Raw genomic sequence first — 72,089 nt, forward strand, 5'->3', positions numbered from 1 at the left:
CTTTCTTGAAGGTCAATTGAGCAGTCATAGAAACAATGTTTTGGAAGAGTATTCACATTCTTTTTTCCAAATACATCTTGAAATTCTTGATATTGGCTTAAAATGCTACTTGAAGTCTTTGCACCATTAGAAATAAGTGTGGCATAAATGGCATAAGGTAACTTTTTTTTTTGCAACATGCAAGAAAGTTCTTGCACTTACAAATATAAGTTTAATTGTATCAAACTTATAATTTTCTACTTGATTAACTACACTCTTAGAATATTTTTAAAAAAATCAAGAGTACAAGAAATTCAATCTACTCAAGGGTTGTAATTTTTTAACCATAATAAGCTTAAAAGGATTGGATTAGAGTGAGATCTAATAATATTAAATACTACAAAGCTATTATGACCATTGATTATTACTTCTATATGAAGGATTTTATGAAGTTCAACTCCAAAAGACAATGGATGACCATCTATGACTTCTATGTAAACAAGTTTAGCTAAGTATTGAGAGGGTTTTGAGAAGAGAATAGGACCTTCATTAGGTATTGTACAAGGTTCCAATTGTACGATCTCTATTATAGCTAAACAAACACATTTTTTAATATATTGTCTTCTTTGACATTTGTACTCCTCATTTTATAACTATGTCGCTTCTTTGGACAATGTTGAGCAATGTGCTTAAGTTCTCCATAATATAAGCTTAATCCTTCCTAACAATGATAAGTCTTTTTTTGCTCAATAAGAGGTTTAAAACATACCCGTTGTCGTGTTGTAACACGAGTATACCTTGAAAATATAAAGAAATGGGACTTTTATTAATGTTCAGTTACCTCGAATATTGGGAGCAACGACCAACTCCAGTGCAAATACTGAGTGGCCAGGTTCAATCACCCCGTTACAGTCAGCCGGGGCATACTGAAATGCTCCATTCGATTCCAATAACGGGAGTTAGCAGGAAGAGAAAGGACCAATTCACATGACGGGTGAGCCTGGTTCGAAGAGCCAATTGGATCCAATTTCAAGAATCCAATCCGGGTCCTCTTACCCAATATGAGATTTGCATTGGTCCGGCAATCCAATGCAGTCTTATTATGGAAAAATCCAGGTCTTACTACGGACCTCAGCCAGTCTGACTCGAAGGACCAATTTGATCCAATTACGGGAACATCTAGGTCTTACTACGGGCCTCTTAGCCAATCTGATGCGAGGACCAATTCGACCCAATTACGCGAATATCCAGGTTACTACGGGCATCTTACCCAATATGAGACCTGAATTGGTCGGACGACTCAATGTGGACCCGAGTACGGGGTTTCGATTCTGTTTCAGGCTGTCCTATTCTCTGTGCCATTTCAGTGAACGTTGTTTTCGGTAAATGGATCTCTTAAATATAAAAATGGAGGAGAAAGCTCTGACGGCGGGAGCCAATTTCGGATCTAAGCTCTGACGGTGGGAGCCAATTCCAGATCCAAGATGGAAGATTGAAGAAATTCAGAGGATAAGGTTAGGGGGAGAATAAGTTTTTGGGAGGTTTTTGAAGATCGGGGGGGAGAGCGAGCTTCATGCTTTGGGCGGAAAAAGAAGAGAGAGAATTGGGTTTTTTTTTTCTTCATAGGGTTTTGGGAAGACTGAGGCAATCGTTGCTGAAGTCAGTGTTGTAATGGTGAATCGGGATTTTTAATGAAGTAGGTTTGATTACTCTTGAATGTTTTGTGAAATCGAGTTACGTCTGAGATTGAAGAATTAAAAGGATGTCTATAGGATTGAGTATGCGGAGTGAATGAAATTTATTGGTTTAATCTAACAAGACAGTCAGTGGATACAAGATTGTAAGTACAAAGCGGTATCGAAGATTAATAGTTTGGATTGTTCGGGGTTCTCTGTAACGTTTAGAGACCTACCGGCTGAGACAAAATGGACTTCGGTGAGCAGTCGAAGGGCATCTGTATAGATTTACGGTGTATTCTTTCAGTCGTTTATATTCTAATAGTCAAAAACTGATAGACTGCTTGACTATTGGCGAATCTCCATACTACCTTCTACAGCCAGACGCCCGACGCGTTCTCGAGCAGGAAAGCACATAATACGACAAAAGTGGTGAACCCGACGTGAAAGCTTGAGGTGGAATGTATTGGATTTCGGTTGATTTTATCTTTATTTTATGAAAAACGAAAATAAAAATTTTGAAGGATTTTTGGGAGGAGTTTCTGGTGGGGATTCTTCTAAAAGACAAGGTATGCATATGGATCCGTCTATTGCTAGTATGTTTCAAGCCTTTTCATTATCAATGCAGCAACAGCAAAGCAATGATCGAAAGGAAGCTTTGGCAACCAAAGCATTGCAAGCAGTGGTCAATAAAATTGATCAATTTTATGGGAGGAATATTTCAAGGTATTTAAGATGTTATGTTTGTGAAATGGAATTAAATCCGGTTTTTGAGAAGAAAATGGTTGAATTATTTGGACTTGCCACGATACCGGAGATAAGAGACCACATTACATTGATTACGGATCGTTATGGGAATTCATGGGAGTTTTTTTCACATGCATTGAAAGACGAATATTTCGTAGAAGATGCTGATCGCGTTACTAAGAAGCTGTTTCTGGAATGGATTGAACGGCCCAGTAAGAATTTATAAGCAACAGAGCTACTAAGGGAATTTGAAAGGCAGTACTCTCAATTGTCGAAGGTAGAAAAATTGACATTGGAGCCGAACAAAGTTGATCTATTTCTTTAAGCTGCTGATGGAGAATTGCAAGGAAAATTAGAACTCCTTCTTGAAGACAAAGAAGAAGATGAAGGATTGACAACAAAGTGGAAGAACGTTGAAGATGCGGTGGGGTTGCTTACAAAAAGAGAAAGGAGGAAGGATAGGAGCAATATTCCGAAAACAGTACAAGCACCCAAAGCTCCAGTACGTACAACACCACCAACAATGCCTATAGTTCAACCTTCGACATCCTTATCAAAGAAAGCAGATATGGGGATGGAAGAAATTATACGAGGAATACGAGATCTTCAAATCAAATTGGCAAGACTTGAAGAGAATACTTCTATAAATAATTTGAAGAATGTTTCAAAACAAGGATATGTACAAAGATGCATTTGGTGTGATGATGCTTCACACACTAGAAAAGATTGCAATGAATTTAATAATATGATACAGCAGGGAATTATTTGCTGGAAAGATGGGAAGATAGCATTGAAAGATAGGGATGATCTTCTTCAAACCAATTTTGGCAAGGGAGGTATGAGAGCATTGGTTCAAGATTACCTAAAAGAGCATGAAACAACAGTTCGAGAAAGTGCAAGTTATGGTGCTAGAGTAGACGATGAAATTGGTGGAAGTACGGAAACTAGTGAGTTTTGGGCTTCTGCCGTTTCTACAATGCAAGAAGGAAAATTACCTCGAGAAGCGATATTGAGGACTGCAGCTACAATACGAGGTAGAACAAGTTGGGAGGATCCTGTTGAGTCTCTTTCAGTTCATGCATATATTGCTAAGAGCCAACATGAAGCTTTGACGGAAGAAAAGAGACGAGGAAATTTTGATGATACTAGAGAAAGAAATTCTTCTAAGAGGCAAACTCGAGGAGACAAGGCTCGGGAGGCAGCTTCATAAGAATTGCCTGTAAATGATACCTCAGCATCATTGGGAGAAAAAACAAAAGAGACAAAAGATAAGGGCAAATCAATTGCTTATAAGCTACTTTCTGACATTGAAGCGGCAACAAATTTGAAAGGGGTGTTGGAAGAACGTATATTAAACGCTAAGGTGGAATTCACATTGAAAGAAGTTTTGGGAATTACAAAGAAGGAGTTTCATGATGTTATCATTGACAACATTAGGCGAAAGAGGCAATTAATGGGCGAAACTAGAATGAGTCATGCTATTGATGCAAGAATATATAGAGATGAAGAGAAGGTTGATATTGGTTACAAGCAACCAACAAATGAAAAGAATGGGTATAATCAACGAGTACGTTTTGAAGATTCTAGTGACAAGGAAATGGAAACTTTGAGCCATTATACTCGAAAGCATTGGGCAAGGGCAACTACTGAGGTATTGGTGAAAGTAGGAGATATAGAAGAACCAATAGTTGCTTTAGTCGACCATGGTTCTGAAATAAATCTCATGTCTAAAGATCTTTATAAGAAGCAAAAATGGCCAATTGATATGGAACATGGATGGGCAATTCGAGCAGCTAATAACACACGGGGTGAATTATGTGGAGCTTGTCCAGATGTCAAAATTCGGATTGGAGATGTTGCGACGGAGCAACATTTCTTTGTTCAAGATACAACGTCTTATCCGTTGATTTTAGGACAACCTTATATTACGGCAACACGGATGGAAACAAAAGTATTGGATGATGGTTCTGCTTATGCAAGGGTACGTAGCGCGGATGGGAGGAAAGCTGTATAATTTCTAACAGTACCTCCTAACCATGAACGGAATCGAGATAGGTTGAGGGAAAAACCATTGCCAAAGATTGTTGAAGGATTTAAGGATTTTGGGGAGGTACCATTGTAAAGCGAGATTATAGAGGTACAAAAGAGGAGGTACTCTCGCGAGATGAAGGTGCCTTTGATGCGAGTTTTATTGGTATATTGGAGAATGGAAATATTATGTATAAGAAAGTTAATGATTTTAAAAGAAAAGAAAGAAAAAGGTTATATGATATTGAAGGACAATTACGCAAGTTAGGTACATTGCAAGATGATGAGAGGATTTTAGGTGTTTATGAAGAAAATGGACTGGAAGATTCATTGGAATTGATTACATCTATTGGATTAGGGGATAATGATAAGATTGTTGAGATTCATTCAAGAGAGGTTTATACCATACTTGAATCTTTTCAAGCACCAGAAGTCATTGTAGAGACGATATATAAAACGGCAAATAAGAAGATAAAGCCTGTTGTCGGACCATTACCAGAAGATTCTAAAGAACAAATGGAAGAAGCATCAAAAAAAGCAAGTTTAAGAGATCTAATGAGTATTAGACACCTGTTTATTAAAGAGACTTTTGAAGAATTGAAGATTGGTTCTAATGGTTCTTTATTACCGGAGGAAATTACTTGCTTCAAAAAGATGTTGGCTAAACAAGATAGATTGTTTGCCTTCGAATCTCATGAAATTGGGTGTGTGGATCCAAATAGTAACACCTATGGTTATCTTCACTGTACCACATGTACCTTGGAATCTAAGACCGATTCCAGTACCGAGGGCACATTTACCTAAATTGGTTGAGCTATTAAAAAAAAAGATAAAGATAAAAATATTGGAACCCTCATTTGCGCCGTATTCTAGTCGATGGTTTATGGTACCTAAGAAGAATGGGTCACTATGGTTTATTCAAGATATGCAACCGGTGAATGCAGTAACTGTCAGGAATGCAGGAATTGGACCTATTGTGGATGAATTTGCTGAGGCGTTTGCTGGAAGGGCGATCTATTCAATAGGTGACTTGTATTCAGGTTATGATCAATTTCAACTTGCCGAAGGAAGTAGAGATATGACAACAATGAGGACACCACTTGGATTGGTTAGAATGTGCACTCTTCCTCAAGGCACGACCAACTCAGTTGCGCATATGATGAATGGGATGAATAAGGTATTGAGAGATTTTATTCTAGAGAAGACTATGCCTTTTCTGGATGATGTTCCTATAAAAGGGTGCAGAGAAGGAGACAAGGGTGAAACTTTAGATACGAGGGGATGTCGCAAATATGTTGTTGATCATATACAAGATTGTGAAAAGATTTTAACTCGGCTTGGAGAAGTTCATCTTACATTATCGTGTATGAAGTCCGTATTTGGAATACGAGAGGTTGTAATTGTTGGACATTTATGTGGATCTTACAGAAGAAAACCAGATCCGACTAAAGTTGATGCAATTGGAAGGATGAAAGAGGATTGTGATTCTTTAATAGAGGTTCGCAGGTTTTTGGGTGCATGTGTACTTTATCGAATCTGGATCCCTCATTTTGCTCACATAGCAGATCCATTATATGAATTGTTACGCAAGGGTTACCAATTTAAATGGGAAGAAAGGCATATTCAAGCAATGCAAAGATTGAAGAAATTATTGATGTCACCTCTAATATTGAAGAAGGTTGATTATAAGTGCAATAGACCAGTGATTCTTACTGTGGACGCTAGTCCAATTGCCATTGGATGGGCTGTGGGTCAAGATGATTCAAATGGGAATAGATTTGCAGTTCGATTTGGGGCTAAAGTTTTAAGTATTCGTCAGCGTGCATATTCGCAAGTCAAAAGAGAACTTTGGGGAGTCGTTTCGGCTATAAAAGCTGAAAAGGACTATTTGATTGGGGCAGTAGTAGTAATTGAAACAGATTGCTTGCCATTGCTTGGAATGATTATTAACTGTTCAACGCCAGATATTGCAATGTTGAGATGGATTGCTTATATTAAGTCACTAAATCCAGAATTTAAGCATATTACTGGAAAGGACAATTTAGTAGCAGACATGCTATCTCGAGCAAGATACGAGAGGGAGGACGAAATGGTTGAAGACATTGATGACGTCGGATTGAAATTCTATTCAATATCAAATCTCAACAAAGAAGACAAGCTATTTCTTGAAGAATCTTATGAAGGAGAATTATTGGATATTGGTCATTACTTGAATATCTTGACTAAGCAGGGGAATTGGTCTACAGAAAAATTCAAACAAATAAGAAAAAAATCATATGGATTTTTACTTCGAGATGGATTCTTATGGAAGAGACCGAAGAAAGGAATTGGGATGCCACGACGAGTGATAGGCAAAAAGGAAGAAAAACTAAAATTATTAAAGGAGTTTCATGATAGTTTATGGGCAGGGCATAGAGGAATGTGGGCTACTTTTGCTAAACTCAAGGAACAATATTGATGGAAAAATATGTATCGAGATGTGCTCTCATTTGTAGAGTCATGTAAAATCTGTCAATCGTATTCTAATATCCGACATCGAGATGGTCTTCATCCTACGTATCCTCTGGCTATTCATTTTAAATGGGTTGTTGATTTAGTTATTATGTCGGTTGGGTTATGGCAGATGAGATATTTGGTTTTAGCTCGCGAAGATTTATCAAATCAAGTAGAAGGAAGAGCATTGAGGACAAAATCTACAGAGGAGATTTGTAGGTTTTTGCTTGAAGATGTCATTTGCCGCTACGGATGCATAGAAAAAATCACTGCAGATCGTGGAGAATTAAATGCACGAGAAGCTCGTAAGTTCTTTGAAAGATGTGGAGTTAAACTATCACTGACTACTGCTTATAATCCAGAAGTGAATGCAAAAAGCGAACGCGGTCACCCATCGATTGTGAAAGCATTGGTTAAAGCTTGTAATGGGAAAGTTAAAGAGTGGCCACGACTTTTGTCATTTGCATTATGGGCTGATCGAACAACACATAGTTCGGTGACATGATATATGCCAGTAGAACTTATGACAGGTCAAAAACCAATTATGTCGATTGAAGAAAAGGTACTTACTTGGAGTATGCTACCATGGGAAGATGGATTGACAAGAGAAGAACTTCTGGCTATTAGGATTCGACAATTGGAGCAAAGAACGGAAGATGTGCAAATAGCATTGGAAAGGTTAAAAAGAGCAAGGTTACAAAAAAAGGCGCAATTTGATAAGCAACATCGATTGAGACCAAAAGTAATCGAGGAAGGTGACTGGGTACTTGTTTATGACAATAGTCTGAATAATCAACATAGTACTTTGCGAAAATTTTCAAAACATTGGTTTGGACCATATGTGGTAACAACTGTTCATGATAATGTGACTTACTCGTTACAGGAGTTAGATGGTACAAAATTGAAAATACCAATTGTAGGGAAGCGAGTAAAAATATTTAAACGAAGACACGCGGAGATGAATATGGAAGACCTTAATAAAGGTATAGAGATTCAGCAGCAAGAAGATGAAAGTGATTTGGATAATGAAGGTGACGAAGACAAATTCGGCAAAGACGTAGAGGATATATTCTGAATCAAACAACAATTGGGTAAATTGGTGCATACCAGAGGATGCACAGGTTTAGAGGGGGTGGATGTCGTGTTGTAACACAAGTATACCTTGAAAATATAAAGAAAGGGGATTTTTATTAATGTTCAGTTACCTCGAATATTGGGAGCAACGACCAACTCCAGTGCAAATACTGAGTGGCCAGGTTCAGTCACCCCGTTACAGTCAGCCATGGCATACTGAAATGCTCCGTTTGATTCCAATAACGGGAGTCAGCAGGAAGCGAAAGGACCAATTCACACGACGGAAGAGCCTGGTTTGAAGAGCCATTTGGATCCAATTTCAAGAATCCAATCCGGATCCTCTTACCCAATATGAGACCTGCATTGGTCGGGCAACCCAATGCAGTCTAATTACAGGAAAATCCAGGTCTTACTACGGACCTCAGCCAGTCTGACGCAAAGGACCAATTTGATCCAATTACGGGAACATCTAGGTCTTACTACGGGCCTCTTAGCCAATCTGACGCGAGGACCAATTTGACTCAATTACGTGAATATTCAAGTTACTACGGGTATCTTACCCAATATGAGACCTGAATTTGTCGGTGTCACGGACACAAAATACAGACTTGAAATCTAACAAGAAGTTCAAGAAGAAGTGGCAGAACTAGATTAAACAGATGAGTACAAGAACAACACCAGAAAGGTGAGCTAGAACTCCAAGAGATGTATTGTCGAGACTGAAGAACCCTTCAGCCTCAACTCCTATATATACTAGTGAATAGGAAGCTTCTCGAGCTACTTCCGCTAACTAGGACGCTTCTCCAACAACTTCTACTAATTAGGAATCTTCTCAAGTAACTTCCTAGAATCTATCAGAATATTCTAGAATCTTCTAAGAATATTCTTAGAACCTTCTAAAAGAATCTTTAGGGAATATTCTAAGAATCTTCTAGAACCTTTTAAAGGAATCTTTAGAGAATCTTTAGAGAATATTCTAGAAGAATATTCGAAGAATCTTCCAATGTATGTCCATGACATCACCTCCTCTACTAGCTTCGAGGTCTCCGAGAAGCAATGTTGTTATTAGTCAATACCAACGCAAGAAAATGAAAATTTCTCGCATCACATCCGCTATGAATTCCAATTGTTGTTCGCGAGGCAAATGATTCATCGGCCCTTGGAGCCAACGGTAGTGACCAACACCTTCAACCTCTGACCAAGCGTGGACTTCTGTGTCTTTAGTGTGAAACTGTCCTCCAAACACACCTTCTGGCTGATCGTCGTAGGCAGGCTCGACCTCAACTACAATTACTAGCGATCTGTTGCTCGGTATCCTCCGACGTCGTCGTGGTACAGGCGGTTCTTCATCTCGCGGTCGTCTTCGTGAGCTAGTCGCTTGAGATGACATAACAAGTGTAGTATCTTGACTATCCATGTCCAAAGGCTAAAATGATGAGAGCAAACTATAGTTGCTAACAAAGTTCTACACTATCGAACTATGGATTTTGGAGGTGCCCTCCCCCCTTTTTATGCTACTTGATGAGCAAGCTTCAGCAAGAAGCTATCGTTGAATCGGCTTAGGTTTATAAGGATATCGTTGATGAAATTCTTGTACCTTTTTTGGCGCATTGGCAAGATTTTCGGCACGCTCCCACGTTCATTCATTGATGTCGTATCCACTCCACTGCACTAAATACTCCAATTTTCTCCTATTACGCCGTGAATCTAGTACCTTTTCCACCTCGTATTCCTCATGGTTTTCAATTTCAATACTTGGTGGCGGACTTTGTACTCTTTGGGGAAAAGTTGACTCTCGATAAGGTTCCAACAAAGACACGTGAAAGACTGGATGTACCTTCATAGTAGCTGGTAACTCCAGACGATATGCCATCGGATTGATCTGCTTCCCGATAACAAATGGCCCTAATCTCCGATAGTCCAATTTGTCACATGGCCGCTTGGTCTTGATATTCCGTCGAAGAAGCCATACTTTACTTCCAACTTTAAAAGTAGGCGCCTCATTTCGATATTTATCTGCAGATGCCTTGTAACTCTCTTGGGCAGATTGCAATTGAAGCTTCAACGTTGCTTGAAGCTCCGATAGTTGCTTCACAAATCCTTCAGCTGCTGGGTTGTTATTTGCTGAAGAACTCAATAAATCGAGCTTGGGGTGGTATCCGTAGTTGAAGAAGAATGGTGTTTGTTGAGTTGACGCATGAAGAGTGTTGTTGTATGCGAACTCAGCAAGCGGTAGATATGCAGTCCAATCATCTTGTTGATAGTTGATGCTGCATCGTAAATATTGCTCCAAAACTTGATTCACCCGCTCCGTTTGACCGTCAGTTTGAGGATGAAAAGCCGAAGAGAGCTTAATATCCACCTTCAATATCTCAAAGAGGGACCTTCAAAACTTGGATACAAACTAAGTACCTCGATCCGACACAATATCATCTGGTAGGCCATGATAACGATATATGTTATTAAGAAAGAGTCTTGCGATGTCTTCACTTGACGATGTTTTCTTGCAAGGCACGAAATGCGCCATCTTGGTAAATCGATCTACCACAACAAAGATGCTGTCAAATGAATTCGATGGCGGTAGGTCCGTAATGAAGTCCATAGAAACTGAAGACCATGGTCGGTGCGGAATAGGCAATGGCTGGAGAAGTCCATACGGACGATGTCGAGGGATCTTGGATCTTGAACAAACATCACAAGAAAGGACAAATTCCTTCACATCCTTCCACATTTGGGGCCACCAAAAATCTCGTGAAATGAGCTCCAAAGTCTTGTTGAATCCAAAATGTCCCGCAGCTGGAAAGTCGTGGCGAGATTGAAGTACTCAGAGTCGAGTTGGTCCTTTCGGGATATACAACCGCTCCTCAAAATACAGAAGATCTCCCTCCACCTTAAACTTGTCATTATCGACACGTTGTTTGATGTCAAGAGCTATGGAATCCTCAATGGTCGCAGTACGTACCTCGCTGAGGTAGCCGTCATCGATAGTTGCAACAATAGCAAAAATCCTGAATTTTTCTGGTTTCAACAATGTTGTACACTGTTGATCAAACGCTGCTTCTCCAGCCTTTGGCGCAAGATACGATCTCCTCGATAATGCGTTAGATAATCCTTGCTGTTTTCCAGGGCACTAGGTGATAATAAAGTCAAATCGTGATAGAGACATATTCCATCGAGCTTGACGACGATTCAAAATTCGAGCTGTCATGAAGTACTCCAAATTCTTGTGGTCCGTATAAACAGTCACTGGATGTGCAGCTCCTTCGAGGAAGTGACGCCACTCTTGGAAGGCATCCACTATAGCAAGCAGCTCTTTGTCGTGGATCTCGTAGTTGATCTCAGCAGCAGAGAACTTCCGTGAATAGAACGCAACTGGGTGAAGCTTCTTGTCTATGCCCATCTATGAAAGCACAGCTCCCAAAGCAAAATCTGAAGCATCGGTCTCTAAATAGAAAGCCTTTGCAAAGTCAGGGTGTACCAAGATTGGAGCTGTAGTGAATGCCGTCTTGAGATCTTGAAATGCTTTTGCTGCTTGTGATCCCCATTCGAGCTTGTCTTTGCTTGTTAGACACGTGAGTGGTGCAGCAACTTGAGAATAATTCTTGATGAAGATCCGATAGAAGTTAGCAAATCCAAGAAAACACTAAACATCTCTAACCGTCTTCGGAACTTTCCAAGATATAATTGCTTCTACCTTTTTTGGATCCATCTTCAAGCCCTCTGTAGTCGCAATGAAGCCCAAAAATTCCATCTCATTCTGGTGAAATTGACACTTCTCCAACTTGGCGTAGAGTCCTCGTTCGCGTAGTTTTTCAAGAACCAAACAAACGTGCTTCTCATGTTCTTCTTCATTCTTGGAAAATATCAAAATATCATCCAGATAGATGACAACAAAGTCATCGAGGTACTCCCAAAAGATGTCATTCATCATATGTTGAAAGACCGCTGGAGCATTGGTAAGACCAAAAGGCATGACATTGTACTCAAAATGGCCATACCTTGTACGAAAGGCTGTCTTCCATTCATCTCCTTCTTTGATTCGCACAAGGTTGTAGGCTCCTCTTAAATCAATCTTTGTAAAAATCCTTGCACGTCCAAGTTGATCTAAGAGGCCGGAGATCAAAAGTAAGGGATAGCGATTTTTCTTGGTCACCTTGTTGAGTCCTCGGTAGTCCACGCACATCCGCAGTGAGCCATCTTTTTTCTTCACGAATAGGATTGGTGCTCCAGCTGGCGACTTTGAATGTCGAATAAAATTCTTGGCTAGATTCTCATCGATGTACTTCCGCAATTCTGCCAACTCCGTCTGCGATAGGTTGTATATTGGACCAAAAGGTGGTTGCGCTCCTTCCTCCAAGTCTATGGCGCAATCATATGGTCGATGTTCCGGCAGTATATCGGCGTTCTTCTTTTGAAACACGTCTTTAAAATCCCTATATTGCTCTGGTATATTCGATGTTGAGATATTCTCGCCGCTAGTTGGAGCTGCATAAATGACAAATGGTGCGCCTTCCTTGGACGATCTTAGGAACGCTCTCGCTCCAATAAACATGGATTTCTTCATGTAGGTTCTACCAACAGGTTTATTATTATTTTTTTCAGGAAATGTTATCCTTCGTAGCCTCCAATCAATGGACGGATTATGATCTTCTAACCAAGAAAGACCAAGGATAACAGGGCTTGATGGGGTTCTAATAATATTAAAAACAACGTGACTACTATGGTCCTTAAACACCACTTCTATAGGTTCTGATTCGTGGGTAACGTTGCCTGACAATAAGGGTCGTCCATCTATCACCTCTACGTGAACAGGTTTGGACTTCTGTACTAAACGGATCTTGTGGCGTTTAGCAAACTCTTCATCTAAAAAACAAGTAGATGCCCCCGAATCTAATAAAGCTAAATTTTTTTGTTTTTGAGGGCCTAAAAACAAAGGAATTGTAAAGCAACGGGCAGGTTGGACAGAGAAGGAGGAACCTGATTGTTGTCGTGATATTAGATTGTCCAGCCGCACGGTTCCTACTATGGCTAGGCGTCGTCGTTTTCCAAAATCATCGCACTTCTAGTCTTGACAGGGTGCCAATTTTGCTTCTTTGGGCAATTTCCAACCTTGTGACCTTCTTCTCCACAGTACAAACATAACCCTTCCTTCATACGCTGTTTCTTCTCTGTTGGAGTAAGAGATCGGGCACGCACCGTGTCGATTTGCATGTCTATTGCCTCCGAATGTGAGTTTAAGCTATTTGCAGACATAGTCACGTCGTAACGAGTCATTTGGTGTCTTGGACGTTGGTCTTAGCGACGTTGGAATAGGCGGTTGTCACACTTTACAACTTGGCTAATAGCTTCGTTGAGCGTTTGAGGATCAGGAAGAGATAACAGCAAGTCCTTCACATCATCCTTCAAGCCCCAATAAAACTGACTCACCAACGCCTCTTCACCCCAATTAATGTCACTTGCCAATTGTCTGAAATCCAAGGCATAGACTGATGCAGAGCGTGTTCCTTGTCGTAGCGATCGAATCTTTGTTGTAGCCCATCGAACTTTATCATGCTCGCCAAATGCTTCTGCAAACGCCTCCAAGAATATTTCAAAGTTGCTCAGGATTGGCGATCGCTTCTCGAACAAGGGAGTAAACCAAGACAGAGCTTGTGTTGTAAGCAAGGTTCCAACAAGCCCAACACGCGCTTCCTCCGTCGGATAACGTTCGGGCTGTAAAATTGTTATCAACCTGATTTGGTTGACAAAACCTCGAAACTTGGAACGAGTTCCATCAAACTTATCCGGAAGACTAACTCGAGGCTCCTTTCGTTGTAGGACTACTCGATCTTGTTGAACTGAAGGTAGAATTGCTTCTTCTGGCGCAGAAGTTTGAGGCTGATATGCTTTAGATGGCGCTATCCCAGATGCTCCATTGTTATGGAGTCCTACCATGACTCCTTCGATCTCTGTTGTCCTATGTGACAACGAGGCAAGAGCATTTATGATGGCGTCTAGTTTGGATTCCAAACTTTCAGCCATTTTAACGTCTTAACCTTCGGCTAACCTTCAGAAAGAAGAAAAAAGAGTTTTGACAAGATGACAATATTGGTTTAGAGGAGAGTGCTCCGCAACCTCTAAAACGTCTTAAGACTCCAAGATGAAGGGTAATTCACTCTCTCCAAGAAGAATAAGGCTCCAATATTGAGAAAGAAGAGATATCAGTTTAGAGGAGGGTAATCCGCAACCTCTAAAACACTAGCACACCTTCAAGAAGAGGGGTAATCCGCTCTCTAACAAGAAGGAACTAGCTCTCATACCAGTGAAAATGCAGTCTCGACAAACTCTCACGGACACAAAATACAGACTTGAAATCTAACAAGAAGTTCAAGAAGAAGTGGCAGAACTAGATTAAACAGATGAGTACAAGAACAACACCAGAAAGGTGAGCTAGAACTCCAAGAGATGTGTTGTCGAGACTGAAGAACCCTTCAGCCTCGACTCCTATATATACTACTGAATAGGAAGCTTCTCGACCTACTTCCGCTAACTAGGATGCTTCTCCAACAACTTCTACTAATTAGGAAACTTCTCAAGCAACTTCCTAGAATCTATTAGAATATTCTAGAATCTTCTAAGAATATTCTTAGAACCTTCTAAGAGAATCTTTAGGGAATATTCTAAGAATCTTCAAGAACCTTTTAAAGAATCTTTAGAGAATCTTTAGAGAATATTCTAGAAGAATATTCGAAGAATCTTCCAATGTATGTCCATGACAGTCGGGCGACTCAATGTGGCCCCGAATACGGGGTTTCGATTCTGTTTCAGGCTGTCCTATTCTCTATGTCATTTCAGGGAACGTTGTTTTCGGTAAATGGATCTCTTAAAGGTAAAAACGGAGGAGAAAGCTCTGATGGCGGGAGCCAATTTCGGATCTAAGCTCTGACGGTGGGAGCCAATTCCAGATTGAAGACGGAAGATTGAAGAAATTCAGAGGATAAGGTTAGGGGAAGAATAAGTTTTTGAGAGATTTTTGAAGATCGGGGGGGAGAGCGAGCTTCATGCTTTGGGCGGGGAAAGAAGAGAGAGAATTGGGTTTTTTTTTTCTTCATAGGATTTTGGGAAGACTGAGGCAATCGTTGCTGAAGTCAGTGTTGTAATGGTGAATCGGGATTTTTAATGAAGTGGATTTGATTACTCTTGAATGTTTTGTAAAATCGAGTTACGTCTGAGATTGAAGAATTAAAAGGATGTCTATAGGATTGAGTATGCGGAGTGAATGAAATTTATTGGGTTAATCTAACAAGACAGTCAGTGGATACAAGATTGTAAGTACAAAGCGGTATCAAAGATTAATAGTTTGGATTGTTCGGGGTTCTCTGTAACGTTAAGAGACCTACCGACCGAGACAAAAAGGACTTTGGCGAGCAGTCGAAGGACATCCGTATAGATTTAAGGTGTATTCTTTCAGTCGTTTATATTCTAACAGTCAAAAACTGATAGACTGCTTGACTATTGGCGAATCTCCATACTACCTTCTACAGCCAGACGCCCGACGCGTTCTCGAGCAGGAAAGCACGTAATACGACACCGTCAATTTGCATATCCTCTACTTCTGAATGTATGTGTTGAGGAGGCGTTGGTATTGCCATTGAATTATAGTAACATTGAGATCTACCTATTTAACTCTCAAATGAAAATTTGAAATGTCAATTGTCACATTTTTAGCAAAGTTACTTGCTTGACTCAATGTTTGAAAATCAGGAAAGTTGAGCATCAATTTATTTATTTCTTATTATATCCATAAAAAAATTGGCTAAGAAGTGCAACATCATCTCACATGATATCAGTTATAAGTTGTCAAAATTATGAAGTATATAATGTTATGGATTGATTATCTTATTATAAAATATAGATCTTATTGGTTGTAATACAAGTTACATCATGTTCTCTATATATGGATCGAAACTTTGCTAAAAAAACCTCCAAATTATCCAATATTGAATCTTGTTGTTTAAGAAAAGATGAAAATTATGATAATACTGAATCTAAAAGAAGTGTGTCAATGAATCTAACTTGTGATCCTGGAGTTGGATAGCTTTAGAATTGAAGTTCAATCATAAGTTGTACTTGATTGATAAATCCTTGAAATTTGGATCTTGTACCATTAAACTTCTTAAACATGGCAACGCTTAGTTCTTTAGTATCAAAAAGATGTTCCTCTATAGAAGAAGGGATATAATTGGATGCAAATATTGAATCAGCTCCAATCATATCTATATCTTCACTTCTTACCATTCTTGTTACTTCTTATGGTGGTAAATTGAGTTGATGCATCGCAAGCATTAATTCTTTCAATTGCTCTTGCATTTATACCATTGCACTCTTCAAGAAGCTCTGCTATGATAATACTTAGAAAATAAATGTCTAATATTGCTCAAGACAAGCAGAAGAGGTGACTTAAGAACAAAGAAGATACTAAGAACAATATTAGTTTAAAAGAGGGTAATCTGTAACTTTTAATATAATTATGTCTTATAAAAAAAATAAAAATAAACTACTCTTAATCAAGAGAAGCCAAAGCTTTAATATTGTAAATATATACTTGTCAATTTGTCAAGACCATGAATTGGAAGAAGATGCATAAACTTGAAAAGTTTGTGTTATTAAAAAAGTAAAAAAATAGCTATAAAGTAGTATGTATATTAAAAAGAAATTGGAATGTCTATTGCCAAAAGACAAAAAAACTAGAGACTCTTAAATCTAGACTAAAAGCAAGAAAAAAATTGACAATAGTGAAGAAGGCTTCACTCTTGCCTCTATATATACTATCTAACAAAGAGCTACGTGATAATGTTTTATAGGACCTTTAATATGTGTTGACTTTCTAAGACACATGCCTTAACTTACAAGGTAAGTTTTTTATGTGTAGGCTACATAGTTAGCTTGTTTTTCAAGCTACTAACATGTGTGACACATAGCCAACTTGTTGACCATGTTTCTAACCTAAAAAATCAATTAAAGATACCTATAAAGTCAAAGTAATATCTATGAAGCTTTTAGGAAGCTTCTAGAGAAGATATTATAGAATTAACTTATTTTTATCTACTTTTATCTAATTATATAAGTAATTATTAATTTACATGTGTATGTCTGTGATAATTATTCTGATTGATTATCTTATGTTGTATATTGATTCTTATGTTTCTACATTATTGCTTAACTAGATTATATCTTCTACAAAAAGATATCTTCCAACTACACATACATAATTGAAAGAATGCATATTGAAAACTTTGAAGCTCTGTCATTAATTTATAATTCAAAAAAAAAAAAAAAAAAAAAAAAAAATGTAGCTAGGATCCAAAATTATTCCAAATTCCAATAGCTTTCTATAAGAAATTTGGTTGACATCCATTTGGTGAATAAAGATTCTTTCGTTTCTTTTCTTTTCTCTATTTTTTTTCTCTTCATTTTTTTTCTTCTTACTAGGTTTCTTCTTTTTTTCACTTTTTTTATTCAATTTTTTAATTAAATTTTATTTTTTAGGATTATTAATATACATATACATATATATATATATATATATATATATATTTAAGATCAAATATTCTTCTTTGATTTTCTATCTTAATAATAATAAAAAATTTAATGACCATAAACTATTATTATAGGACTTATAATCTAATAATTGATAGATTAAGAAAAAATCTTTTTATCTTAGAAATTTGTATCAAAAAATTCTATCATAGATTGTAATTTTATACTAGTATTTTTATTTTCTTATTTATCTAAGAATTCCTCTATTAAATCACTAACTTTGTAATTTTAAGCAACATAAGTATATTTTTTGTACTAAATATATTTGAGAGTTAATTCGATGACTTACAAGTTGACATTGCAATTGCAATCAAATGATTGTGAATTTTGAATAGTTCTTTAGAAAATGGCATAAATAGAGAAGGTATGTATATGAATATATTCTAGAAGCATTGAAACTATGGTCATATGATTGCGTCTAAATCATAATTTTAAATTATAATATATAGTTGTGCTTCCAAGTTTTTTTCATAACCATATTAATTGAAGCGACCTTCAATTTTGTGCATCATGTCAGGTCCATGTATATACAAACATCTCCATATCATCACAGAACCATGACTATGCTTAATAGTTGAAATAATAGTCTATTTTGATAGTTCTTGTGGATTATGAATCTTATACCAAACTCTAATAATTGGAAAAAAATCTATTAATCTTAGTCTCATCCAAGAATATCATGTGACTTTAATCATCAATAGTCCAACATTCATACTTTTTGGCAAATTTTAAGTGAAACCTAATATTTTTACTTGAAAAGGTGTCTAGTACAACTAAACTCATATTTGTAGATATAAAAGCTTTTTTACATGTTGCAAAAGAAGAACCAACTTCTATTATTTATGCCATACTTATTTCTAGTGGTCAAAAGAATTCAAGTGCATTTCAAGCCAATATGAAGAATATCGAGCTCTTTTTAAGAACAAGAATGGAAATACTTTTTTAGAACATCAAACCTAAGCTCATTGTTCAAAATTTTTCAAAAAAACAACATTTCCACAATATAGGGAGTATGGTTGTTAAATAAATTTTAAAATATTAAAGGATAAGTCTATTTAGTTATAAAAAGGATTGTGTAACTTGAATCTTGTATAATACCTATTGAATGTCTTATTTTCTCTTCAAAAATCACTTCTTGTTTTATAATAGATGTTAATTTAGGACCTAAATATCACAAAGCTTTGCTTTGTTAGATTCAAGAATTTTAGTTTATTTTCTAAATCAAGAGTTTGTTAAAAGATATAACATACTTTTAATAAAGAAAACTAAATCAATACATGTAGAAGTCATAGATAGTTGTTTGTTGTCTTCTAGAAATATTACTTATGAAACCAATTCTATAGAAATAATGATTAATAGTCATAATAGCTTTGTGATATTTAATATCACTAGATTTCCATGTAATCTAGTTGTTTTAGGCTAATTGTGACTAAAAAAGTATCACCCTTGAAGACATTGGATTTCTTATACTCTTGACTTTTTTCAAAGTATAATTAAGAATTTTATAAACCAAGTAAAAATTTATAAGTTTAATGCAACCAAACTTGTATTTGTAGATGCAAGAGTTTTTTTACATGTTGCAAAAGAAGAACCACCATGCATTATTTATGCCACAATTATTTCTAGTAGTGGAAAGAATTCAAGTACATTTCAAGCCAATATTAAGATTATTAAGATGTTTTCAAGAAGAAAAATGGAAATGCTTTTTTAGAGCATCATTCCTATGATTGATCAATTGTTATCTAAAAAGAAGCTTAAGTGCCATTTAGATCAATCTATAATTTATCACAAAATGACATAGAGATCAAAATAATAAACATATATGAAGCGATGTACAAATTCCATAAATGCATCACATATTATTTTTAAAACTCATCTACAACATCTATCAAAACTAAGGACCAAACATTAATAATAAGAAGACATATAACAATCAAGAATACAATTCAAATCTAAGATTTTGAACATCTTTAATGATTGGAAAAACTACAATTTAATAAAACTTGTGCAGATTAAACTAAAAAAACTTGTAAAAATCTAAGCAATCTCAAGTTTTTGTGTAAATGTATTCTATATGATCTACATCTTCTACCACATTGATTGATAGAGCATCATAAAAAGATAAAATCATTCTACTTCTTTGAAGGCAAGAATTGGCTTTACAATTGCAATCAAACTATTAGCGGTTTTGAATAGATTTCTTAGAAAATGGCACATGTGGTGAAGGCACACACATAAATTGCATTGTAGGAGTACTGAAAATATTATGATATGATAGTAGCTTCTGCAAATGCCAAGTCTAGTGGTGGACACCATAATTCCGAAAAGAGCCTGGAAAGCTGGAATGGCCGTAGGGGAAGAGAAGGTGGAAGAACAAAAAGGGAGAGTAAGCATGGAAGCCTAAGAGAAGAAAAGAAGAGGGGGAGTACAGTAAGCAGCAGGTGGTGCTGGTTCAAAGCAGGCAGTGAGTGAGTGAGCCAGAATGAAGGAAGGGGTCGTCCAGGGCACTCACTGCCTGACGAATTAATATTATTCGACAGCACAGCAGAGCACCGAAACCCACCAGCCAGATGGAGAGGACGAAGAGAGGAGACGAGAGGACGACTGATCTGCCGTAGAACCGTCTCATGCATCTGTCTATCTCAGGCTTGGAACCGGTCTCCGGCTTCGCCCCGCCTTCCTTCCTTCCAACTCCCGCTGGAAAAAACCACGAGCTCTGCTCCGCTCCGCTCTGTTCATTCTGCCAAAGCATGTCCCTCGCTTCGAGGCTTCATTGTGCAGATCCGCGAACTTCGTGACGGGAGGGAAGGAAAGGCAAAGGAAAGGCAAACGCGAAGGGAACCAGGCGATTTGTGCGAGGAGTTAGTTGTCTCGCAGCAGCAGCAGCTTAGCACCCTCTGGCTGCGTCGATCTCCCTCCCTCCCCCCTCCTCTGCCGTCGTTCGTTCGTTCGTTCTCGTGGCTCCTCGTCAGCTTAGTGTCGCGGTGCTAGGGTTAAGTGGTGCCTGCTTGCTCGTCTTCTTGCTTGCTGCCGCGCGACATTTTCTGTGAGGATCGAGCTTCGCACCGCTCCTCTGTTCGCCGCGGCTTCGTGTAAAGTGAGTGTTTCATCCGCCTTGTGAGTGTTTGCCGCAGCGAGTTGTGTATGGGTGTGTTGATGGCGTGCGTGACGCTGCCGGGCGCCAGTGTTTGTTTCGCTTCCATGTTGTTCTTTATTTGGTTGTTGTTTTCCCCCTTGGTGGACTGCGAGTGCGAGCTGCGGGTAGGGGTTGCGCGTTCCATTTTTGCGAGGATGTGTGGAGCAGCGGGTGATTTAGTGGAATTTGTGGTGGTTGATTCGTTGGAGGGCACGTGGTTGTTCTTGGCAGTGTTGTGGTAGGTTCATCCGGGTGGGAAAGCGTCCTCTGCAAGCGACGAAGGAAGCCACAGGCGAGGCGAGAAGATGGCGCACAAGGCCGACGACGAGTACGACTATCTGTTCAAGGTGGTGCTGATAGGAGATTCCGGTGTGGGGAAGTCCAATCTGCTTTCCAGATTTACGCGGAACGAGTTCTGCCTGGAGTCGAAGTCGACCATTGGCGTGGAGTTTGCCACTCGATCTATCCAGGTATCGTCCGGCCCGTGCTGGCATGCAATGTCGTGAGGGCGGGGTTTGGTGCGGCTGCGGTCGAAGCTGTAGAGGTGTGACTAGAAGCGAGGGTCCGGGGAGGTTACGGTAGAGCGCAATGCGTGGTGCATCTGAGAGGATCGGGTTGGATCCACTGAGAGTGGATCGGAGCGGAGCGGAACGAGTGTGTGAGGGGTAGGTGTTTGGATTGAGCGGTTTCTTCGAGCAGTCCAGCAATCGGGGACGGTGGTTGTTGTGGTCTGGCAGATCTGGGGGAATGCCGGCGGGACGGGACGGTGGTGGTTGTTGGTCTAGGTTGTGTGGACGTTGTGCGGGTGAATTGCGCCATCGGTGGGGATGGCCAGGAGGGCGATCCTTGTGTGACGCATGTCGTTGCGTGATATGAGCGAATGAGGGGCGGTTGGGGTTGCGTGGTCATTTCGGGGAGTTGCGGGGAGTGGGTTGAGACGAGGGCGAATGGCGAGAGGGGAGTTTATTGGGCGTGTTATTGTGGTGGGTCTCCAGCGGATGACTAGGATTCTTCCGTTGTGGTGGGGAGTTGTATGACAAGAGCGCCCGGAAAGGGGCGGACTGGCAAGCCGGGAGGCGGGTTTCGTTCGCACGAGTCGAGCATTTGCGAGGATGCTCATGGTCAGGGTCGCATCTGCGTGAGATGCTTGCAGGATACGTAAGGGCATGCATCACATGATAGCGAGGAGCGACATGCGATGCCGCCGGAGAGAGTGTGTGTCCGGCGGAGTTAATGTGGTGAGGTACAGTCGGAGGAGTACGGGGTGGAGGGTTTTTGAGCATGCGGGGGAGTTTTGGAATGGTGGTGTTGTGGATTGGGGCGTGCGGTACGGGGACGAGGTCCGGGAGAATTGCGAGTTTCGGACATGTTCTGACATGTACTGACATAGGTCGTTGTGGAGCCAGCGGCTCCGAGTGTTTTATTTGGTCGGGGGTTGGATGACGCACGGTCGGGTGGACGTGGGGAGGGTCTGATGTGTTGTGGGTTGGTGGACCATGGCAGGTCGATGGAAAGACGATCAAAGCTCAGATTTGGGACACAGCAGGGCAAGAGAGGTACCGAGCCATCACAAGTGCGTACTACCGGGGAGCCGTGGGAGCTTTGCTGGTGTACGACATCACAAAGCACGTAACGTACGAGAACGTGGAGAGGTGGCTGAAGGAGCTGAGAGACCACGCGGACTCGAACATTGTGATCATGCTGGTGGGGAACAAGTCGGACCTGAAGCATCTGAGAGGCGTGTCAACAGACGATGCGCAGGCGTTTTCGGAGAAGGAAGGGCTTTCTTTCATAGAAACGTCAGCGTTGGAGTCGACGAACGTGGAGAAGGCATTCCAGAGGATTTTGACAGAGATATATCGCATCGTGAGCAAGAAAGCTCTGGCTTCGGAGGAGAACACGACTGAAGGCCCCGGACAGGGAACCAATATTGTTCCGCTAGACAGCAACGCTCCAGACCTGAAGAAGGGATGTTGCTCAGCTTAGGGCATCCTTTAGCAAGTTGCGTTTGTAGGGGCGCCCCTTTTTTCTTGCCTCAGTTTTGTAAAGCAGCTTTTTTTTGGTGAATGGGATTTTATGTTTTTATTTGTGTAGGGTAGTTTCTGGGAACCTTAAATTTTGTTTAGATTGTTTTTTTTGTCACCGTATTCGTGGTGGATTTTATTAGAAGCGCTCTGTTTTATCTTACCTGGTTTGGTTGTGGTTATGTTGAATTTTAGAACTTATCGATTGTGTTTTTGTGGTTTCGTTCTGTTTTGTCCATGTCTTTAGGTATATGTGTTGGTTTCTTGTTTGCTATTTTGGTTGCTTAGTGGGATTTTGTTATGTATAGTTGTTATTTGTTTTTTGTTCTGTTTTTTGCGGTTTCATGCCTTGTTTTTTGCAGGGTCTTGTGGAATTGCCCAGTTCTTTTTGTTTTTTTGTTTTGTTTTGTGTTGTTTTTTTTGTTGTGTTTAACTTTTTACGATTTTGAGAAGCTTTCACCTTTCACCCGGGAAGTTTCTTTTATCTTGAGTGCAGTATCTGGTGGGTTTTGAATTTCTTGTCGTAGTTTTGCTGTTACCAACTGTTAACTGTCACGATGTGATGGTTTTTTTGGGTTTTGTGTTGGTTTTACTGTTTGAGAGTGTTGTAGAAGTTTTGTTTCATGTGCCCTACACATGGATGTCCGGTGTGGGGCATTTGTAATGTAGTTTATGGTGCTGTCAAAGGCATTGTTTGAGAGATCAAGTGTGTACTTGTGGTCAGTTCGTTGAGATATATATATATATATATATATATATATATTGTGTGCTGGAATCGTTTCAGGAGTTTTTTGTGCATTGTCATGTCTTGAAGTTTATAACTTGATGCTCCTGTAAAGCTATCAAGCTCGTATCGTGGTTGTCATGGAGTTTTCGAACGTGTGTGTTAGTTTCATACTGTCATCATGATAAGTAACGGTTGTTTTACTGTTCTATTTTATATAATAATAATAAAGTCAAATATATCAAATATCAAATATAGAATGTAACTACAACAAATTGCAAAGAAGATTACACCAAATTACATATTTTTGTGTGTGCACAATAACAATCTTTATCATGTACATGTTGATATATTGTGTTATAAAATATTGTGTTTATGTGTACACAACAAATGGACAAGAAACCAACATATGACGTATTTAATATTTGCTGCTACCAACATATAACCTATTTAATATTTATAATTGTGAACACATGTTATTAACTAATGCTAGTATTACTCGTGTCTTAATTATCCTATTTGTACAATAATGTGCCAAAGAGAATGTGATGTTGCTTATTATTAACTAGCATAAGTATTTCATAACCATGGTTAACCTAAAATAATGATTGATATAGAACTATTTTATATTTTTAAAAAATCGAACAGTACATTTCCACACCGTCCCTCACTAATCAAATATTCCATTAAAATAATTTTCAGTTACAATTCGTAATATATGTTTGATATAAAAAAAAAAATAAAAAAAAAAAAACTTAGTTTACACATTTGGTTTAAACACTTGGTCTTTTACCAACTTTTATAACCAGTCACCTTTTCTACCAAGTTCCCAACTTAGTGATATGAATAACCAAATAAATTGAGCAGCAAACTTCTTTCATCTATATTTTTTGTAATCTACAAAAAAAAAATTGTTACTTGGCAAACTTTCCTCATTGCCTGAAACTTTTAACAACTATCATCCATCTCTTTATCAAAGCACCTCCATGACACAATTCTAAAAGCTCAATTGTCCAATCCATTCTTTCACTCGCACAAAGTTTTGCAATAGTTTCCACGCTCCAATGCACTGCATTGAGACGTAGACTGAACGATATTCCATGTCGTCCAACTTTTTGTCCGCATTCGGAATTCTAAAACAAATGGCGCAGAATGTTTTCGGCGTGCAGATCGGCTTGCAGACGATGTAAACAATTCGTGAGCAAGCAGATGGAAGTTTCGAAGTCGATCGAAACACGGGATGCAAAGTCATCAGAAGTTCCTCTAAGCATTTCATGTGGCGAGGCGGTTTTTGCGTTGGTTAGATTCGGCTTTGACCTCCATTCTTGCGGGGTTCATTCCGGTCCCACTACATTACTACACCGAAATGACAACATTAATCGCCGACAGATGTTCGAAGATACTTTACAAACACCTCCCTGCAAAGCTGGATTGCCAGCACGTCTGAGTTTTTGTGGGTCTCTTCTTCGTCCGCCTTTTCAGCCCTTTCATGGTCCCACCGGATGCTCTCCATGATTCTTGCAGATTGCACATGGACAGGTTACACGCTCTGAGAGAATCATGAGTTTGATGTGGTTAGACTGGTCATTTCGTGCCAGATCCCGCTCGTTTCTATTGAATGCATGAATTACAGTGGTCTTATGTTGGTAGCCTCTTGGTGACGCTGTCGGAGGAGGCTCCACTGAATTGGGGCGCGCCGTTCACAGAGATTTCAATTTGTGGGGGGACTCCTGTGTTCATTAATTCAATAATAGCTGGCTGGTTTTGTGTACGTTCAAATTCGACGTCAAAATCAGGGTGGTAGATGTTTAAGCTATGCGGGGTCGGTCCCACTCGTGATTGGACTACGGAAGTAATGCGACTCGGGTCATAGCCTGCAGTGTCACTTGGAATGAGTCTTCTTTTCTGGAGATGGGTGTCTGCTTGAGTGTCTGCTTGTCAGCAATTTCAGGAATTCGTACTCGAGATAGTAATGCTTTCGGAGACTTGCAAAACGGCGACGAGTTTGGGATTTGGTGTTTCTCTTTTTGCCGTCCACAACGTCAGCTCGTCGTTACTGATGACATCAATTTGTAGCTGGTGTCTTCGATTGGACGAGATTGTAGAACAACGGCTGTTTATTTTATCAGTTTTAAGCGATTGCGGTCGATTAGGTTACGTCCCGTTGCTCTTGTAAGTTGGCAGTCTGTACCCAACACTTTGAGTACCTCTTTCAGTGCCAGAGGACCTGGTTGCTTTCGGAGCAAGGGTAATTGGCTTGTCTTGCCCATCCTCTTCGTCTCGATCCAAATTCTTGGGAGCAAGGTGTCAGATGTCAACGCTGAAAAAACTGATGGTTCGCGACGTTCTCAAATTCCTCACCTCAGTTCCTCAATTTTCACCACGAGCAGAATTGCCCGCTGCTTGAACAGAGTGTACGAAATTTAGGTTGATCGATGCTCGTGTGAATGGTTTAAGAATCTTTGGTGGCTCGTGGCTCTAACTAGTTCTCTCCTCTGTTCAGCTAGTTTCGAAGAAAAGCCTCTCATGCTTTATCCCGAATCGCATGGCTGATACGACCCATTTCTCATCTGGTGATCCAGAAGAGCTTGACGATGAGCACAAACCTAATGGCGTCGAAACTGTGCACAACGTAGCCAAAGAGGAAAAAGTGTTGGAATCAAAGCATGAGGTTAGTGTCAATGCATCCCAGCCACCAGAGAGTTTGGGGAGACAGATGGTCAGCTGTGCTCCAAACCCCTCAAAGTGCAACGAACCGTCGAAACCTGTCGAAGAGGAAGAAATCTTGGAGATTAAAACGCCCGGGTTTGTGCGTTTGTTTGGACGCGACACCTGTGAGTACAGCAACCATGGGAGCAGACATGAAGCTCACAATACTTCCTCCGATGGCAGTGAAGATGATTCTTCTCCATCCTCAGCACATCAGCCACCTCATTTGCCCCCGGTCAGTCACCTTGAAAATCTCTTGTTTCTCTTTCACAACACTCGCGCGCCTGTCTTGTTCCTCTTAACACGAAACTAGTCATCCACTACACCGATTCACGTTCTATTATTTTTACGAGTGATATAGAGTGAAAACATCCGGTTGTGATGGACAGTGTTGAGTAGTAATTGCGAGAAGCAACGTTCTGAACATTGCAATGGATGTAAAAGATCACTCAGTACATTTTTACAGGTCTTGGTGGATCTAGCATTGTGGCTTGATGCACGAATGCACTTCTAATCAACAAAACCTTGTCATCAAATCGCAGACTGTACACCTCAGGGTGCCCATGAAAGATGAGCATGATGTCCATGAAGTCGTAGCTGCACTCAAGATTAAAGGTGAGCTTCTCCTTCAGATTTTTTTAATGAAAAATGCCAATGAAATTCACTTGTCAAAATTTTCAATCAATTTTGTTCGACTTCATTTCGTCAAATCATGTAACACAAGACAGATGGTAAACGGAAAAATAAGATCAATTGCGCGGGATTCTCATTGAATAGTCTGGTGGGTTGTGCTTGTTGCAGGGGTAAGCGACATCGCGTGTGACCTTGCCAATCAGATTGTGAAGGTAACTGGGACCGCCGACCCAGACCGTCTCCTGAAGAAGGTGAAGAAAGTAAAGCCCAAATCGAAGATCATTTCTTACAGCAACCCTCTTGAGATTCCTCCCACTCCTGAGAGCTTTAGTTCTTCACCTCCACCTTCGTACGCGTACCACCGGCCTACTATTTTCGAAGCACATATCAAACCTCCTCCCCGTTCTCACGTCTTCACCAGGGACTCTTACGGCCCTTACGGTCCACCTCTTCATTCTCAATTTCGACCCAATTCACGCCCTCCTGCTGATCCGATGTACTACGAAGACGAGTCTTCCTACCCGCCGAATGTGAGGCCTCACCCTCCTCCACCACCACCTCCGCCCGTCTTCTATGGCGATGATTCCTTCTACCCTGATTATGTGCCTTCCAATCTCTCCAGTTCACCCCATTCACGACGCTCCACCAGTCCTCCACGCCGCAGATCCTACTTCCACGAGCGGAACTCTCCCAACTTTGGACCTCCTCCCATGAATCACCCGGGCGGTCCTGCATATCGCCATGGCAGCAATCCGTGGAGCCACGGAGTCTCGTACTGGATGGACAACCGGCCGCCGATACCTGTGCGGATGCAACGCATGTATTATTGAGCCTGCATCGAAGTGAATTTGCTGGCGTTGAAACCACTTCCGGAAAGATGAATAGATCTGTTGCGCATCCGTTTCACCACCGAATAGATCGGTCAGCTTGCAGGGAAGCGGGGGAGATTTTCTGCGGCTGTCGTCGGCAATCATCGATTATCTGTTCGTATTTTCGATCTTGAACTGTCTGCAACATGGTATCCTTCGCAAAATTCTGGAATTTGCTGTACCTTTTCTCGCGAATCTCTTCATCAAAATGCCGTGCATGATGATTCTGTAGTCGGTGGCAAGAACTGCTCGTCGAAGCTTGCGGGCATCTCGTCGTATCCTTTATCTCAGGTTTTTTGCGTTACGGATGAAGGCCATTTGAGTGTAGAATGGCTTCGAGCGGAGAAAACATATAGAAAACCGATTAATTGACAAGTTCATTGGCGAGGACTTTTACTTGACGTGCAAATTATGAAAGATATTGTTTTATTTATTTGTTATTTATACACATAAATATCTTAGCTGATCAGAATAAGTAATCTTCACTTCGATCGAATGAATGCTTAATCCACGCATTCACAAATATGAACATGAAGGCCGCTAGATAGAGATGCCATCTGGGACTCCCTTGTTTGTGAGTCCGAAACCAGACTTCGACAACAGGAGCTCGCAAGGAACGTGACAGGGGCCATGCCGGTTTTTTTTCTTGGGGTCACAGTTCCTTTCCATAATGAGGAGGTTTATCACGTCGACTCTGACACGATTGCTTGAGCGCCGCCCGAACTCGTTCATCGTCGGTCGAGTCCTCACCGCGCTCTCACAAGTACTCCTCGTTGGAAGCATGCGTGGAGAGAATCTATATGGTGGTCATGTTCAGTTTGTTCATGACGGCATCAGCGAAGCATGGACAGGAGATATTTCTGGGTCCTTTTGCATGGTCTCCCACTCCCAGCTGAATACTCCAGGATGAGCTTGTGAGTCATACAGGGATACTTGAGCATGAAGCCTGTGTACAGATACTCGCCAAAGTTTACTACAGCGTGATGGCATGAGGCAACCCAGACTAGTCGTGATGATCAGCACCAGGTTGTCCTTCGAGCCGTCTGACATTCAACGTTTTTCACTTCGGCGTGGCCCTTGGTTCGCAGATTAGTCGACCAGTTTTGAAGGTCGTCGTCTGCTTGAAACTCCTTGTTTCCGGTGTAGAAGAGGTTAATGTGGGCCTTCACCTGTGCTCCGATTGGTATCCAGAGCTCAAGTCTATCCTTGGCATGTGGGTGCAAACCGATCATCCGCTTCAACCCGTGCGGAGCGCGTGAGTCAATCACCGCCCTACCCCTGCTCACTTACAATTGCCATTGCAGTATTTAAAAACATGTCCACGACCGAATTGCAGTATACTTGAAACACAAGATTTTAGGTAGGCGAAGCCAGAAGAAACGCGTACCTCTAGAATAAGTCATTGGAAGAGCGTGGTCGACAAAACGCAAGGCTCAAGGCCTGGATATAGCACCATTGCTACAAACAGTGACCACTTCTAAGCAGGATTTGCTTGTGCATAACCAATTGATCTTAGTTACACATATGTCACCGAATAACATGTGCAGTGATTCGAAGCCTCAAATCTCACCTCCCGGATGGTGAGGCTTCAAGTTGAAGCTCAACAGTTTCGATAGTAACGGATGTAGGCCTTTTGAGTGAAAAATTCTTGAGAATCTCGATGATTAAGGGGTTCGTGCTGGCCAACACCTGATGATCGATCTCAATGTTCTCAGTCGACGCATCCTTACAGCTTTTACCACAAAGAATCACTAAAGATATCAGACGCAATTCCATGAAACGTTTGAGAGAAAAGAGAGACCGCTCACAGTTGTCATTCTATTCCAACGAGCTTCTGGACTGCCTAATGTTGTATCAGCGATGGTTTAGATACCAGCGATGACTCTTGGCACGAGGTAATTGATCACATCCTTGTTATCACTAGAGGCGAATGCACTGGAGCGCTGGAGCAGCTGATGCTGGTTGCTAATGAGCTCATCCATCGACGACGCTTCCCCAAGTGGTACATCGTGGTCATAGACTCCGTCTCATTCTTACCTCTCCCCTTTCCAGTTCCCTGCAACTCCTTCAACTCGTTCTACCTTCAATTCTTCAAACCGGCGGGAATGTTTGTGGGAGTATGCACCTACAATTAACACAACGAAGGACATGATGGTGTTAAAACCCTGAGTTATTTACATTCATTAACTTGGTGAATAAGCTTCCCTCTATGATGAGATCGATAATGGTTAGTTCACGTGGTTTGCAAAGAAATTCTAACCTTCTACATAGCCTTCTTGGATTGATAGGTCCATGAATTGCACAAGAAACTGATGAAAGTCTTGTCAGGCATTGTAATCTGCGCTTTTGTTATCTGCGCTATTGTTATCTTAAACTTCTTGGTAACCGAAAGCCCTGGAGCATAAGTTTTTTATTCCCGTTGTGTAGGAGGATGGGCCCCGGGGTGCCAAAGTTCTCCGATTCGGAAACGTGCAGGTTAAATTCAAACGACGTTGGTCTCAAAAATCTCCATGGTTGTAATCAATGCTCAGAGGTCGCCTTCTTAATTTTCCAGAGCCAGTTTCTGCGAGATTCGACAACAAATTCTCAGAGAGTTGTTGAACAGGAAAGGGAATCACAAGGTCCTGCAAATTTCCTTTAACACACCACAGAAAGAAACGAATCGATGTAATTACAACCAACTTGAATCTAATTCCAAGAGATAGGTTCCATCACTTGGATCCTCAACACTGGTGACAAGTCGTTTGGTGACCCGATGGTTGATGAACTCATTTCCCAATTCGAGGTGATCAGACACGAAGTTTCTCACATCAATGTCGGCAAATTTCAACCTCACAAGTGTAGCTGAAGCTTGGAGGCGCAAAGAATTGGGGTCTTTTGTCACATGTTTGCATCCAAACAAACTGCCCTAACCACTGATAGAGATTCTTACCGGCCACGACAGCGAGGGATGGTTTGTCAACACCGTGTTCTCAGCTGAGGAAGATTTCACTTTCACTGGTATCGTCTCCGTCACAAGCTCTGGGAGTGGGTTCGGTTTTGGCTTCTGCAACGGGATCCCTCCACCTGAGAGGAGCACACAAAGCTCTCTGAAATCATTGACGAAGGAATCAGGTTTCGCAGCAGCATCGATGTCTAGGAATGCCGCCTCTCATCTCCCGCTGACCAGAGTCCCCCTCCAAACGTTCCTCTGAGACCCAAAAGTCATTATGTGTAGAATTACCAATCGACTACCGATAAGTGACCCTCCACCGAGAATTTTCTAAAATGTTGCACACTTGAAACATGATCTATTGTTCCATACAATGGAAAAATCATACTACTGTAGGTGCAGTTTTTGCCCCTTGCTGTAATCCACTGCATAACAACGAGACACCGATTATTGCAACAGTTCTAACCTAGACCGTTTCTACAATAGACCGCGCCAATGAACAAAGCCTGCAGCAACTCCGAACTTACGAACATGCACTTAGAGAGCACTACTGGCAACCACAGCAAGATGAGGCTCAGTACCACACCGGAAAACACCAAAATCAGACATCTTCTAGAATCTAAAACAACGCAAGGTGAAACCGTAGTCTCGCGGCATTCATGACGATTAACCGAATGGCCTACACACATTTCTCAGAGCTTGTGTGCGACGCAGCCGCCGAAAGACCCCGCCGCACAAGGGGCTCCTTCGATGGGGCACAAGACTGATGCCCCCAGAGTGGATGATTGAGCATTTCTCATCCATGGATGGATGAGCCTCTTGGTGAAAAGATGTCTATTTTATTTTACCATCCATCTTTGCTTTCTTGTCATGTGGTCCTTAAGCACTGATATAAACCACACAATATTATTTATAAATAAACTAAAAGTAATAAAACTATGTTCTATTGAAGGTCTTTTTAAAATAAATTGGTATGAATTCCTTATTTGAAGTTATAGAATCATATTAGGGACATAAACTTTCAATGGTTTTCTTCATTTTGAAATAATAGTATGATGCTTTGATGGTTGCATAGGAAGGATTTTATCAATGATTAGTGCTATCAGTAAAGAATATTAATAAAGGGATCTTTGTACTTAAAAGTCCATTTTGAAAAGGCCATGGTAAAAATACTTTACAAAGATCTACTTCTTAGTACAATAAACTTTTTTTAAAAAATCTCAACCCTTGAGATATTATAAAAAGAAAAAGATGATAAGAAGTGGAAAATTTTCTTTTTATTATTTTTATTTTATTTTTTAATTTTAACAAATCTATTTTTTAAAATTTATATCTTAATTCCAATAAATTTGACAAACTTGAAAGGATCAATTTAATATAAAAAAAACTTGTAGGTATTTGTTTGCAAATTTTCACACAAATTCTCAATTTTTTGTAAAAACTACCTCTAAAAGTAGATGTGTTTTCACATCCTTAGAATAATAATGTTCATGCCATGTAAAAAAAATATTCTATCTAAACTTTTTTCTCTGAAGGCCATCATATCAATTTTTTCAGGTATAATTATAAGCTTAGTGAGGTATTATAATTTCAACCTCTCAAAGATATTTAAAGTTGAAGCCTTTACCCTTATTTCTTAAGTATAAAAGTCGTCTAGACCAATGAATATATTTGGTGTGATTACTAGAATTGCAATTTAATTTATGTTCCTTAGAGTGTTAGTCTTTGATGGTTAGATATTATAGTATAGGAAAAAATAAGTAAATAAATAAAACTAATAACAATATATTAGCATAAAAATATTTGTATTTATTTATTTAAAAAAATATTTAGATTTTTATTTATTGTTAATAAATTAAAGTAAAAATTAATTTATGATGTGTAAATTTTAATTATACAAAAATCAGATCCTATAGTTATTAATTAAAATAAAAAATATTCTTTACATTATATATTCTAAAGTAAAAAAAATTAAGAGATTATTTTCATACTTTATGTATATAAATTGGTCAAAGATTGTAATAACAAAGGATTATATAATCTAAAAGAAACTACTTAGAAGATGCATTTGAACAAAAGAATTTGAAAAACTTCTATAATACCTAAGTTATTTGATTTATATAATAATAGACATAAATATAAAAATAAAAATGAGACAATTTATATAGGAAAGCAAGTAAAAATTTAAATTATTTTGCTAATAGTTTATAATATTCTATTTAATATCTTATATTTTTTATTCTAATATTATTTAAAACATATTCTACATGACAATAGTTATAAAATTTGATATTTTTTTCTAATAAAAGTTAATTTTATGTACATAAAGGCTTTTAGTCCTAAATATTTAATGACCATTAAGATTTCTAAAAAGTATTGTTTTAGATTTAGTATTGAAATTCTCCTCAAATTTTTATAATTAATAATTTGATTTATTAGGCATTGACATCAATCCTTCTATGATACATCATCTATAAAACAAATGGTCAAATCAAACATGTTGAACAAATTTTAAAGTAATATCTATATTTTGGTATAATTTTAAGAAAATAAGTTGATTAATATTTTTGCCATTGACAAAGTTTGCTTGTAACAAATATTATATATATATATATATATATATATATATATATGATCACTACCTCCTATTAAATCTTTTTAAAAATCAACTATGATAAATATCTTAATATAAATGTCTTTATTAAATTAAATTATATCGTATAAAATGACCATTAAACAAATCAAAATTAATAAAAACTTCTTAAAAAATATCATCAAATCTTTAGACTAATAACTATAATATAAAGTAAATTATGCTTTTGTTAAAAAGATATACAAATAAATCAATTATTAGTGAAGTTGTACCACTAAACATTTGAACAATTTACATTTATCTATTATTTATATCCAATTAATTTTTGCCACAAGCTTCCACATGGTATGTTAATCTAACTAATATTTTATGTTTATATTTTTATAATTTTATTATAAATTACCTCTTTTAAAGATAAATATACTACCAATAGCTTTAAATAACACTATTAAATATAAAATTGATAAAAGTATGTATAAAAAAAATCAAAATATTTTATTTTTTAATAAAAATTAAGTTAATATAAATATTTTCTATTGAATTTTAATACTTGATTGAATTTGAAGAATTATACTAGTAGAAATTCTAATCTATTACAAATCTAGCACAAAGTATTAAAATTTTAAAAAAAAACACAAAATATAAATTATAAATTAAAGTAAGTTCTAATAATAAAAAAATTTATGAACTACTCAAAAATGAAAAACATAGCCTAGCTTGAGATAAAAGCATAAGAAAACAAAGACAAAGAAAAAATAATAACAAATAATAGTAGGAAGATTTATATCAATAAAATGTTGGTTTTGTCTAAAATCTTGAATAGATAATATTTTTCTACAAAAACATCATTTACAAAATTAAAATAAAAGAATTTACAATAAACTACAAAGATGTTATAATAAATAATAATATGATTTTATTTTATTTTAATTTATATAACTAAAATAAAAAAGTAATAATGAATAACTTTTTATTTAGTCAATTATTTATAATTTTATTTGATGATGATTTTTTAATTTTAAAATAGATAATAATCAATTTTTCATTTAATATTTCAATTTATTTATAATTGTATGTCGGAAATAGGTCAGGTTGGTCACAATGATGTTAAGTTGTGATTGGAAATAAGTCAAGGGCTGGTTAAATTGATGTTAAACTGCGAGTAATAAATAAAACTTATTGTAATTGAAATGGGAATGCATGAACTATTTATACAGGTGGCAATTATTGATTGGTTGGGATCAAATAATATACCATAATTAAATGTCACACTTCTCAATTTTATAAAGTTGGATTCTTTGTTTTGTAACCTACTACATGTCGAAATCAGGTTGGCATATATGTCAAAAATGGATCAAAGAGAACCTTCACCTAAAACATTCATATAAATTTCGTTTTTGGACCTAATTGTGTGAAAACACTTGGAATCCTCATCATTTCTTTTTTCCTACATATGGATATTGTTTATTTTTATTTTTTTGCAATTACTGCAAATATATCATAAAATGCTTAAGTTATCAAAAATGGATTGTCTACCTCATGGACTTTCACACCCTCTTGAGTTTTTTGTTCATGATTTTTGCATCTGCTTAAGTTTCATGTTGTATTGGCTTGTGTGCCTATGCCAAATTCTGTTATTGCCTACTATCCAATAAAGTATAGTCTATGTCTGGCCCACTTATCTACTTTTGATTATTACCCTAATAATACCAAAATAATTTGAAGTAAAAATAATTACACAATTTTATGTGTCACATTTATTTTGATCATAAATAAACAAATCAATGTTTTATTTTAAAACTTTATATTGTTTGAGTCAAAACTTGTTGTAACTAACACTGATAAATAATTTAAAAATAAATAAAGAAACCCTTCTAATTACCAATAGATTAAGTCATAAGGTGCATTATTGTTCTTCAACCTTAACAAAAAAAAATTGAAACAAATTGCTCTAGTAAGACCTCGGTAATTTATCCTTATTTTTCTTTTATCCAAAAAGGTCATGCATATAATAATGTGTGCTGAGAAATATCAATAGCTGATCTTTAAGTGTTTGTTAGTTTTACTGAATTTGAGATGCAAAAGCATGAAATTCACAAGCTAATAGATCAAGTTAACAAAGCAGCTTTTTAATAAATCTTGATACTTTATAAAAATTATATAATCAGTACAACATAAGATTCACATTACCATAGATGTAGCACAAAATAAATAGGAACTCAAACAAGCTCACAACATAATCCAGATACAACATCCAAATAACCAAATCCAATACTAAAATCTTATCCTGTCGAAACAATGCGGTATAGAACCTATAAACTGAAACTTATCGACAAAGCTCGTTAATTACAAACAGAAACGATCTGGAAAATCAAATCAAAGAATTTAAATCAAGGTTCACCGACAGACTGGTCAACTACAATTCAAAGTCTGAATCAACTACATCCTCGAACTCAAGAAAACTTCGACCCGTCGGCCGACAAATGGCTGCAGTGTCGTGGACCGCTGATGACCCATAAATCAGATGCTCAGACTGGTCGTAGAAGCTGCTGCAAGTCTGCTGTGTGACCCATGCAATATAATACAACTCCATCGAGGGACCGACAAAGGTAGCACACAAGATGAGGAACTGGATTCAGTGCTCTGAAATCATCTCCTTTTTACTGTTTTCCTATTCACTCCGGAACTGGTTTTTCGTTTAAAATAATTCGACACGTCGGTAACAATGAGCAGACTCTGTGCATTCTGATCTGCCAAAGAATGTCCCAATCTACATGGGAATAGAAACGACAATGCTAAAGATCATCGTGAGTACTACATCTCTGAGGAGACGGTATCTTGAAGCTCAAGCTGAGCCCACAAAGCAGCGGTTGACTTCGCCGCCACAAGCGCTGGGGTGAGCCTGAGGAGTTCACCGAGCTTGTCACAGATTTGCAGCATGGATGGACGTTGCGTCTCGGTGGATAGACACTGTGCGACAATCTTGCAAAGCCCAACTAGCTCGTCGTGGTTGTAGTATTTCAGTGTCGGGTCGACCATGTACCACATCATCTCGGGGTCGCTTAGATACTCGCCTGCCCACTCGACAAGAGAAGCAGCGCCCTCTCTCTGAGGTGCCCGGCCCGTGATAACCTCAAGCAAGAATACGCCGAAGCTGTGGATGTCGAAGTCGAAGCCAGGACTCTGTAAGTCGGGGCTTTCTGCGTTCACATGCTTAATTGACTTAAGTGTAAACGAACTGGTTTTCTGTGAACTGTTGCTGCTTATCGGCACACTCATCAGCCCGAAATTCGAAAGCTTCGCTGCATGATCGTCGGTCAAAAACACGGAGTCCGCACCAAAATTCAAGTGAGTCGCAGGCGGCACAAGCTCATGGTGCATGTATTTGAGTCCATACGCAGCGCCAAGCACGATACGCATCCGCGCGGCCCAGTTCAAATGTTCGTTGTCCTTGTTGTGTAGGTGGTCGTAAAGAATTCCATTGCTGGCGTACTCGAAAACGAAAATCCGCGTCCAGGGGTCCTCATGTGTGCAGTAACCGGTTAGGTTGACAAGGTGAGGGTGCTTCATTCTCGCTAAGGCCTTCACTTTGTATCGAAAGGACATCTCGTTCTGAGAGCTCCAATTAGTGGCCACCGTCTGTATACTGGTCGCGGAAATCTCGGTACCGTTAGAGAGTGTTCCTTTGTATACGACGCACTCCGAAGAAGAACCAATAATGTTGCTGAAGCCCTCGCACGCGACCTCTAATGCCTCCCTCTCTAGCAACAAGGCCGCGACTTCAGCCTCATTCTGAAACTTGCCACTCATGCCTTGCCTCCACGGACTCACGGTTGCCATCCTCCTCTTGTGGCGTAAGTGCAAGACTGCCAGCACCGAGATCGTCAGAGCCAGCAACACTGCACAACCAAATCCCAACAAGTAGACACCCGCGCGATTGAAGGCTGACGAATGCGACTCCGTTGCGTCCCCATCCATTGGAGCATCTGCCAAGCTTCTGGTCTCCTCACCTGGTAACGGCCGCCCCAATACCAATGCCAAGAGAGAAACACCAGCCAGTAGCTGTAACAACCTGCTCTTTGAGAAGTTCGTCATTTGAAGTCACTATTCTCGAAAGAACGTCGATTCATTATTCAACACGCGCTTCCTTTTCGATACACTCAGTATTGACACTCCATTGCACAACGAATTCCGGCACCTTATTCCTCAACAAGCTCTGGAAATGATCAACGGGAAAACATGTATCATAGACTAGCATATTCAGGATACGATCGTAGCACCAGCTGGGAAAGGTCCGAGTAAATTTCAATTTCCCAATACGAATCCTTCATAGGGAGAAACATGAGAATACCTGAGTAAAATAAAATCAAGATGAAGAGTAGAAGTGCAACACCACGAAAAGAAATTGTCTTCAAGGTGACCAGTCTCATAATCATCTTATCTTGCGTTGATCTCCAACGAAGTGTAAGCGAACGGGTTAAATCTGAAAATCGGTGCTACTTAAATACCTATCGTCGCCCAAATTGAGTCTAATCAAATTCGACGATCTACGAGCGCGGAAATTCTTGAGCCACGATTGTATACGACCACCTTCAGCTGCACGCCCATCGGTTTGTTAGAAAAGCAGTCGTTGATTCCAACACATTGCTTTGACATATTTGCGAGGTATAGACCTCAAATCTTCATAGTTGTCGCTCTGAATTGCCTCCCACTCTCGCCCTTAGATGTGAAATTATCTGGATTGAATTGCATGAGTGAATGAAGAAAATACCACATTCACATCCATTGCGCACCTGACCGAAGAGTCTTGCAATCTTCCATAGGCTCGACCAATCCAAGCTCTGCCTAGGTCACGGTTCTAGCAGTGGGTCTTGTGTAATGAACAATTGATGCACACACGAGAGGTAATTCAACTGACAAATCAGTACTGGGCAGTAATGATCCTCCTCAACTGGTCTCGATATTCACCACCTCGAAATCACGTTGGTGATATTTCTCAGCTGGCCAACAGCAGCAACGGTTGGGTTGTCTCACGTAACAACCTTCCAAGCTACGTATTGGAAGCTACAATATACGGTTGGCTGCCAACAGAACCGACCACGCACAAGCCCTGTGTTCATATCCAAAATCAAAATCCTTCCTAAGTCTCCCTTCACAGACTATACACAAACCTCCAGAGGAGTAATGATTCAAGAAGATCTCAATCACAATCCACGGGTTCCTAGACAATCTATGTCAACTCTTGATCGATCAAAGATATACGTAGATTGAGTCAAAACTGCTCAGAACACACACACAGAGATGACAAACTCGCTCTCTCAGCTAAGCCCATGTTATGTCCGATCAAGCAACCAACTGCGATGAGAGCAAGTAACTAGCCCTCCCCCTATCCGTCTCACTGCCACTACCATCTCTCCAAAACACGCGCCTCACCGACTAGCACGCACTCAACCACCCATCCTCAACACCTTCCTCTGAAATTTTGCATCGAGTCATCCCCACGTTTGAAACCACAAATGCACATGTAATGTTGCACTCGGATGGTTGAATGAACGAACTACACGCGCATCATTGCCCAAACTACTCCATCACGCAAATACCATATTCATCACTAGGGGCCCACTGCTGCACTACTGACGAGCTGATAACGAAGAATTAACTCTGGAGCAGAAGATAAAGAAGATACATCCTTCAACAACGAGCAACAACGACAAGAACTGCGGAGAATGGTCATCAAACACCCAGAGCCTGAGCCAACCTGGACCATGACTCCGAAGGTCAAACTCGGAAACCAGGGCCCACGGACTGTTTGCTTTTTCAGACAAGGCTTAATCTAGCCATCCCAAACTGACAATTTTAAAGCACTAATTGCGCGTTTAGTCCCAGATCTAGCCTACGCACAGCCGCAATCCAGACTGGACCCAGACGGATCCTAAACCTCCCGTGGGCGCCACTGCTCCAAGGAATCAAATAGAAAGTTGCAGGGGAGGGGGTTGGCATTCGCGTCAGATTGCGCGATGCGTCGACGTTGACACCCTGGGCATGCTATGGACGATGCCGACGTAGGAAAATCGCAACCTGGCCCTGCTATTCTTTGCATGCGAATGAACCCAGCGGCGTGTCTCGGCGGACTTCGGCTATCTGCACGCGATCCAATGAGGGATGCTCTTTTATAATAAATAAACATGCCAAAAAGATAATTTTTTCCTTCTAGCTGGGTCAGGATCCATCGCCTGACACCAGCTCAGTCGCTAATCCGGCGCTGCCAGCTAATCTGCGTTTCTCCACAGCATCGATTCAGCCACACTCCGTTGTCGATCACCGCACATATTGTAGTGCTTGTGAACATCGACATCGCTTAGCGCGTGTTGATAAGCTTTGAGCTCATGCTGGAGGCTTTTATATTTGCTCTTTTCAAGATGGGTTAGGGTTTAAAATAGGGTATAACAGGTTGATGTTCCTTAAGGTGGACAGTTTGGCTGACAATTGCAACTGAAGTAGCTGAATGCTTAACAGGTTTGGCTTTTAAAAGTCTGTATTTATATTGGGGGTTTGACTTTAAAAAAGGCGATTTTTTTTTATAATAATTTAGTAGTTATCTTCTATGGAGTGTGGAAGTGGGTTGTCTTGCTTTTCACATGGAATACTTACAAGGAATTGTTGTATCGACCCACCCATTTGCTGAATTGACCCATCACTTGACAAGAGTGATCTTTGTGCGTGTTTAATCGCTGAAAATGATTTTCTTTCAAGCTTCACCAAAACGTAACAAAGTTATAAAAAAATGAAACGCATGACCGTCATGCCAATTGTCACATGATAGGTCGATTTAGTAAGAGAATGAATCGATTTATCAATTTCCTTATGCCAAAAAGCAATGGGTTGTGGATGACTTTTAAGTTCATTGATGCTGTGCATTTCACGGAGTGGTCCGTAAGGTGGTAACAATCTTGTAGTTACAGTCGAGATGTACTTATTTCAAAACTTCTTGAGCAAGATACTTCATCAAATTGTGTGGTTTTTATTAAAATATCAATTAGAATAATGATAAAGTATTCATATGCTAAATAAAACGTAATCATATATTACATACTTGAACTCATGTTATTTAGAAATTATCTCGTTTTGTTGAATTGTTCACCAACAAATAAGTTAGCTTTATTTGTGTTCTATAAATTCGACAAATCACAAAATCGGCTTATTGATTGATATCCATTACATGTCTTTTAGAAAAACTCACATAAAATATGAGCCATATTTGAACTGCAATATTTTATGATTTTTTAAATATTTCTTCTAACAATTAAATTAGAAAAAATAACAAATGTTTATGAAAAAATTGTTACATACACATTATATGATAAAGTTTTACAAATTTATGTCACTTATATAATAAACTATATGATCTTGTTTTATAAATTTATTTCATACACACAATATAATTACAAGAGAATCTTAAATAGATCCAAGTTTATATTAAATTCTTATTCTAACCATCAAGAAAATAAATAAATAAAATAACATCTGGATTTATTTTCCTACTATTAGATGTGCAACCAATAAAAACCAACCAAATTCATCATGATTAGTATATTCTTTATTAAAGGTGGATCTATTCACTAAAAGCATAGGTTTATTTAAGAATCTCCTAATTATAATATGTCTATTTACTCACAATATTAATTAAATTTAAAATAAAATAAAATAAAATAACTGATAAGAGATGTAGTAAGGAAGTAATTTTGTTAGAGGAAAACTATGAAAAAACAAGAAGAATGTTACTAAATTGAGGAAGTTATAGATGATGAGAACAACAATGTTGGAGATTTATTGTATGTATGTATATATATATATATATATATATATTCTTATATCATAAGACAATGATTAATAAGAGTATAAATCAAACCATAATTCCATCATAACATGTTTATTACAAGATAACACTCAATATATACATATGCATATGTTAATGGTTTATTTTATTTTTATTTTTTTGAAAGCCATTAAATTAAAATATTACAATTAATATAAATTAGAAAGTATTCATATAACATCAATTTTAAAAAATACATAAAATTTTATACATATTTATGTATTTGAATTTAAAATTTTAAATAATACTGCAAAAAATACCTCAAAAGATACATAAATCAATATAAAAAAACACAATATTTATAATATTTTTTATAATATTTTAAAATTTATATTTATAATCAATTAAAACATTCATCAAACTATTAGATTTTTATGATAAAATTACAAAATTATCTAATTAAATTAATGAAAAAACTCAAAAGTGCCCCTCAAATTTTCTTAAATATCAAGAATATCTCCATATTCTTGATCATAGCACACATATCCCTCAACTTTTTCATAATTTCAAATCTGAAAATTATGAGATTTAAGACATAAGAGTAGTGGTAAGTAATATATACACAAGAGAGTTTCTAAGGAGAAAGAGAGAGCTTCATACAAAATCTATTGATCTGGTTGTGTCTTGTATACAAAAAAATAAGGAGAGAGGATAAACAGTTTCTCTTTACTACATTCCAAATATTGTAGCTATAGTATTTACTATAGACTATAATAAATATTATGGAGAGCGTTGGCTATATTTAATATTCTCAACACTCCACCTCACTCATTATAATATTTACATAATATAAAATTTGTATAGAATTAGGATCTATATTTTTTTGTAATCTCGCAAGATCAATAATTGTTGCCTCATTAAAACCTTATCTAGGAAAACCTTATTGTATTTAAAGGCAAAACCACAGATGAAGAAAAAAGAATGCAACATCATTTTTTCTAATTATTGAAAGAGTTCATTAACTTTTTTATTCAAGAAAAGCAAGTTGCCACATACCAATGCTATAAGTCAGCGATGGTTGCACAATGGGAGAGCTTTGGTGAAGAGATCACCAAGATTATTTCTGGATTCAATTTACTTAATTATAAGTGCTTGATCAGTAATCAAGTCATGGATATAATCCAAATACTTTGGATTAATATGCTTTGTCCTATCTCCTTTAATGAAACTAATTTTCATCTGTGCAACACAAGCACTATTATTTAGTTGTTGGAGTATTAGGTTTATATCTCACATTATAATATCCAACCAATTTTGGATCAGTAGATTGTATGTAGTATAATCCCAAGTCTTCAGTACCTTTTAAATAACATAATAAATGTTTGATGCCATTCCAATGTCATAGTGTTGGACATGCATTGTGACTTACAAGAACAGAAACTACAAATGTAATATCTGGTCTAGTAAATGTGGCTAAATATAAAAGTGCTCTAATTGCTACAAGGTATAGATATTACTCTCTTAATATTTCCTCGTCCTCTTTGCACGGGCAATATAGATCATGACCATCATGACCACGTTCAACCATTGGTGTAGACAATGGATAAGCATCAATCATATTGAATCTCCATAAGATTTGTCTAATATACATTAGTTGGTAGAAAAAAATGCTACCATCTGTGAGATGCATAATTTGAAGAACAATACAAAAAGTTATTTTTTCTAGCATTTTCATCTCAAATTCATGTATAAGTAGGTTAGTAGCTGCAATACATGCATATCTAGTGCCTATTAGGTTAAGGTCATCAATATATACACTGATGATCACAAAATCACTTTTATCTTGTTTCATAAACAAACAAGGAACTAGTGGATTACTTACAAATTTATTTATAATTAAATAAACTTAGAAATGTTCATACCACATGTATCCAGATTGTTTAAGACCATACAAGGCCTTCTGTAATTTAATACCATGATATCGTCTTAGAGTAGGTGCATTTGGAGTTCCTATTTCCAAACCAGTTGGAACTTTCATATAAATATCTACATCAAGTGAACCATATAAATACATAGCTACGACATCTATGACACACATTTTAAAGGTGGCATGAACTACCATTCTAATAATATATCGAAATATAATTGAATCCATGACTAGAGAATATGTGGATTCATAATCAATGCCAAATCATTGGATAAATCTTTGAGCAACTAGACAAGCTTTATAGTAGGTTATTTGATCTTTAGCATCTTGCTTGTGTATTAATACCATCTTATATTCCACATGGCCAGAAGTAAGAGTGTCCACAATTAGACCAAAGACTTTCTTCTTATGCAAAGAAACATACTCTTTCTCAATGATAGTTTTTTATTTTAACCAATTAGAGCGATGCATCGCTTCCTCGATGGTTTGAGGTTCAAAATCATCTTCCTCGCAAGAAAGAGCTTATATAATCATACATGCAAATGATTCATCTATTGTAATGGATGGTTTGTTCGAAATATTGTCTATAGTATAATACAAAATAGATAATTATTTACTCAACTCGATCTTATTCCTTCCAATTCCAAGATTATTTTTCATAAGAATTAAAGGTACATTTTGCATGGATATATCATCATGAATCGGTAGTCCTGTAGGATGAGTGAAAAGTTCTTGAGAAATAATACTAAGATTAATCAATATTATAGCTTTCTTCTTACATGGTTGCTTATCTGATCTACGACTTCTTTTAGTTGTTGTTGTTATAATTTGAGGTATTGTAGTTAGTGGCACTACAATTTGAGCAAGTGCATTCTGAGCCTCATTAATAGGAACTCTTATAATCCTAAATGCATCACTAAAGCTATCAGGTGTTTCATCTGTAATCCGTTTTAGATACAAAATCTTAACAACTTCAGTTTCAGCCAAAGATGTCCTAGGATCAAGATTCAATGTAAATATTTCTAGTTCTTCAAATACAAATACTTTATTTTTTTGTTGATTGGATACTCTTCCTTGAAGAGATAAGAATATATTCTCTTCAAAACAACAATTTTGTAAACGTGCATGTAATAATATGCCAGTTGATAGATGAATAATATAAATAATGTTTAGTAAATCAAAACCAACATATATATCTTCTTGTCAATGAGCTCCAATAGTACGTCATTAAGGTTATGGTACTGGAACCCAAGCATGGCAACTAAAAATTTTTAAGTAAGATATATTTGGAAGGCGACCCAAAATAAGCTCATGTGGTGAAATAATTTCAAAAGAAGAAGAGTGGAGGCATATTAATACTACAGTATGCAAAACTGCATGATCCCACATAGATGCAAGTAAATTTGTATGAAAGAAGAGTGGCCAAATAATGAGTTGTACATGCTTTATAAATTACTTTGCAAGTCTATTTTGACCATGTTCATATGGAATATAATATGTCAATTCAATTCCTATTATAGTACAATAGTCTTCAAAAGACTTTGATGCAAATTCTTTTGTATTATTTATACCTAATGTTTTTATAGGATAATCAAGGAAATGTGTCTAAAATGAATAAGCATAGATATAAGATTGGCAAACATCATGTTTCAGATTGATAATAATGAAACATGTGCTTGTTTACTTGATGCATCAAGAAGGACCAAAAAATAACAAAATGGTCTAGATATTGGATTAATAGGACCACAAATATTACTATGCAACCTTTCAAGCATTGGTAGTAATTCTTGTCGAAGTTTCCAAATTGAAGGCCAAGTAATCGTCTTACTTTGTACACATGTATGACATAATTCTATACAATCTACATCTGCAAGCTTTAAATTGTGCCAAGTTATACATGAAATGATCTTTCTAAATAATATAGATCCTAGATATTTCAATTGTCTATGCTAGAGAGAAGTACAACTCTCTGTGATAGATGATGCAAAATTAAATATAATGGGAGGCCAAATTGTAATTTGATATAAACTATTTTTTGTAGCAAAAGCTTTTTCAACAACTTTATGATTCTTTGCAAGAATCAAAACCTCTTTTCTACTTAAAATAAGAGTTGGGAATTGATAACCATTGATATATACATCTTGGTAGCTGATTAGACTCCAAAGTGTTGAGGGTACAAACATCACATGTTTATATTTTATGATGGAATCTACAAGTAATTTTACCATTATTATTCCTTCTTGGAAACAAAATGAATTTGATTTAGTCATAGTCATCATATTTTTAGTTTATTGAGTTGAAGATTTTTCAGTAAAAAATTGTCTATCCCATAGGATAGTATGTGTTGGTGTAGAATCAATGAGCTCATCATTTGATTCATCATTAGAGGTTTTATCATTCATATAAGCATCTAAATCATCAACATCAATTGAATCCATGGACGCATCTATGGTATGAACTTCACGAGCCTCAATTCGTAGTTTCTTATTTTTTTAGAAAATTTTAATAAAATATTCTGAAAATACAAGACTCATGTGCTAAATATCCAATCATTCCACATTTATGACAAGAATGCATCTTTGATTTTTTTTTTCTACTATAATTAATAGTAGAATGTTTATTCTTTATATATGGATAGAAATGGTCATGACTATAACTACCCTGTTGCTTATGAGCACCTTTTCTATGTTTATATAATTTTTTCTTAGACTTTGAAATGTTAAGTGCATGAGATTTTGGAATTGTGGTTCCAATAGGACGAGCTTCCACATTGTGTAAGAATAGCTCATTTTGCTTCTCTGCCAGAAGTAGATAGGACATGAGATCCGAATGACTCTGAAATTTCATGTTCCTATACTGTTGTGTAAGCATAGCAGATACAAGAGGAAATGTAGAGAGAATTTTCTCAATTATTTCTTCTTTAGAGATGCTTTGTCTACATAATCATAATTGTGAGATAATACTATACATTTTACTATTGAAAGTATTTAAATTTGAAAAATCCAAGACACATAAATGTGTCCAATTATGACATGCACGTGGAAGAAAAATGGTCTTTTGATTATCAAACCTGGATTTAAGATTCTTCTAAAGTTCAACATGATCTTCTATTTCCAAATATTGATGTTGTAATGCAAGTATAAGATGTCAACGAAGGAAAAGAAGTACTTTCCAATGGATAGTAGGAAGAATAGAAGTACTTATTGTATTAGATTCTTCAAACATAATGGCATTCAAAAGTTGTTCTGCAAATAAATTTACTTTTGCTATTTTTTCCTATAATAGATAATTGTTTCCATCCATAGTAAATGGTAGAAATAGAAGAGTTTGAAAATATTGCGATACAATGGTAATAGTTGGAACCATTGTAAAAACAATTGAAGATGTTGAAGCTCTCATTATAAATAAATCTATAAAGAAAATACAAGATTAAGTAGAAAAGTTGAGTAAAATGTACCTTAAAATATAAAGTCAAATAAAATGATAAAGTTGAATTTGAAATCAAAAATATTAATTAATTAATTTTTTGAAATAAGGTTGTGGATTGTGGCAGTGGAGCAGCAGCAGAAAGGCGATGGCAACAATAGTCAACAGAGGTGGCAACAATAGGCAGCGTTAGTGATAGGGTCAGCGATAGGCGGTGTTAGTAGTCGGTAATGACAGGATTAGTGGCAGACAACAATAGCTATTTGGCGGCAGTTGTTTGGTGATTGTTCGATGGCTGTTTGGTGGTTGTTTGGTAGTAGGTACGAGACGCAGTAAGGAGGCAAGGCTGGAATAAGTACTCTAAGCAAGCAGATAAGGCAAGGCAATCTAGCAAGGAGCTAAGGTGAGAGAGGTTAGCAAGAAGTGCAGCAAGATCATGAATCACACACCAAAGCAGTAAAAATCATACAAGAAACAAGAGTAGCAATAGGTTTGAAGAATCAAGACTAGAGCAAAAAATTGCGATAGTGTATAGGAGCAAATCGTGCTGATAACATGTTGAGAATGTTTAGAAAGATACAAGAGTAGTAGTAAGTAAAGTAATAAACACACAAGAGAGTTTCTAAGGAGAGAGAGAAAAACAGTTTCTCTCCACTACATTCCAAATACTATAGCTATAATATTTACTATAGACTACAATAAATATCATGGAGAGTGCCGACTACATTTAAAGCTCTCAACAAAATCTACCCCTAAGATTGATAACTTATCAAAACAGTTCCAATTTTATATTGAAACGGGTCCCAAGCCGCAAGAAGCGCGGTCCTTTTCTGTTGTTTTCGTCAGTATCTGCACGTCTCTCTCAAACTTTGTGCTGCGGCCCAGGTTGCCCGCCGCAGTCCTCGCTGCCACCACCACCCTGCTCTCTCTCCCTGCAGCATCCCCTCCTCCGTCGCCACCTGCGGCTGAAACCTGGGTTGCAAGGAGCAGGAACTTTGCTTCAGGACGGAAATGAGCCCACAAACGGGTCGTTAGTACCGCCTGCTGGCTCTCATAGCTAAGGGTTCATTTTCCAGTACCACAGTGTATCAAATGATGGCATTGGCAGGTCAATCATTCAGGTTATATTTGCTCTCTTCGAATTGTTTCTTTCAATTTTTATAAAGTTGCGGCATATGAAATGTTGCTTGGGATGGGGACGTCACCTGATATTATTAGAATTGAATTTTAATTTTCTCTTTCTGGACTTAAATAGAACCTCCACAATCTGCAAATTCCGTTGTTGGAAGCTATCGATATGACATGTTCTTTCAAAAAGTAGACATGAATTTGCATATAAGTCTGATCCTTTGGGTTGTGTATGCAGGCCCGAATCGCTAAAGAAAGGAGGGCATTGTAGAGTTCGAAGATTGTCTTCGCTGGGATCAACACGCTCAGCGACTTCCATGTATGGTTCCACAACCAACATTCTTGCTATAATGTGCGAGATCAGGGGTTGTATGGGAAGCAAACGCTGCATGATCCTGCTCTTGGGTCATACTAAAAACCATTACTTGTTATTTTTGTTACCATATGAGTACACTGACAATAGTGCCTAGAAAATCCATATGGCTGTGTCTTGATGCTCAGTTCCAGACGAGATTTTTGAGACGACATTATTTATTTATTTATTTGTTTTTGTACTCATGTAACTATAGAGTAATTCTCTACCATTTTCCAGCCTTCAATCGCAACCTCTATTCAGCAAGAATAATTGCACATGCATGCCCCTCGGTAACAGCCTTTCAAAATCCAGATTGCAGACCGTGTGCTACAAAGTCATATTTATCAGAATTCCTCAAATTTCAAATTAAAAGAAATTGTGACACAAAGTAATTTAGATGTAATTTGAATATAGTATTATTGGGATGAGTTTCAATAATATAAAATTATTGCTCCCACAAACTTCTATTAATATTTTTAATACCACATGTATAAAAAAAAAATCTCTAAAACTTATGTAAGTCATGGAGAATTTTGCATGGTGGAAATAAATTTGTCCTAGACATGTGGGTCATATTGTCAAAATTGTAATTTCTCTTCATCTATAGACACCAAAGGTTTAATTAAGGAATAATTGAAAGAAAATTTAAGAATAAAAAATAAGAAGTAATTTTTTTGATATATATATATATATATATGTATATATATATATATATATGTATATATAAATTTTTATTTCTAAATTAATAAAATTCGTTTCAAAATCTTAAAAATAATATTTAAAGTATTTTATAAATTTTATTTTTTATATAAAAATTATTAAAATTTATAATAAAAAAGAATCTCAAGTATCAAATTAGCTAAAAGTTCTCACTTATTCATCAAACTCATATATAGAGATCTATTTCAATTAATTTGAATCTAATGGAATTAAACTATGTAAATATATTAAAAGTATTTCTAAAATAAATTGATCATAATAATAAAATTAATTAAATAGAAATTATAATATTAAAATAAAAAATTTATAAAATCCTTGTTGTAGACAAAAATGGTCATATAAAAGCAAATTATCATATCAAATTTAATTTATTCTTTGTAATTTAAACAATTATATCCAATATTCTTGCATCAACTATATTTAAGTATTTAAATAAGGTTTTATTAAAGTTTGTTAGTGTATTTTTTGTTTTAATGGCTAGTAGATTAAAGTTGATTAACAAATTGTTAAGGACATGAACTGAAGGAAGATGCATAAACCTCTAAAATCCATCTCAAAAGAAAAGTGAAAAAATAGAAATAAAGAAGTATGTATATTAAAAAGAAACTGAAATGGCTATTGTCAAAAGATAAGAAAACTATAGACTCTTGAATTTAGACTAAAAGCAAAAAAAGAGTTGACAAGAGTGAAGAAGGCTTCACTTTTGTCTCTATATATACTATTTATCTAGGATGTATGTGGCAACATTCTATAGGACCTCCAAAAATATGTTGACTTTGTATGAAACGTATCTTAACTTATAAGGCAAGTTTTCTATATAAGTGCCATATAGTCAGCTTGTTCCACAAACTATCAATACATATGGCATGTGATTAGTTTTTTGACCAAATTTCTAACCTATCAATCAACTACAAACACATGTAAAATCAAAACAACATCTAAAAAGCTTCTAAAAAGCTTATTTAGAAGATATTATGAAATTAATCTATTTTAAAGTATTTATACTTATTCATATTATTTAAGTAACAATCATAGTAGATATATATCTATAACATTATTCCTCCTTTCTAGAAACAAGTTCCATAAAGAGTGGTGATCATATATTGAAGAAGTTTAAGATGCAACAAATTATATTTGTTACATATTTCTAATCTTTATTCCCTTCAAAGGTAGTTGATAGGTCCTCTCAGCCATTGATAATATCTTATTTCGAGATAAAAAGACCGCTCTATGATTTAATCATTGTTGAGATTTTTATAACTTCTTTCAAACAAAAAGTTTGTAATACCATCAAGAATTGTGCTTACTTCCAATAAAATCACCAAACATTGAGAGTCTTTTTTGAGGTCATGATACTAAATGCATTGAATCTTGCCATCTATTTGAGGAAGAATATATTATTCTTAAAGCTCTTCATCTCTATTATGTCATCTTGAAGGCTGTGATAATTATATTGTCTTGTTTAGTAAGTCAACAAATAATGGCTCTTGAGTTAAATCCACTGATTATTGATTCTTTATCTCTTTAACTATACAATTATATAAAAACTACAAACAATGATAGAAAATAGAATACAATTGTTCTTGAATTATATTTCTTTTATAACAAAGGTTTGTTTTCCTTCATCTTAGTTTTGATAGATTTTGTTCATGAAAAGCTTTGACCTTCTCTATTATATTTGTAAAAACTTTTGCTAGCTCCCATGTGCATTCACTAATATCATATCCATGCCAATGGATAAGATATTCTAACTTATTTTGGTTCCGCCTTGAGTTTAGAACTTCTTCTACTTCAAACTCTTCATTATTATCTATTTCTATAGAAAGAGGTGGAACTTGTCTTCCTCTTTGGATATTTATAGTCTTATATAATTTAAGAAGAAATATATAAAATACAAGATGGATTTTTATTGACTGTGATAGATGTAATCAATAAGAAGTTGGATTGATTTGTTTACAAATAGAAAAAAGTCTGAGCTTACGATAGTCCAATTTATTACAAAGATAAGTAGTCTTGATATTATAACAAAGTAACTATACCTTGTCACCTACATTGAATTATAGTTGTTTCTTTTGATAGACATCTACATTAATCTTTTGTTATTCTTGAGCTTCCTTTAATTGCAACTTCATTGTTGTATATAGCTCTAACAAATAATTTTTTAAATCTTTTGCTATAGGATTATCAACTTTTGAAAAGTCAAAATATCAAATCGTAGATGATAATAATAATTGGCAAAGAAAGGTTTTTGTTGAGTAGAATAATGCATTGTATTATCATAAGCAAACTTTGCTAATGGCAAGAGGGTTGTCTAATTGATTTATTGATAATTAATGGTACACCTTAAATATTACTCCAAAACTTAGTTTATGCATTTTTTCTATCCATCAATTTGAGGATAAAAGGCCTAAAAAAGCTTTATATCTACTTCTAACATATTTAAAAATATTTTCTAAAATCTTTATACAAATTGAGTTCTCTTATTTGATATAATATCTTTTGGCAATCCATTATACTAATAGATATTGTCAAGGAAAAACTTGGCAGTTTCTTCACCTATGATAGATTTTGTCCATAGTATAAAATGTGCCATTTTCATAAAAAAATCTACTATCATAAATATATAATTATATAAACTTAAGATTGAAAGATCCATAATAAAATCCATAGAAACAAATGACCATGATTGTTCTGAAATAAGTAATGGCTGAAGAAGTCTATAAAGTCAATGATGAGTAGTTTTGGATTTTAAATAGATATCACATGATTGTATAAAATCTTTGATTGCCTTCTATATTTAAGACCATCAAAAATCTTTCTACATAAGCTCCAAAGTCTTATTGTATCCAAAATATCCAGCTGCTAGAAAGTCATGATGAGTTTGAAGAATACGTAATCATGCTTCTCCTTCTAGAATACATAATTATCCCTCAAAATAGAGTAGGTTTTTCTTAAATTCAAACTTAGAAGTATCATGAGATTTAAAAGAATTATTTTTGATATCATGGACAAGAGGATTAGAAGACAAACTTGATTGAATTTGTTTAACAAAGTTTGAATCAATAATCAATGTTGATTTCATTGCTTTAAGATGAAATTCTTCTCACTTCAATAATTTTTTTTTTTGTTGATCAAAAGCTATATCTCCTTCTTTTGGTGTAAGATAAGAATTTTTAGAAAGGACATCGATCATATCTTACTATTTTTTTAGCCAATAAAAGATGTTGAATTTGAATCTTCATAAAGACATGCTCCAATAAATCTAGCAATGATTCAAAATATGTGTTGATATGAAATATTTGAGGTTCTTGTAATTTGTATATACAATGACTAGACTAGAAGTACCTTCTATATAATAATGCCATTCTTGAAAAGAATCTATGATTGTAAAAAGTTCTTTGTTGTAGATTTCATAGTTAATTTTAGCTGCTAAGAATTTCTTGGAATAGAAAGCTATTGGATAGAATTTATCTTCTTTTTCTATTTATAATAAAATATCATTCATAGTAAAATTTGATGCATCTATTTTCATAAAAAATGCTTTAAAAAAATTGATGTAATATAAGATTGGTGCAAAAATAAATGCAAACTTTAAGACTTCAAAAGATGCTTTAGCTTCTTTGTTCCAATCAAGTTTTTGTTTGCATGTAAGACTTGTAAGATGAGCCACAACTTGAAAAAAATCCTGATGAAGATTCGATAGTAATTGATAAAGCTCAAAAAGTATTACACATCTCTTACTATTCTTAAAATCTTATAATCTATAATAGTTTGAACTTTCTTTAGATCCATTATAAGTCTTTTTTTAGAAATGATATATCCTAGGAAGTCAACTTGATTAATGTGAAATACAAACTTTTTTAATTTGGCATACAATCTTGCATCTCTAAGTTTTTGTAACATACAATGAATATAAACTTTATACTTTTTTATGCTCTTAGAATAGATTAAAATGTTATCTGAGTAATAGACAATAAAATCAACTAGATGTTTATAAAAAAACATCATTCATAAGATGTTGAAAAGCAGCTGATGCATTCATGAGTCCAAAAGGCATGATATTATATTCAAAGTACCTATATTTTATTTGAAATGTAGTATTCCATTCATTTCTTTCTTTAATGCTGATCAAATTATATGCTCTTTGTAGATCTATTTTTGTATAGACCTTAGCTTCATTCAATTGATTAAAAAGTCCTGATATCAAGAATAAAAGGTACCTATTTTTTATTGTAATCTTATTGAATCTTGGATAATCTATGTATATTTAGAGTGATCCATCTTTTTTCTTTACAAATAAGATGAAATTTCTTGTATGAGATTTTAAATGACATATAAAATTTTTGGCCAAGTTCTTCTCAATGTACTTCTTTTGTTCAACCAACTCATTTTTTAATAAGCTATAGATTGGACCAAATGGTAGCTGACTTCTTTCTTTAAGGTCGATTGAGCAATTGTATGGATAATGCTTCAAGAGAATATATGTATTTTTTTTTTCAAAAATAACTTAAAAATCTTGATATTGACTTGGAATGCCACTTAAAATATTTCTATTATTAAAAATATGTGGCATAAATAACAAAAGATAATCCTTCTTTTGCAGCATGCAAAAAAACTTTTGTACCTACAAGTATGGATTTGACTACATTAAACTTATGGCTTTCCACAGAACTCTTAGTAATGCTCTGAAGACAGTCAAGTTTATGAAAAATCCAATCTATAAGAGGATTATACTTTTTTAGCCATGATAAATCTAAAATGATTAGATTAAAAAGAAACTTAATTATATTAAAAATTATGTAATTATGATGACTATTTATTACTATATCTATAAGAAATATTTTATGAATAATATCTCCAAAAGATAATAGACAACCATCTATGACTTTTACATATACGGATTTAGTTTTTTATACTAATGATATTCTATGGCTTTTAACAAATTCTTTATCTAAGAAATAAGTCAAGATTCTTGAATCTATGAATATAGAGACTTTGTGATTATCAAGTTCTAAATGCATATCTATTGTATAATAAGGAGAAGATTTTGAAAAAAAGATAGGACCTTCATTTGTATAAGATTTAGCCACATAGTCCCTATTATAGCTGGAAAAATTTGTTTTCTGACATGTTTTCATCTTTGACAGTTGTACATCTTATTTTATAGTTACATTCTTTTTTTAGACAATATTGAGAAATAAGCTTAGCTTTTTCACAATATAAACATAATTTTTTTTTATAACAACAAGTCTTTTTTTATTTGATAAAAATTTTAAAATATATTACATCAATTTGTATGTTTTTTACTTCCAAATGTTTAGATTGAGAGGTTTTTGATGTTGTTATTGAATTATAATAATGTAGAGGTTTTCTTCCATAATTCTTAGATTGAAACTCAAAAAATTAATTGTCATATTTTACAAAAAAATCAATTGCTTGATTCAATGTTTAAAGATCAAATAAATTGAGCATCAATTTCTTTACTTCATATTGTAATTTGTAGAAAAATTGGCTAATAAGGGTAGCATCATCTTACTTCACATCAATCGCTAGTTGTCAAAATTGTGCAGCATATCATGTTATTGATCAATTGCCTTATCACAAGATAAGAATCTTATTGGTTGCCATATAAAGTGCATCATGTTTTTCATACATAGATCAAAAATCCACCAAAAAAGCCTCAAAATTATCCAATATTGAATATTGTTGTTCAAAAAATGATAAAAACTATGATAATGTAAAACTTGAAAGAAGTGTATTAATAAATCTAACTTGTAATCCCAACATTAAATAGCTTTGAGATTGAAGTTTAATCACAAGTTATATTTGATTAATAAATCATCAAAATTTGGATCTTATGCCATCAAACTTCTCAAGTAAGGTAATTTTAGATTTTCTAACACTAAAAAGATGTTTTACTATAAGAAAAGGGATGTGATTTGGTATAGATATTAAAGCAATTCTAATCATGCTTGTATCTTCACTTCCTATTATTTTTGTTACTCTTGGTGGTGATAAATTGACTTAATGCATCGCAAGCATCAACTCTTTGAATTATTCTTACATTTGTGCCATTGCACTCTTTATTTCAAGAAGCTCTACGATGATAACTCTTAAAAAAAAATCTAATATTGCTCAAAAGAAGTAGAAGAGAGGACTTGAGAATAAAGAAGATACTAAGAATAGTATTAATTTGAAAGAAGGTAATCTATAACTTCTAATATGCTTATATCTTATCAAAAGAAAAGAATAATCTATTCTTAATAAAGAAAATACAAAGCTCTAATATTATAAGTGCACTCTTGTCAATCAATTTACTACATGAATTGAAAGAAGATATATAAATCTGTAAAATCTATATCAAAAGAAAAGTAAGAAAATAAAAATAAAGAAGTATGTATATTAAAAAAAAAAACTGGAATGACTATTATTAAAAGACAAAAAAATTAGAGACTCTTAAATCTAGATTAGAAGCTAGAAAGGAATTGACAAGAATAAAAAAAGCTTCATTCTTGCCTCTATATATACTATCTATCTAGGATCTATGTGGTGACATTCTATAGGACCTCTAAAAAAATATTAACTTTATATGATACATATCTTAACTTGAAAGGCAAGTTTTTTATATGGATACTACATAGTTAGCTTGTTCCACAAGCTATCAACACATGTGACATGTGGTTAATTTGTTGACCAAATTTTCAACCTACCAATCAACTACAAACACATATAAAGTCAAAATAGCATCTAAAAAGTTTCAAGGAAGATTTTTTAGAAGATATTATGAAATTAATCTATTTTAAATTATTTCTATGTATTCATATTTTCTAAGTTATAATTTCAACATATATATATATATATATATATATATATATATATATATATATATATATCCATGATAAAAGTTTAAATGAAGCTTTTTTAGAAGATATTATGAAATTAATCTATTTTTAGTTATTTCTACTTATTTAAATTATTTAAGTAATAATTACAATAAATATATGTCTATGATATTATCTCCCTTTCTGAGGATGAATTCCATAAAAAGTGATAATCACATCTTGAAGAAGTTTAAGATGCAACAAATTGTATTTGCTATATATTCTAATCTTTGTTTCTTTTAAAGGTAGTTGATAGATCCTCTCACCTATTGATAATATTTCATTTGAGGATGGCAAGACTACTTTGTTATTTGATTATTATTGAAACCTTTGTAACTTCTCTCAAATAAAACAATTGTAATACCATCAAGAATCATTTCTATCTCCAATAAAATCACCAAACAATGAGACTTTCTTTCTAGGTTATGATAGTAAATGCATTGTATTTTACCATATATTTAAAAAAGAATATATTACTCTTGAAGGTTTTTATCTCTATTATGTCATCTTAAAGGCTATGATAATTACAATGTCTTATTTGATAAGTCAGTAAATAATGGCTCTTGAGTTGAATTTACTAGCTTTTGATTTTTGATCTCTTTAATATCACAATTATACAAAAATTACAAATAAGGATAAAAAATAATATACAATCTTTCATAAATTGTATTTCTTTTATAGCAAAGATTTTTTATCTTTCATCTTGATTTTGATGGATATTGATAAAAAGCTTTAACCTTTTCTATCGTATTTGTAAGATTTTTTATTGGCTCCCATATACATTTGCTAATATTATATTTTTACTAATAAATAAGATATCTTAACCTAAGTCAACTCTGTCTTAAGTCTAAGACTTCTTCTACCTTGAATTTTTTTATTATTATTGATTCTTATAGGAGGTAGTAGTATTTGTCTTCTTTCAGAGATATTTATTGTCTTATATGATTATATATATATATATGGGATGGATTTTTATAGGCTTTGATAATTTTAATTGATAAGCAACTAGATTGGCTTATTTATAAATAAGAAATGATCCAAATCTATGATAATACAACTTATTGCAAAGACAAATAGTTTTTATATTATGACAAAGTAATCATACCTTATCACCAACATAAAAATAAGATTTTTGCTTACAATAGGCATTTGCATTGTTCTTTTGTTATTCTTAAGCCTCATTTAGATATACCTTCATTATTGTATGTAGCTCAGATAAATGATTTTCCAAATCTTTTGCTACAAGAATATCAATTTTTAAAAATTTAAAAATCATCAAGTCATAGATAATAATAATAATAATTAGCAAAAATAGGTATTTATTAAGTAGAAAAATATATTATATTATTATAAGCAAACTCTACCAATGACAAAAGAGTTTTTCAATCATCTTATTGGTAGTTAATAGTATACCTCAAATATTGCTTCAAAACTTAATTCACATGTTCTATTTGTCTATTAATTTGAAGATAAAAAGCTAAAGATAGTTTTATATCTAACTTTAGAATCTTAAAAAGTATTTTTTAAAATCTTAATACAAATTAAAGTCCAAATCTGATATAATATCTTTAAGTAATCTATGATAATAATAGATGTTATGAAAAAAAGATTGATTTTTTATTCATATGTAATAGATTTTATACATGATACAAAATATGTCATTTTTGTGAAATAATCCACTATGACAAATATAAAGTCATAAGGACCTAAGATTAAAAGATCCATCATAAAATCCATACAAACAAAAGTCCATGGTTGTTCTAGAATAAGAAATGGCTAAAGAAGTCTATAAGATCGATGAGGAAGAGTTTTTGATTTTTAGCAAACATCTTAAGATTGTATAAAATCTTTGACTATTTTCTATATTTGGAACTAACAAATTTTTTTAGATATTAGCTTCAAAGTCTTATTCTATTCAAATATTTTATTATTGGAAAATAGTGATGAGCTTGAAAAATAAATAATTGAGTTGCATCTTTTGAAACATGTAAGTAGTCCTCAAAATATTGGAAATTGTTTGTACATTTGTAAGTCTAAAAGACATGATATTATATTTGAAATATCTATTTTTATTTTAAAATTCAATCTTTCATTCATCTTTTTTTTTATATATATATCAAATTATATGCTCATCATAGATCTATTTTTGTATAAATCTTAGCTCAATTCAAGTGATCAAAAAGTCCACATATCAAAGTAGTAGGTACTTGTTCTTAATGGTGATTTTACTGAGTCTTCAATAATCAACACACATCCACAATGATCCATCTTTTTTCTTCACAAATAAAATTAGAGCTCTTGCTAAAAATTTGGAATGGCGTATGAAGTTCTTGGCCATATTTTATTTAATATATTACTTGTATTCAACTAACTTATTATATAATAAATTGTAGATTGATTCAAATGATGATTGATCTTCTTTTTGAAGATCAATTGAACAGTTATAGGAACAATGTTTCAAAATCATATCTATACTTTTCTTTTCAAATACATCTTAAAAATCTTGATATTGGCTTAAAATGATACTTGAAGTCTTTTGACTATTAAAAACATGTGCAATATAAATGACACAAGGTAATCTTTTTTTTACAATATGTAAAAAAGCTCTTGCACTTACAAATACATGTTAGGTTGTACTAGACTTATGACTTCTACTTGATTAACTATATTCTTAACTATATTAACTATGTAGCATGTATATAAAAAACTTGTCTTACAAATAAAGATACGTGTCTTATAAAGTCAACACATTTTAGAGGTCATATAGGATATTGCTACGTAGCTTCTAATTAAGAGTATATATAGAGGCAAGAGTAAAATCTTTTTTATTCTTATCAATGTCTTTTTACTCTTTAGTCTTATTTTAAGACTTTTTAGTTTTTATTTTTATTTTTGACAATAGCTATTCTAATTTAATACTATACCATCTTTGAGTGATTTTCTAGTTCTTTTGAGTAACATAAGAGTGTATTGAGGATATCTTTCTTTGAGCTTTATATCTTTGATAGTTTAATAAGAGTAGTAACTTTTTAATCTTGTCTCGTTTTAGAAGTAAGTAGAATATCTCACTTCTATTGTTATATTTTGAAGGTTGCAGATTATTCAATTTTATACAAACTATTTAGTTTTTTAATCTTGATTTTTTTTCTTAAAAAAAGTAGATTATCCTTTTTTATGGAAAATTTCATTTGATATTAGAAGTTGCGGATAATCCTCCTCTAATTTGAATTGTGATTTTATTAAATTATTTTAAAATAAAAGAAAAATTAGAAATACTATAGTTAGTAGAAGTAAAAATAGATTTGTCACTATTATAAATCTTTATAAACTTGTCAATACTCTTAGAGTAGAAATTTTATACATCGCCAATGCCAACCACAAAAATACTAATCCTACACATATAAAAGAAGTTTAGAACGTACAATAATAAGTTGTGCAATTGAAGAAAGGAAGTAGATCGACTTCATAACCAAATCTAGAAAGTTTTGTTTCTACAAGTAGAATGGAGATACGGATTAGTATGCCAAATAAGTTTGATGGAACGAGATCAAAATTTTGAAGATTTTGCAATAAGTTAAGCTCTTTTAAAGATTGCATCTTTTCTAATATCTTGATGGATTTACTCAAGTTGGGTTTATAGACACACTTTTATCTAAAAGTATTCTCTCTTGGTTTGTACCTTTAATAGAAAATGATTCACAAATATTTTATAATTTGAATTCATTCCTAAAAAATTTTATGAGTATATTTGAAAAAAGTGATAAAAAAAGAGTAATAAAGTTTAAGCTCTTATCTTTATGGTAAGAATTACAATTAGCCACCATATATACTATTGAATTCCAAAATATTGCTAGTCACATGGACTAGAATGACAAAGCTCTTATCAATCAATTTTAATATGGGTTGAAAGATAATGTCAAAGATTTATTATTGACAATGTCAAAAGCAAAATTTTTAAAATAATTTATTCTTCATGCCATTGTTTGTGACAATTGATTATTTAAAAGGCATCAAGAACAAAGACTTAGCTGAAGATGAATAAATCAAATAATAATGGTAGTTTCTAAGTTTTTAGAAACTTATTCATTAAAGCTAGAACCTATGCAAATTGATACAATACATTTTCAACTCTTTAGGTAGCAAGAAAAGATTTGATGTTGATAATCCTATTCTCTATATATTTTGGACCTAAAAATCACAAATTCTTTGCATTATTAGATTCAAGAGCCTCAGCATGTTTTATAGACTAAAACCTTGACAAAAAATAAAAATATCTTTAATCAAGAAAACTAGACTTGTATATGTAGAAGTCATAGATAGTCATTTGTTATCTTCTAAAGACATTATTCATAAGATTATTCTTTTAGATGTAATAATTAAAGATTATAATATTATATTAATATTTAATGTAATAAGATTTCCTTTCAATCTAATTATTTTAGGATTAATATGGTTAAAAAAATATAATCCTTAGATAGATTAGATTTCTTGTAACTTTAACTTTTCTTATGATTAAATCTAAAATTTTAATAGTAAAGTAGAAATAAATAAGCTTGATACATCCAAATTTTTGCTGATAGATACAAGAGCTTTTATATATGTGGCAAAAGAAAGGCCATCTTTTGTTATATATGCTACACCTATTTTTGATAATAAAAAGTCGTCAAATAATATTTTTAATCAATATTAAGATGTCTAAGATATTTTAAAAAAGAAGAATGTAGATATTCTTCTAAAGTATTGATTTTATAATTGTACAATTGATCTATAAGAAAGATCTCAACTACCATTTGGACCAATCTAGAGCTTATGATAAAATAAATTGATTGTATTAAAAGTGTACATTGACAAAAACTTGGCTAAGAACTTCATATACTACTTCAAATCTCCAAGGAGAACTCTTTTCTTATTTATAAAGAAAAAAAATAGACCTTTTTAGATATGCATAGACCATCGAGGATTTAATAAGATCACTATCAAATATAGGTATCTTCTACATTTGATTTTAAGACTTCTTGACAAACTCAATTAAGCAAAGATCTATACAAAAATAGATCTATGATGAGTATATAATCTAATCGGTATTAAAAAAAGAGATGAGTGAAAAACCACTTTTCAAATTAGATATGAACATTTCAAATACAATGTTATGCCTTTTGGACTTACGAAAGCACCAACTTCTTTTCTACCTCTCATGAATGATGTCTTCTATGAGTTTCTTAATGATTTTAGTATTTGTTATTTAGACAACATTCTAATCTACTCTAAAAATATAAAAGAATATGAACTTCATATTTTTTGTGTATTATAAAAACTTGAAGATATAGGATTATATGCAAAGATAAAAAAAAAAATTGTGTATTCTACACTATTTAGGTTGATTTTTTAAGATATATCATTTCCAAGGAAGGATTAATAATGGATCCTAAGAAGGTCTAAACTATTGTAGAATAGAAGGTATCAAAAATAGTCAAAGATATGGAATATTTTTTAAGATTTTCTAATTATTATCAAATCTTTATCAAGAATTTTTTTCAAGTTGTGATTCTTCTTACATGCCTAACATATAAAGACAAATTTGAATAAAGTAAAGAAAAAAAAATATCTTTTGAAGCCTTATAGACATCATTTATTTTTGTACCAATTTTGTATTGCATTAATTTTTTTAAGGCATTCTTTATGGAAACAAACACATCAAATTTTGCTATGGATGTTGTTTTATAACAAATGAGAGCAAATATTAAGCTCTACCTAGTTTCTTTTCTTTCTAGAAAATTTTTGGCAATTGAAATTAACTACGAGATTCATAATAAAGAGCTACTTACAATTGTGGATTTATTTCAAGAATGGCATCATTATCTAGAAGGTGCTTTTAATCTAGTTATTGTACATATAAATCACAAGAATCTTGAGTATTTCATATCAGCATATATTTTGAATTGTTGCCAAGTCCATTAGAATATGTCTTTATTTGTTGAAGTAAGTCACTTAGTAAAAGGTATTACTTTAAGTAAGTTGCTAGTGGTCAAAAGATAGCAAAGAGTATAAGAAAGTTACTATGGTGGCTTCTACAATTTGTAGGTGGCGGCTAGATTAAGAAAGAACCTAAGGTTTAGTTAGATGAAATGAAAATGGATGTAACGTCGATGGAAGTTACCTCATCAGTTGGCAATCACCACCTATAAGTAACAAGTGTATGAAGTAAGAGTTATCTTACTTCATACTCTCTTTTGTGTATAATCTTGCTGATGCTAAGTATTGTAACTTCAAAGTGCTTGTTCTTTAATAGATTATGGACCCACTTACCTTTAGTTGTGAGTTTTGAAGTTTTTTGAGGTCTTTGTTGGTGTTAAGAGTAGATCTTATGGTTGTTGCTGATATTAAGATTTGATATCTTTTAAATCTCTTTTTGCATCTAGTTGTTGATGTAGTTATGTTCTTACTTGTTGTTAAGTACATTCATAATCTTGGAGGTTATTTGATACCTTAGATTGATATTTAAGTACACTTGTGATGCATTTCTTTGGTGAGTTTCATCATTGGTGCTCTAACTTTGTACTTTTATGCATTAATCTCCTTAAGATATCCACTTATTGTGATAAGAAGTACTTTGTGTGGTTAAAAGTGTTTTATTAAAGAAGAAAGGTGATTAAAGAAAGGCAAATCTTATTCAAGAGGTTATTAGACTTGTGAGAAGTCTTATAAGTGAAGTTGAGAGTGATTGAAGAGTGTAAACAATAGTTTACTTATTAAGAGGGTATTCTGGGTTTTTAAGGCAACAACATCTTTTTGTTGATTTTGAGAGTTCATTCTTCTCTTTTCTTTACTTTCTTTGATACATCCCTTCTTTAGACATGGTTGCAAGTAAGGATGAGGATTTGAGAGTAATTGAGAAGTTTAGAGGTGACAACTTCTACCATTGGAAGAAGAAAATGGAGTTCTTGTTGGCTTCACTAGATCTTTGGAATATTATTGATGAAAGTAAAGATCCTCCAAGTGATGATGCTGATGTGAAGGTGAAGAAGGAGTACAAACAATGTAAAAAGAAGGCTTTTGGCAAGATTGCAACAAATCTTGATGATGCCAATTTTTCACATGTAATTGCTTGCACCGAACCAACAGAAGCATGGAAGATTCTTTATAACATCTATGAGAGTAGAAACCTTGCAAACATTCTATAGACAAGAAAGAAGTTTTTAATAGTAAAGATGGAAGAAAGAGATGACTTCATGGCTAATGTCAACAAAGCAAAAGCACTTGTAAACCAACTAACACTTATTGACATACCAATTGATAATAAAAAAATAGTGTTGATATTATTTATGAGCCTTCCTCAGTCCTACAACTACCTCATTATGGCATTGGAATCCATCAATATGAAGGAGCTTACTATGAACTATGTCATATCAAGACTTGCCCATGAAGTAACAAAGAAAAAAGAAAAAAGAACATCAAAGTGAAGATTTGGCTCTATTCTCAAGACAAGGCAAAGGTAGCTATTCTCACCAAGATGATAATTCAAAGAACATTATGAAAAATTACTATATTTGTGAAAAACTAAGTAACTTTGCCAAGAATTACTACAAAGCGAAGAAAGGAGATAGAAAAAATGCAAACAATGCTTGTGATAACTTTGGTGAAGATGACTATGCTTTCATGGCAAGTGAAAGAGCCTCTATAACTGCAATATCTAAGTGGATTATAGATTCAGGTACTACTAAGTACATGATACTATATAAGTGTTCATTTGACACTTATAAAGAAATTCTAGCAACCAAAGTTTGGATGAGAGACAATGGCATGGTATAAGCCATTGGAATTGGCTCAATTGTTGTAGAGATTATTGTGAAGGACCAAATCAAGAGGATCAGATTAAAGGAAGTCTTACATGTGCCAAAGATGAAAAAAAAACTTTTTTTTGATAAGCAAACTTGTATCATATGGTTGTAAGGTTCAATTTGACATGAATGGATACTTTGTGAAGACAATAGATGGACAACATATTGCCAAAGGCCTTAGAGATGGAAATCTCTACTTCATCAATTGTAAGAAGGTGAATGGAGTTGAAGTGGTTGTATTTGCTGATTTTCTACAAGACCAAGACAAGTTTGGAATCTCGCATCAACGACTTGGTCATTTAAATGCCAAATGCATGAAGGAGCTTCAATCCATGGTAAGTAGCTTGGATCTTGGTCATTTCAGCCACAATACCATGAAACTTACTTGTGAAGGTTATATACAAGGCAAACAACAAAAGAATTCATTTCCAAATGGAATTGCAGTATGTTGTCATGTTGTAACACGACTATATGGTGAAAATATAAATAAAAAAGATTTTATTAATATTTAGTCATCTTGGATGTTAGAAATAGTGGCCAATTCCAATGCCAATATTCAAGGGCCAGTTAATATCACCCCATTGCAAGCTATACCATCGTATGTGATATCAGCAATATGCTCCATCGGTGTCATCGAATCAAGTACCCTCCATACCAACGAAACAATCAGGATCATTTTCTAATCCTACATAGAACAAGCCTAATAGGTATATACGAGTTGAGACACCCAGTATGCCTGATGGAGGTGCAAGAAGACCACTTCATTGTTTCCGTTGCAGACAGATTGATCATTATGCTAGTGAATGTCTCAATCCCAGAGCTAGTGACGATTACACACCAGTGTGTGGAAATTGCAAGCAGTTGGGACATACTTATCAGCAATGTAATGCTTCATTTAATTTCAATAATCGAGATCAATAGATCCAAAGCTAAGGAAAAATTAAGGAGATAAATCGAGGTCCTCAAGATACTCTGGTAAATCGGATGGAATGTATGCAAGCCATTCTTACAAGGATTCGGCAAAAAGAGAAAAGACCAATTCAACATTTTGATGAGCTTGATGCGAAGGACCAATTTGACCCAATTATGGAGACATCCAATCTAGGTCCTGTTGTGGGTCTCTTATCCAGTAAGAGACTTGACTCGGTTGGGCAACCCAATGAGATCCCGATTACGGAGGCTTCGGTTTTATTTCAAGCTGTTCCACTTCCGAGTCTAAGGCGGAAGAATATGAGACCTCACGGAGTTAAAAGAAAAGAGAGGAAAAAAAGAGGGCATTGAGAGATCAAGATTTTGGGATTGGAGAACTAGCTTCAAGCTCCTTCAAAAGGTGTAGGATTTGGTTTTACAAGATTTGGGAGGACTTTGCAATCGTTGCTCAAAGTTAGTGATTGTATTGGTGAATTGGATTTTTTGCAATAAAGTTAGGGCTAGTACTCTTGACTGTTCATGTTGAGGTCATAGATGGGCGACCTTTATTGTCTGGTAGCATCACCCATGAATCAAAACCTATAGAAGTAACGTTTAAAGACCATAGTAGTCATATTATTTTTAATATTATTAGAACCCCATCAAATCCTATTATTCTTGGTCTTTCTTGGTTGGAAAAACATAATCCATTGATAGATTGGAGGTTGCGGAAGATGACTTTTCCCACAAAACCACCCAAGAAAAAATCTAGTAAAAAACCTCGAAAAAAGAAATCCTTATTCATTAGAGCAAGAGCATTTATAAGATCATCTAAGGAAGGCACTCCATTTGTCATTTATGCGGCTCCAACTACCGAGGAGAAGATCTCAACAGCAAGTATATCGGAGCAATATAAAGATTTTGAAGACGTGTTTCAAAAGAAGAACGCCGACATACTACCGGAACACCGACCATATGATTGTGCCATAGACTTACAAGAAGGAGCACAACCACCTTTTGGCCCAATCTACAATCTATCGCAAACTGAGTTGGCAGAGTTACGAAAGTACATCGACGAGAATCTAGCCAAGAACTTCATTCGTCATTCAAAATCATCAGTTGGAGCACCCATCTTATTTGTGAAGAAGAAAGATGGATCATTACGGATGTGTGTGGACTATCGAGGCCTCAACAAGGTAACAAAGAAAAATCGTTACCCATTACCCTTGATTTCTAGTCTCTTAGAACAACTTGGACATGCGAAGATCTTTACAAAAATTGATCTAAGGGGAGCTTATAATCTCGTACGAATCAAGGAAGGAGATGAGTGGAAGACAGCATTCCGTACAAGGTATGGTTATTTCGAATATAATGTCATGCCTTTTGGTCTTACCAATGTTCCAGCGGTTTTCCAACATATGATGAATGACATCTTTCGAGAATACCTCGACGATTTTGTTGTCATCTACTTAAACAATATTCTAATATTCTCTAAAAACGAGGAAGAGCATGAGGAGCATGTTCGTTTGGTCTTGGAGAAATTACGCAAGCAAGGACTATATGCCAAATTAGAAAAGTATTTATTTCACCAGATGGAGATGGAATTTTTGGGATTCATTGCGACTACAGAAGGTTTGAAGATGGACCCCAAGAAAGTAGAAGCAATCATGACTTGGGAGGTTCCGAAGACGGTTAGAGACGTACAATGCTTTCTTGGTTTTGTTAACTTCTATCAGATCTTCATCAAGAATTATTCTCAAGTTGCTGCTCCTCTCGCTCGATTAACATGCAAGGATAAGTTGAAATAGGGACCTTTGGCGGAGAAGGCGTTTCAAGATTTGAAGACAGCATTTACTACAGCTCCAATTTTGGTACATCCAGACTTTACAAAGGCCTTCTATTTAGAAACTGATGCTTCAGATTTTGCTTTGGGAGCTGTGCTTTCACAAATGAGTGAAGATAAGAAGCTCCATCCAGTTACATTCTATTCTCGGAAGTTCTCTGCTGCTGAAATCAATTATGAGATCCACGATAAGAAACTTCTTGCTATAGTGGATTCTTTCGAAGAATGGCGTCACTTTCTTGAAGGAGCTGCACATCCAGTAATCGTATATACGGATCACAAGAATTTGGAGTATTTCATGACGGCTCAAGTTTTAAATCGACGTCAAGCTCGGTGAAATATGTCGCTATCTAGATTCGATTTTGTTATCACTTATCGACCTGGAAGGCAGCAAGGACTATCCGATGCTCTATCAAAGACATCGTATCTTGCACCAAAGGCTGGAGAAGCAGCGTTTGATCAACAATGTACAACGTTATTGAAGCCAGAGAGATTTCAACTTTGTGCTACTATTGTATCATTTGATGCTGACTTCCTAAACCAGGTACGTGCTATGACCATTAAAGATTCAGTAGCCATTGATATCAAGCAACGTACCAATGACGACAAATTCAAGGTGGAGGGAGATCTTTTATACTTTGAAGAGCGATTGTACATTCCAAAAGGACTAGCACGACTTCGAGTTCTCCAATCTCGCCATGATTTTCCAACTGCGGGACATTTTGGATTCAACAAGACTTTGGAGCTTATTTCCCGAGATTTTTGGTGGCTCCAAATGTGGAAGGATGTGAAAGATTTTGTCCTCTCTTGTGACATCTGTTCAAGATCTAAGAATCCTCGGCATCGCCCTTATGGACTTCTACAACCATTGCCAATTCCACGTTGACCATGGTCTTCAATTTCTATGGACTTCATCACGGACTTGCCATCATCAAACTCATTTGACAGCATCTTTGTCGTGGTAGATCAGCTTACAAAAATGGCACACTTTGTTCCTTGTAAGAAGACATCGTCCAGTGAAGTCACAACAAGATTCTTTCTCGATAATGTGTATCGATATCATGGACTACCAGATGATATCATATCAGATCGAGGTACCCAGTTCGTGTCAAAGTTTTGGAGATCTCTCTTTGATATATTGAAGGTGGATATCAAGCTTTCTTCATCTTTTCATCCTCAAACTGATGGCCAAACGGAACGGGTGAACCAAGTCTTGGAGTAGTACTTACGATGCAGCATCAACTATCAGCAAGACGATTGGACTGCATATCTACCGCTAGTCGATTTTGCATATAACAACACCCTCCATGCGTCGACTCAACAAACACCATTCTTTTCCAACTATGGGTATCATCCGAAGCTTGATTTATTGAGTCCGTCAACAAATAACAATCTAGCAGCTGAAGGATTTGCGAAGCAACTATCAGAGCTTCAAACTATGTTAAAGCTTCAATTACAATCCGCTCAAGAATCCTATAAGACGTCTGCAGATAGATTTCGGAATCCAACACCTACTTTCAAAGTTGGAGACAAAGCCTGGCTTCTTCGACAAAATATCAAGACCAAGCGACCATGTGATAAGTTGGACTATCGAAGATTGGGACCATTTATCATCCAAAAGTAAATTAATCCAGTGGCATACCGGCTGGAGTTACCAGCTTCTATGAAGGTACATCCAGTCTTTCATGTTTTTCTGTTGGAACCTTATCGAGAGTCATCTTTTCCTGGAAGAGTGCAATATCCACCACCTAGTATTGAAATCGAGAACCACGAAGAATACGAGGTTGAAAAGGTATTGGATTCACGGCGAAGGTGGGGAAAGTTAGAATATCTTGTTCATTGGTGCGGCTATGACATTAATGAGCGAACGTGGGAGCCAGCTGAAAATCTTGCAAATGCGCCACAAAAGGTACAGGAGTTTCATCAACGACATCCCGATAAACCTAAATCAATTCGATGATAGCTTCTTTCTGAAGCTTGTTCTCCCAACAATATAAGAAAAGGGGAGAGCAACAGCAAAATTCATAGTTGATGTAGTTATTTTCTCCAAGATAGATCGTAGTTTGGTCTTTTGATATGGATAGCCAAGAGATAGATACTATGCCAGTCAGAGTATTACAACCAAGTAGCTCACAAAGGCGACCCCGAGGTGAAGAACTACATGTACCACGATGACGACGGAGGATACCGAGTAACCGATCACTGGTGATCGTATTTGAGATCGAGCCTGCTTACGATGGTCAACCAGAAGGCGTGTTTGCAGGACAATTTCACAATGAGGACACGGAAGTTCATGCTTGGTCAGAAGTCGAAGGCGTGGGCCACTACCGTTGGCTTCAAGGGTCGATGAACCACTTACCTCGTGAACAACAGTTGGAGTTCATAGCAGAAGTTATGCGACAGATCTTCATTTTCTTGCGTTGGTACTGATCAACAACATTGCTTCTCAGAGACCTCGAAGGTAAAGGAGGGGGTGATGTTACAGACATATTCCTTAGAACTTTCTAGAGAGAAGTTTCTAGAACTTTCTAGAAAACAAGCCTTTGGAACCTTCTAGAAGAGAAGCCTCTGGAACCTTTTAGAGAGAAGTTTCTAGAAGCTTCTAGAAAAGAAGTTTCTAGAAGCTTCTAGAAAGGAATCCCCTGGAAATTTCTAGAAGCTTCTTAGTTAATAGAAGTAGCTCGAGAAGCTTCCTAAGTAGGAGTATATATAGGAATCGAGGCTGAAGAGTTCTTCAGTCTCAACAACACATCTCTTGGAGTTCTAGCTCACCTTTCTGGTGTTGTTCTTATACTCATCTGTTTAATCTAATTCTGCCACTTCTTCTTGAATTTCTTGTTAGATTTCAAGTCTGTATTTTGTGTCCGTGACATTGGTTTAGGGTTTAAGATTTAATTGAGATTTGGTTTAAGGTTTGTTTAGGACTTGATTTAGGATTTAGGACTTTATTAGGATTTAAGATTTAATTAATTTTGGCCTAAAGTTTGAATGAAGTTCAATAGGATTTTAACTAGAATTAAATTAAGATTGAATTGAAATGTATTTGAGTGATATTTGTGATCCTTCTAATATTTCTTTAAGAATTCTTATTGTTTGTTTGAAATTTCTTTGATGTTTTTTTTGAATTTGATTAAGCTTACTAAGCATTATTACGGTCTAATTAGAGCATTTTTAGTATTCTATTAGAATTAGGATTTTATTGTTGTAATTTCTATTCTTCCTTCCACAGCCCGAAGCATTCTCAAGGAAGAATTTATGTATTACGACAATGGATAGAGGATATTTGATCATTAATGTAAAGAAGTATCAGAAGTCGGCATATTGGAGTTTTTTAGGATTTCTGTAATATCTGGAGATCTATCAACTGGAATAAGGTGAATTTTAACGTAGTAAGTCGAGGACTTAAAGGCGGAGCTGCTTATAAGGTTTGAATGAGAATTAATGATTGAAGGGAAAATTGCAAGTCAAGGTTTGTCATTAACTTTTTAGGCAGCAGTCAATAGACATCAGTGTGGATTTACGACGTTTTCTTGCAATCTGTAAATTAGATTGGATTGAAACTTCTTGAACATTTAAAAGACTTACAAAGACACTAGTGGTAGAAGTTTTATAACAATTGGATGGTCAGATTGAAAATTATAGCTTTCCAAAGCTCGCTGTCTAGTGTTAGGATTTAAAAATTAAAAAATTAAAAATTAAAAATTAAAAAAAAGAATAATACAAATTAAAAAATAAAATAAAACTAAAAAATAACAAAAGAATTTGTGCTTATAATATTTTGAAGTTATTAAAAATAGTGTTTCTATGCTTTTTGTATTGGGATTAAGCTTTACATTGAAATCCAAAATAGTTTGTATTTAGATGGTTAAAACCTACTAGACTACTTGGATACTTATAAAACATTATTTTATCTTCCACAAGCAAATGCCCAATGCATTTTCAAGCAAGATAGCACGTAATACGACAACGCGCAATCAAATTATTGGAAATTATGTATTCTGATGTTTGTGGACCAATGAAGACACCATCAATTGGAGAAGCAAGATAATTTGTCACATTCATTGATGATTTTTCAAGAAAAGTATGGATTACATCATTAAAATTAAGAGTGACTATTTTTCATGGTTTAAGGAGTTTAAAGCACTTATAGAGAAATAATGTGAGTATAAGATCAAAGTATTGTGCACGGACAATAGAGGTGAATACATATCAAAGCATTTTGATGAATTTTTAAAGATTCAAGATGTTACAAGAGAGACCTCTATTCCTTATATTCTACAACAAAATGGAGTTATTGAAAGAGAAAATTGTACCATTGTGGAGATAGCAAGGAGTATGCTTCATGCACAATACCTTAGGCATGAATATTGGGCTAAAGCCGTGGTTACTTCAATGTAGACAAGGAATAGGTGCTCTACAAGTGCATTCACATTAATGACTCCACAAGAAGCTTGGAGTGGCAAGAAACCTCGTATTTTACATATGAAGATCTTTGGATGCATTGCTTATGTAAAAGTACCACATTGCATGAGGTCCAAACTTGATGCAAAGAGTACAAAATGTGTATTTGTTGGATATTGTGAAGGTACAAAGACAAACAAGCTAATGTGTTTCGAAACCAAGAAGATCATCAAAAGTCATGATGTTGAGTTTTTAGAGCATAAGAGTGCTTTTGAGCACTTGGAGATGTATCCAAGTAGGAGTAATGATGTGTTTGTGGATACATCATTAATTTCAGCAAAGAAAGAAAAAGAAGATGATGGTGACAATGAATATAGAAGAAATGCAAATCAAGGTGAAGTACCAAAGAAGGTAGACCATAGTATGCCTTCAATTGATAGAACCAACAATGAATACAATAAAGATATTGATGATAATGATGATGATGAGAAGTATCAACCTTTAAATGAAAAAAGACAAGCTTTAAGGAAGAAGAAGCTTGGAAGAGAGGATGAAGTGCAAGAAAATGAAGCCTCTCTAAATGAAAGAAGATATCTTTTGAAAGAAAAAAAAACACGTGGTGAATTATAAAAGGACCATATTTTTCTCAAGTACATGAAAAACATCCCAATGTTGCTCTTCTTGCTGATTCATTGAATTTGTGTGATGCAATGAAGTCCATGGATGCTATGAAGTAGAAGAATGTTATGAAAGAAGAATACAAATCACTCATAGATAATGGAACATAGGAATTAACTCAACTTCCACCAAATTGATCTTCAATTGGTTGTAAGTGGGTGTTTAGAATCAAAAGAGATGCAATGGGTAATATTGTGAGATACAAGGTTAGGTTGGTTGCCACAAGATATTCACAACTTGTTAGAGTTGATTTGAATAAAATATTTGCTCCTATGACCAAATTTACCACCATTAGAACCATTGTGGCAATTGGGGCAGCAATGGACTTAGAGATGCATCAAATGGATGTAAAGAAGGCATTCTTGAATGGAAGCTTGAAAGAAGATATCTACATGGATCAACCTCAAGGATTTGTTGAAGATGGCAATCAACATCTTTTTTGTAAGTTAAAAAAATCTTTGTATGGATTAAAGCAATCTCCAAGGGCATGGTACCAACACATTGATACATTCTTTGTAAGGAGTGAAGTTGATTATTTTTTGTATGTGATGAAATCAAAAGAGTTCATATTGATAGTCATCTTATATGTTGATGATCTAATTATCTTAACTAATACTATGAAGATGATGGATTCATTGAAGGCAAAGTTAGAAAGAAAGTATGAGATGAGTAATTTGGAAGAGCTTCACTATTATTTAGGAGTGGAGTTTGTGAGAAATTGTACTAAGACCATTACAATGAGCCAAAGTAAGTATATTGAAGAGGTGTTGAAACGATTCAACATAGAAGAGTTAAAGCCTATTGGAACACCTTTGGAAGCCAATTTGAAGTTGGTGAAGTTCATGGATAAAGAATTTGCTAAAGTTGAAGGTCAAATACGAGGAATTCTATACAAGGCAGTAATGGGCTCACTAATGTATGCAATGATTAGCATAAAAGTGGATCGTACATATGCGATGAGTGTTATGAAC

At 35.3% G+C, this 72,089-nt stretch overlaps 3 protein-coding genes, 2 long non-coding RNA genes and 1 pseudogene across 8 annotated transcripts; 3 read left to right on the forward strand and 3 right to left on the reverse strand.

Moving 5' to 3' along the window:
* Positions 1-20,353: 20,353 nt before the first annotated feature.
* Positions 20,354-22,899, forward strand: LOC112291524 (ras-related protein YPTC6). Its single transcript, XM_024539066.3, has 3 exons — positions 20,354-20,673; positions 20,944-21,182; positions 22,216-22,899. The coding sequence occupies exons 2-3, from the start codon at positions 21,018-21,020 to the stop codon at positions 22,696-22,698; spliced, it is 648 nt and encodes a 215-aa protein (XP_024394834.1). The 5' UTR covers positions 20,354-20,673; positions 20,944-21,017; the 3' UTR covers positions 22,699-22,899.
* Positions 22,900-24,593: 1,694 nt separating this feature from the next.
* Positions 24,594-28,104, forward strand: LOC112291523 (uncharacterized). 4 transcript variants are annotated; one of them, XM_090255841.1, is made up of 4 exons: positions 24,594-24,913; positions 26,043-26,404; positions 26,712-26,784; positions 26,971-28,104. In XM_090255841.1, the coding sequence occupies exons 2-4, from the start codon at positions 26,177-26,179 to the stop codon at positions 27,630-27,632; spliced, it is 963 nt and encodes a 320-aa protein (XP_090111967.1). In that variant the 5' UTR covers positions 24,594-24,913; positions 26,043-26,176; the 3' UTR covers positions 27,633-28,104. The 4 variants fall into 4 exon arrangements, with proteins under 4 accessions (XP_090111967.1, XP_024394833.1, XP_073394536.1 ...); XM_024539065.3 differs by lacking the exon at positions 24,594-24,913 and adding an exon at positions 24,947-25,795 and having other exon boundaries at positions 25,964-26,404; XM_073538435.2 differs by lacking the exon at positions 24,594-24,913 and adding an exon at positions 24,948-25,708 and having other exon boundaries at positions 25,964-26,404.
* LOC112291833 (seed linoleate 9S-lipoxygenase-3-like) lies at positions 28,081-28,951 on the reverse strand (annotated as a pseudogene).
* Positions 28,952-28,979: 28 nt separating this feature from the next.
* LOC149987846 (uncharacterized) lies at positions 28,980-31,358 on the reverse strand. Its single transcript, XR_016506353.1, has 4 exons — positions 30,604-31,358; positions 29,932-30,234; positions 29,480-29,796; positions 28,980-29,360 (listed from the first exon to the last, which is right to left on the reverse strand). It is a non-coding gene; the product is annotated as an uncharacterized LOC149987846 (long non-coding RNA).
* A 4,180-nt stretch (positions 31,359-35,538) lies between these two features.
* LOC112291520 (protein MALE DISCOVERER 2) lies at positions 35,539-38,693 on the reverse strand. The gene is made up of 3 exons (XM_024539058.3): positions 37,990-38,693; positions 37,548-37,792; positions 35,539-37,412 (listed from the first exon to the last, which is right to left on the reverse strand). Exon 3 carries the CDS (start codon positions 37,289-37,291, stop codon positions 36,011-36,013), a length of 1,281 nt encoding a protein of 426 aa, XP_024394826.1. The 5' UTR covers positions 37,292-37,412; positions 37,548-37,792; positions 37,990-38,693; the 3' UTR covers positions 35,539-36,010.
* Positions 38,694-47,190: 8,497 nt separating this feature from the next.
* On the forward strand, positions 47,191-48,314 carry LOC149987847 (uncharacterized). Its single transcript, XR_016506183.1, has 2 exons — positions 47,191-47,486; positions 47,732-48,314. It is a non-coding gene; the product is annotated as an uncharacterized LOC149987847 (long non-coding RNA).
* The last annotated feature ends 23,775 nt before the right edge of the window (positions 48,315-72,089 follow it).

Source organism: Physcomitrium patens, chromosome 14, assembly GCF_059467195.1.
Source record: "Physcomitrium patens ecotype Gransden chromosome 14, ASM5946719v1, whole genome shotgun sequence".
Classification (NCBI taxonomy): domain Eukaryota; kingdom Viridiplantae; phylum Streptophyta; class Bryopsida; order Funariales; family Funariaceae; genus Physcomitrium; species Physcomitrium patens.

Excerpts from the sequence above, each read along its gene's own strand:
- LOC112291524 (XM_024539066.3), top strand. The coding sequence starts at position 21,018 with ATGGCGCACAAGGCCGACGACGAGTACGACTATCTGTTCAAGGTGGTG. Across the intron at positions 21,183-22,215 it reads TTGCCACTCGATCTATCCAG|GTCGATGGAAAGACGATCAA; the intron begins GTATCGTCCGGC and ends GGACCATGGCAG.
- LOC112291523 (XM_024539065.3), top strand. The coding sequence starts at position 25,772 with ATGTCAACGCTGAAAAAACTGATG. Across the intron at positions 25,796-25,963 it reads CAACGCTGAAAAAACTGATG|CTAGTTTCGAAGAAAAGCCT; the intron begins GTTCGCGACGTT and ends TCCTCTGTTCAG. Across the intron at positions 26,785-26,970 it reads AGCTGCACTCAAGATTAAAG|GGGTAAGCGACATCGCGTGT; the intron begins GTGAGCTTCTCC and ends TGCTTGTTGCAG.
- LOC112291520 (XM_024539058.3), bottom strand. The coding sequence starts at position 37,291 with ATGACGAACTTCTCAAAGAGCAGGTTGTTACAGCTACTGGCTGGTGTT.